The 72,089-nt window shown below is 38.9% G+C and overlaps 1 protein-coding gene and 1 long non-coding RNA gene across 24 annotated transcripts; one reads left to right on the top strand and one right to left on the bottom strand.

The window, feature by feature from the left end:
* Window positions 1-15,023: 15,023 nt before the first annotated feature.
* On the top strand, window positions 15,024-25,215 carry LOC114278485 (uncharacterized). The gene is made up of 3 exons (XM_028220525.2): window positions 15,024-15,856; window positions 22,440-22,614; window positions 24,377-25,215. The coding sequence occupies exons 1-3, from the start codon at window positions 15,053-15,055 to the stop codon at window positions 24,850-24,852; spliced, it is 1,455 nt and encodes a 484-aa protein (XP_028076326.2). The 5' UTR covers window positions 15,024-15,052; the 3' UTR covers window positions 24,853-25,215.
* A 260-nt stretch (window positions 25,216-25,475) lies between these two features.
* Window positions 25,476-60,989, bottom strand: LOC114278486 (uncharacterized). 23 transcript variants are annotated; one of them, XR_014342389.1, is made up of 9 exons: window positions 60,674-60,989; window positions 60,318-60,463; window positions 59,304-59,392; window positions 58,726-58,806; window positions 58,541-58,603; window positions 58,320-58,376; window positions 56,862-56,956; window positions 25,831-25,925; window positions 25,476-25,734 (listed from the first exon to the last, which is right to left on the bottom strand). It is a non-coding gene; the product is annotated as an uncharacterized LOC114278486 (long non-coding RNA). The 23 variants fall into 23 exon arrangements; XR_014342385.1 differs by having other exon boundaries at window positions 25,478-25,734; window positions 58,474-58,603; XR_014342382.1 differs by having other exon boundaries at window positions 25,479-25,734; window positions 58,320-58,381.
* Between the last annotated feature and the right edge of the window lie 11,100 nt (window positions 60,990-72,089).

Raw genomic sequence — 72,089 nt, 5'->3', positions numbered from 1 at the left:
ATTTATATAATTTTGGGTGATTTGTGTGATGGGTTTATGAAATTTTGGGTGTTCTGCTATTGTAATACATAATCCATCTTCAAAGCAAGGAGAGAGTGAAATGAGAGAATAAAACCCTTTTCTCCTTAGTGTTGTATAGTGCTTTCTTGTGTTTTGAAAGAAGTTGATTATCTTTCAATCCTCTTGTTCATCTTTGGAGCTTAAAAAACCCAAGAAATCTTTGTTTTGAACAGAAAACCCAAGAAATCAAACCCAAGATAAAATCTAGGGGTGAGCATGGTCCGGATTGGACCGGATTGGGGTAAAACCAGGACCAATCCGTTATCTACGGTTCCTGAAAAATTAAAACCAATCCAATCCGTTTAAATCATGGAACCAATCCGAACCAATCCATTTAAATACGGATTGGATCGGTTTAGGACCACGGATTCACATAATTAAATAACAAAATATATATATATATAACACTTTAATTTCATAAAAATATAAATATAGCGCTATATCATTTCCATAATAGCAACATGTTTTTCTATAATAGTGACATATTGTTCTTGAATTTAAACAACCATAAGAAAATACAAACAAAAGTAATAAAATAAGATATTATACGGTTTTAGGTTTGAGTTTAGATTTTATATAGAATAAAAGAAGATACTATGGGGGAGGATGTACAATAAAAATATAGACTATTTATATACGGTCCGGATCGGTTCCAATCCGGAACCGCGGGGTTTAATCCGGAACTAATCCGTGGACTACGGATTTTTAATTCTTCAATCCGGAACTGAACCGCGGATTCAAAAAACTAATCCAAACCTATCGGATTGAACTGGACTGGATCGGATTACGGATTTCACGAATTCCTTGCTCAGCCCTAATGAAATCAAACACAAAGGTTTGCTGGCTCGCCAACTGACGTCACCTCTGACTCTCTCTGTTCGTCTCTTCTCTGTTTTGAGGATTAGGGTTCTCTGCAAATGAGAGAGACAGGCAAAGAGGGAAAGAAAAAAAAAAGTCCAAAATGACGTCATTTTGGACCGTCACATGAGGCATTGTAGGAAATCACAACAGACGATAGGGACTTGAATATGAGGCATTGTAGGAAATCACAACAGACGATAGGGACTTGAATATGAAAGTGTGTGGGAAATGAGAAAAGTGAGATGAATCAAATATAGTTAAGAGATAAAGCTGTTACACTACTGACGTCTTTCCTCTGAAAAAGATATTAACACTGCATTTAGATTATAATTTTTTATAAAAAATTTAAAAAGAAAAAATATAAAAATATATATTTTATTTATATAAAATATATATATATATATATAATTTTTAATTAAATTTATAATTCAAAGACCGTCTAAAAATAAAATTTGACATAGCCTTTGTTTGGCATAAAAAGTTTGGAGATTTTTTTAGCTATTTTAGTCATAAAAAAAAGACAAAAATAAAAAATAAAAAATTAATAAAAAAAATTATCACATTTAAATTGTAATCTTTTTATTTTTTTCACAAAATTTTAAAAAGTCAAAAAATCTATCACAATCTAAACTTTTTAATTTCAAATTAAAATAAATAAATAAATTTTTTTAAATCAACTCACATCTGACGATCCCATCAGCATGTTAGTTGACAGTTACCAAAAATGGTTCTAAAACTCAATTAATCTGATTCAAAGCGGCCTCACCTAAATCTCAGTTAGCTCATTTTGGGAAGAGTTCCAATACGCGTAGCTTGCGGATAATTTATTATGGCTATGGCTTTATCTCCAATCCTCCGTCATAGTAGGTGCTGTTGGACTTCTAAACTCATTTTGAGGATTGTTTTCGATAATTTGAATATTTATATCTAAAGATTTATTGAGTATATATTCTTATAAAATATTAACTTCATTGAATAATGTTAATTATGTGTTTAGATCAATTTTATATAATAAAAAAATAAATGAATAATGAAAAAATAAATTTTCATACAAAATTTATCCGAACACATATTTTCATTATCCGATTAATTTGATTTTTTATAAAAATAATTTAGTCGACAAATTTTAAAATATAAATAATTCAATTTATTGAAACGGAATCCAAAAATAAGTCTAATAGGCCATACTAGACCGTTCATTCTAATTACCTACCAGAGAGAGGCCAATTCCATTTCTTATGTGGTTGGGATCGACGTCATTATTTTATGGAAAAATTACCATTCAATGTAAGTTTTTAAAACAAATTATAAATTAGTGATAAAATTTATCAATAGTATTAATTAAAGTGATACATTTTTTCATGATTTTGTGAATTTTTTTGTCTTTTCACTGATTTGCAATTCTCTTTATTTTATTGTATAAAATTAAAATATATTATTAAAATTTAAAATCAACCATTTATAATATGGGATACACAATCCTAATAAGTGGACTTATTATCTAATAGGTTCTATGAGAAAAATTTGTCATAAAAAACGTCACTAATTGTCAATTTTTAGCGACGTATATTAAAATTGTCACAAAAAAATTATTTTTAACGACAATTTTACCAAAACTTATTTTCAATAAGACTTGATGAGAATTAAGTCCAACTATTAGGACCTATTGATATTTTACCCTTATATTTATTATGTCATTTGAAATTTTAAAATCCCCTTTAACTACTTCATGAATTTGAAATAAAGATATATTGATGTCATTTTTTTTTTCTACAATAATTGATCATGAAATGGAGGCTTGGGAGTATAAAAATGGCCCGAGATCTGTGGGTGGCCCGAAGCCCGCCCAAGGCTCGAGCTGAGCCTGATCCGTTTCAACTCAGTTAGGCCTGAGCCTTCCCTTTGAAGCCCAGCCCACTGGGCCCGGCCCATCCCAGCCCACAAGGCCCTCTCGCTGCCAAAAGTCAAATTTTAAAAAAAATAAAAATAAAAAGAAACTTACAATGGTTAAATAAAATAAAAATAAAAATAAAAATAAAAAATTTGGTCTTGCAAAGATAAAAACAAAACCAAAAAAAAAATAAAGAAAAAAAATAAAATTGCAAGTTGCTTTTTATTGTTTTTTTCAAAGGTTGTCTAGCAGTCACAGAAATGTATATGAAGTGGATTATTACTCTGAGTAAAATGAAGACAATGGTATGATATTTTCAAGAGAGATAAAACTTGTGATTTCAAAGGTTTTTGATGGTCACAATATTGCAATTATTGCATATGGAGCCAGAGGCAGTGGGAAGACCTGCACAATTCAAGTGACATATATTTATCTACTTATTTATTGAGATACTTTTCACATTTAGCCATATTTTTTTGGTTACCTTTTTTAACATCTGTGCAACTAAAGGGTACCGAGGAGAAACCAGGATTGGCAGCACTAACAATTGCTGAAATTATCTTGATGGGTGAGGGCACTGAGAATTCGGTTGCCATATCATTCTATGAGTTGTTTCAGGACCATGTTTTTATCATCTCTAATAGAATTTTTATTTTATTTTATATTCCTAATAAATAAAGTAAATAAAAAAAACCTGACTAGGCCCTGCCCGCAGCCTAAGCCCTAGGCCTGACCTTAGGCTTTATTTTGAGTGTGCTTGGGTTTAGGCTTGGGCCCGGGCCCTACTTTTTTGGCCCATGGACTGGCCCAGCTTGATCCGCTAAAAAGAAAGGAGCTCACAAGACCTGTTTGGGCCGTCTCGAGCCCGGGCCCGGATGGGGCCATTATTACATCCCTAACGTTAGAAACCAATGAGACTTTTTTTTTTTTTTATAGGGGCAATTAGCTGACAATATATGAGTGGAAAAAAATATACAAATTAATTATAAAAAAGAGTTTATAATATTAATTATTAATATTTATAATATATTTTTTTTATAACATGTTAGTAATTATTCTTTTTTTATATTTCTAAAGTTGAGACTATATGGATTGTTTGATATAATTTGTTTAGATGGACTGTTTTAAATGAGATATTAACTTAAGAAAAGTCGAACTCTAACTTAAATGTATTAGTTATAACTTGGTTGTCATTTGGCTAGGACTTTTTTAATTGGTTTTTTTTAGTTGAGATTTTTTTAAGTTTGGGACTAAAAAGTTCGTTTGGATTAGAGTTTTTGGTTTTTTGATTTTTTTAACTTTTATGAGAAAAAAAGTGAAATTATTATAATTTGATATGACATTTTGTCTTATTGGCATATTTAACTTATTTTGTTTTTTATTTTTTTGTGTTTTTTTAGTCCCAACCATGATTGCCAAACAAAGCCTTATTTTAATTTCAAAGTATGTGTCAGATTATTTAAAACAACTTCTAATTATAAATTATTATGCATAAATAACTTAAATAAATTAAAAAACTAATTATTATCAAAGCAAATCTAAAATATATATATATATATATATATAAAATGGCAAATTACACAAATAGTCCCTATAGTTTGAGGTTTGTGTCATTTTGGTCTCTGACTTTTCAATTGTGACACATTTGACCCTGAATTTTGAATCTTGTTCCAAATAAGGACAATTGAAGATATAATTAGATTTTTCAAGGGTAAAATTGTCAATTTGATAAAATTTAAACTAATTTGACAAAAATAAATGTCAAACAAATTTTTTTGAATTTTTAAAAATTATTTCTACCCACTAAAAATAAAATTATGTAAAATTGATAAATTTTGACATTTTTTTTATCAAATTAATTTTTATTATATGTTTGGATGATGATCATGTAAACAAAAAAATTAATCATGTAATTTTTATTAATTTTACATGATTTTATCATTGGTGGATAAAAATAATTTTTAAAAAATTAAAAATATTTTTTTGATATTTATTTTTGTCAAATTAGTTTATATTTTATCAAATTGACGATTTTACCCTTGAAAAATCTAATGATATTATCAATTGTCCTTATTTGGAACAAGGTTCAAAATTCAGGGTCAAATGTGTCACAATTGAAAAGTCAGGGACTAAAGTGACACAAATCCCAAACCATAAGGACTATTAGTGTAATTCACCCTATAAAACAAAAAAAAAAAAAAAAAAAAAAACTTAACATAATTTTAAAAAAATAATAATAAATTCCAACCCCATTTATGATTTTTGATTAGCGGATGACACCATAAAATGGGCATCTCCATTCTACGAGGAATTTTTATATACAGTATATATAATGTGGTACTTTCTATTATTATAATTGGCTTTAATAGTAAGTTCTACTACATTTATGTTAGGTGTTTGGGAAATAATATGGGATATGTACATTTGTGACTGATGGAAGATATTGTGCCACTACAGCGCACTGTGCCCTTGCAGTCTACTGTGTCTTTACAGCCTAAGCTGTCTCAATCTTTCCAATCTGAGTGGCCTCAGTCTGTCCCTATTTCTCTGCCACAAGGACCTATTTCTTCACCTACTCCTACTCATATTTCTTCCATTTTTATTGATTTACCTCTTCCTTATCCTTCTACTAATTGTCACTTTATGATTACTCGATCTAAAGCTCATCATCAAGTCTTCATGGCCTTTTCTCTTGCTTCTTCATCCTTATTTTCTAACACTGAGCCATGCACTTATCAGCAAGCTCTAAATTGCCCCGTATGGCACACTGCCATGTTGGAAGAATACAATGCTCTTCTTGCCCAAGGCACTTGGTCTTTGGTTATCTTGCCTTCTTCTAATTCTGCCATAGGCTGCAAATGGGTTTTCCGCATTAAGCGCAATTCTGATGGTTCTATTGCCCGTTATAAGGCTCGTTTGATTGCAAAAGGGTTTCTCCAACAAGAGGGTATTGACTATACTGGAACCCTTAGACCTGTCGCCAAATAACCTACCATTCGAATCTTATTGTGTGTTGCTCTGCATTATCACTGGCCTCTCAAGCAATTGGATATTAGTAATGCTTTTCTTCATGGTACCTTGGAAGAAGAAGTCTACATAACACGACCTCCAAGCTTCACTAGTACATCTCATCACAATCATGTTTGTCTCTTGAAGAAGGCTCTCTATAGTTTAAAGCAGGCTCCTCAAGCTTGGTATTCTACTTTTTCCAGTTTTTTACTGTCTCAAGGTTTTTTTAACAATCAGTGTGATAATTCTTTATTCATTCAAAGGACTTCTTCCACCATTGCTCTTCTTCTTGCCTATGTTGGTGACGTCTTCGTTATTGGTAATAGCCCTTCTCATATTCAGTCTCTTCTTGCTCAAATGCATACTGCCTTTGCCATGAAGAAGCTAGGGGACATTTCCTATTTTTTGGGTATCTTTACTCAAGCTTATAGTGATTCCTATTTTTTATCTCAACACAAATATGCTTCTAATATCCTCATTAAGGCTGGTATGACTACTTGCAAGCCTTGCAATTCCCCTATTTCGGTTAAGCCTTCTCTTGCTTCAAACTTTGCTCTTCCCTTCGATCAACCTAAGCTTTATCGCAGTATTTTTGGTGCCCTTCAGTACCTGTAGACACCCTATTTTTGACCGACCTTAAGACTCAGACGTCACCGATTGAGCGCTTGGTGATGTTGCATATTGTGCTCGTTCGGAAGTCGCGGAGTCTTGGCTGCGAGCCTTGCCTTCGAACTTTCGGACTCTTTCATGCCTTACCTCGGTTTGCGAACCAAGCTCGGTTTTCTCTGTTTCTTTTCCCGAAGGGAGGGAGAGGTCTCGTAGACCATCTCTCAGTGGCCGTAGGCTACGTTTCATGGTCGTAGGCCATTTTGCCCGTTTGGAGTCCGGTTTCCGGTTTTTCGGAATCGTTGGCCGTGTGCCCCGGTTCGGGACCGCTTAACCATCTCCGTTTGCTCCGGTTTTTGGCATACTTCTTATTTACTCCCTTTTGAGGGACACTGGGGTCCGAGAGACCAACTTCGTGATCGGACACCACTTCTGATGCCTAACAGCCTACTTTCGGGGCCCCGAACTGCGCGTTTCAGCCCCCGAACCCTCATTTTGCATCGGTCTTGGTTCGTTTTTGGTAGGGACCTCTGTTTCATTGGTAAGAAGGCCGTAGAAGGGTGGGAGGCCAGCAATTGTTCAGACAACCAGCTTTATCCCTTCATCGCCCTCCGTCGCCCGATTTTCCTCACTTCAAAGCCAATGTTGACCACCCTTGGGCCATTTTCTTGAACCTTAAACCCCATATTTGTGATGTACACATCTGGGAGGCCACCAATATTTGGTGGCCGGCTAGTAATTGTTGTTGAACCTTTTGAACCCCTTTGAAAAGTGGGTTGTTCTCTCTCCTGGTTCACTATTTCCAGTGTTTAACCACAGGGTTGTGTTGTGCACACATCAGAGGCTCTCTTTTTGGGGTGGCCGGCCACTAATTCTCATTGAACCTTTTGACCCTTGGTCGGCCGGCCATGGGAGGTAGCCGGCCGGCCACCTGCAATCTCAATAGCTGGCCGATCATGAACCTTGCACCCTGTTCCTTACAGCTGTATATTCATTTTCCCCCCAGATTCTATATCCGGGGGGCTGCATTTTGGAGGGAAACTTCACTCATTTTCCCTCCATTTTTCCCTCTATTTTTCCCCCTCTTTGGCCTATATATCAGCAGCTCCAGCTGCTGGTTTAGGGTTACAAAAATTCCCCCAAGCCTCTTGCCTTGTATCTCTCTTTCTCTCTACATTTCCAAACTCCAAACCCTCAAGTCCTACACTCATTCCTTCACCAACCCATAGCCCCACCCTTCCATCCTCCATTCCAGCAGCTGGAGGTTGTTTTCTAGAGCCTAGGAGTGCTGCAACTCAAGCCAAGGAGCTGTCAAAGACTAGTCTTCAAGGGTGAGTCCCCATTTTCCTCTTTTGTGCTTTATTTTGTTCAATACATTAGCCACACTTGCTTGCTGTTTTGGACTCCGACCCTAATTGGAACTAGGCTTATTTTGAGCTTCTTTTCACTTTTGTTTAAGGGCCTCTCACTGTTTGAGGCCTCCTTGTTGCACTTGCTTCATTATCCCTCTTGTATGCCATTATCTTGTGTAGTATTTTGGGCCTATGTATAAATTGTTTTGAGGCATGTCATAAACTGTAAAGTGACTTATTTTGAGCCTTTCTTCAACATTTTTGAAGGGCTCATCACTGTTTGAGGCTTCTATCTTCCACTTGCCTTTATATTTCTCTTTTGGCCTCATTTTTGCATGATTTGTTAGCCTATTGTGCTTCTGTTTTTGGGCTGAGGTCCGAACTGTAAGTGACCTTATTTTGACCCACTCTTCATATTTCATTAAGGGTCTTTCACTTTTTGAGGCATCCTTTTTGTACTTTGTGTTATATCTCTCTTTTTTGCCATATTTTGCATAGTATTTTTGGCCTGCATATATACTGTTTTGGGTCTGGCCACCAACTGTAAAATACAATATTTTGGGCCCCTCTTCAACTTTGTTGAAGGGCCCTTTTGTGTTTGAGGTCTGCAGCTGTGACTTGCTTCTTTATCTCACATTTAGGGCCATTTTTGCATGCTAGTTTAGCCTCATTTGTGTTCTTTGTTTGGCCCTGCTGAAAACTGTAAACATGCTTGTTTTGGGACTTTCTTGAATCTGTCTTCACATGTCATGATCAAATAATGCATGCTTGATGTAGCTACAAGTCATTTCATGTGCTTAATCTTGCATTTCGGGACCATTCATGCATCGGGTGCTATATTGTCATGATTCGGGGTTGTTTCGGGTCATATTTTAGCGCTGAAATTTGCATGTTTGCATATCATATTTCATGCCTTGCCATGTCTTGTTAGAGTGGCATTTGGTGCCTTAGGGTCGATCCTCGGTTTGCGTGCATGTGTGCGCGCATTCCGAGTTGTCTCATTTTCATCCCATGGCCTCTTATGTGAGTGTGGCTGAGGTCCACTCATGTTGGTGTAAGTCCATTGTGCATTGTGTATGCCCTTTCATTTCATAGCATTGTGTATGCTAGGCCGTATGTTAGCGCATTGTGTATGCCATGTTATTTCGTGCATCGTGTATGCCATTTCATAGCATTGTGCATGCTAGGTTGTATATTAGTTGCATTTCATGCATGTCATGCATATTGCATTGTGCTTGGGTTAGGAGTTAGCCTGAGCAAAAGAAACGAGGGACGTTTCGTACTTCGAGTGACGGAACGTGTCTCAATTCCCAGTCACCGACACTCCGGATCATCCATGATGGAGTTAGGTTTTAGTTGTGTTTACATGTGCATTCATTTCATATTGAGTCGTGCAATTCGACTCCTCGGCCATCATGCATCGAGATGCGTGATTGGTGGCACGAGGATCGAGGCATGTATACATTTGTGAAAATACATTGACATACCCTTTTCCTGCTCTCTATTGCAGCAAATCAAGAATCAGCAGTCTTCCGGGGCTTGGCGCGCTTTCCAAGAATAAATTACAAACAGAGGCTAATCGGGGCATCGCCGTGGATTTCCGCGCAAGGCAGCCTAGATATGCATCATCCATTATCTAAAGAAGAGTCAAGGCAGTTCTTGGCTTACATGCCAGTTTATTATTTTTCTTAGTTAATTTGTAAATTAATTAGAAATCTGTATTATTTGGACTGTATTATTTGGACTGTACTATTCATTCGGACCCTCTGCGCGAGGGCATAACTGTAATAAGTGTGCGTGTGTGTGATGTATGTTTTCCAACCCCACGTCTTTCTCCCTTTATTTACCCGCTTATGATGGTTAGATTAGGGCATGTTTTAATTAGCATACAATATGATAGCATGTTTGCATTCATTCATCTGTATTGCATGCACCGGGCTCGGCGCATCATACTAACTGCATTGTATTTTCAATTTCAAGTTGAATACATGTTAGCTGTAGCATTTCATATGCCATGTTTAGAATAGCCGAGCCTGCTATAGTTGCATTCTTGCATGTGTTGCATTAGGCATTTCAACATATTTAGGATCATGCATGGATTTTTAATTAGCTTTTGTTTTGGCTTGGAGTACTCGGTGAGTTTTATGCTTTGGCATCCTTGCATGTGTGTGAGTGACTGCCATGAATAGCATGCTTACCATGAGGCTAAATGCGTATGTGATATAACTGCTTGAATACCTGTGGGTGAAGGTTGGGTTATCTGGATTGGAACAATTCATCAAATGTGTGTTCTAAGCCCACTAGATAGTGGCAAAATCATGTTTTCTAAGCCCACCCGATGGTGGCAAAATCTGCATTTTAAGCCTACTTGCGAGTAGCAAACCATCTTTCAAAAACAAACACGAAATGTTTTGTTCCAATTCAGGCGACCCGGTCTATACTTGTATGCTATGCGCATCACATAGTAAATCTAGGCTAATAACCGGAATAAGAACACACAATGTTTTTCAAAACTAGATATCATGGTTAGTAGAGGCCGATCTTTGATCGGGCGAGCGGGGGTGCTCACGAAGTGACCTTCCCCAATCGTACCCAAGTTCCCGAGCCGAGGCAACTTTGGTGATGACGGACACGTGGCCTTAGGCAACGAGTCAGGGTTTCCTAAATTTCCCAAAATAAAATATTTAGGTGGCGACTCTGTATCTGGCAAAGCAGTCCATGTTTGGCACTTCTTTCTAAAAATCTGTTTTCTCAAAACGATTTGCCAGATTTGGACTCTTTGGTTCAGATTAAGAACCGTGACAATTTGAGAGTCTGAGCTGTAGTAACCCCAAATGAACAGAACGGGACCAACCCTCCCGGGGCGTTCGGGGACGTCTACAGTACCTTACTATCACCAGGCTTGACTCATATTTCTCTGTTAACCAAGCTTGTCAACACATACATACTTCTACTATTGCACATTTTGTTGCCGTCAAAAGACCGTTACGTTTTGTTAAAGGGACTTTATCTCACGGTCTCACTTTCAGTCCTAGTTCTTTTTAACTACAGTCCTTCTCTGACTCCAACTGGGCTAGTGATGTTCTAGATCGTTGGAGTTCTTCAGGCTACTATGTATATCTTGGTTCTAATTGTTGGAAAATGGCTTTGAAAGCTATTGAAAAAATCTTATTTTTTTGCTAACTTTGAGCATTACTTAAGGTGGGAACCAAGCATTATTTCTGATGTTTCTAATTGAGTTCATGTTTAATGTCGCGTAGTGAATAAAACCGTGTATTTGGTTGCTTAAAACCATTTCCGGATGAATAAGAATTTAACGTGCATTTCGGGTTCGTGGAAATAGATTTAGGTAGGTTTCCTACATATTTATGAAATGTGCTTGTCCCATATTAGAAAGGCTTAAGGTTTTTAAGGGGTTTATATACCTTAACTTGGGATACTTGGGATGGGCGCCAAAGGCTACCCAAGTTTGTGGAAGGGTGAGGTTATGGGTGAAGTAGGTTAGACCTATTGGATCCAAAACTAAAACCACACGCGCTCGTCGCCGTCCGTCCGGTTAGTCTGGTGGGCTAGACTAGGCTGGGCTTGGGCGCGGGTGCGTGGTGTGAGGTTGGATTGGGCTTGTCCGACCCAATACTTATCTTTTTGGGCTACAAATATTTGTAATTTATTTATTTATTTATAATTTTGGTTTCAAAATTCAAAATAAATTGGTCCAAAATTTTTTCCTTTACCCAAATAGTTCCTAAACCACCCGAGCATGTTTGAACCTGTTGAATCCTTCCCAGACAGATCTGGAACTGTCCAAACAATCCAAACAGATTTTCTATCTGTTGAAATATGTCCGAACAATTGCTTATCTGTTGGGATCTGTTCGAACAGCCACCAATCTGCCTATATAGAGGCTACTTCTAGCAATTCATTTAATTCAATTTTTCCTTAGAATTTCGTCCTCCTTTTGTTCTTCCTGTGCTCTTGCATCTGCTTCTGCATTTATGTTTTAGGAACAAAAAGAGAGAGTTACAATAGAGTTTTGGTTTGCCAAGCTTGAATTTGTAGTGCTGCAAATTTAAGTGTTAGTCGTTACATCCTGGGAAGTAGACGCCGATTAAAACTCGAAGCACCGGAACGAGGGCGAAATCTATTTTAAAGAGATTGTATCCAACACAAGCCTTAACATTAATTTTTATAAGCATTTAATTCGGAAAAATAATTTATATAATTATTTTCTGAATTATTTTATTTTATTATATATTTAATTTATACATTTAATTTACACACACACACCACTGTGGAGATAACACTAATCTCATTTCTCGGTTTGCTAAAAAGAAACCAACTGTCTTACTCTCTTCAACCGAAGTTGAATATCGCTCTCTCGCCCATACAACTGCTGAACTTACTTGGTTAACCATGTTGCTCCGTGAACTTCAACTTCACTCTTCCATTCCTCCTATTCTTTGGTGTGATAATCTTTTTGCTATTGCCTTGGCATCCAACCCTGTGTTTCACACCGTTTTAAACATATTGAAGTGGACTGTCACTTCATTCGCGAAAAGATTGCTACTAAACAATTCCTTCCACTACAACAAAAACATATTTTAGTGACACTACACTAGTGGCATATTTTTAGAAAATGCCACAAAAAATGATATTTAGTGGCACGTTTTTTAAAAATGCCACAAAACGACAAACATAAAAGGCTCTAGTGACATTTCAATGAACAAGTGTCACAAAACTACAACAAAAACATACTTTAGTGGCACTACACTAGTGGCATATTTTTAGAAAATGCCACAAAAATGATATTTAGTGGCAAGTTTTTGAAAAATGCCACAAAACGACAAACATAAAAGGCTCTAGTGACATTTCAATGAACAAGTGTCACAACACTACAACAAAAACATATTTTAGTGACACCATACTAGTGGCATGTTCTTAAAAAATTGTCACAAAAAGAATATTTGGTGGCATTTTTTAAAGAAATGTCATAGAGCCACAAACATACAAGGCTCTAGTGACATTTCAATTAAAAAAAGTGTTACTTCACTACAACAAAAATGTCACTACAAAAACTTTTTATGAATATTTGCAATGGCATTTTTTAAAAATGTCAGGACACTAGGTAGGTGCAAATTACTTTTTATGACACTTAGGTGAAAAGTGTCATAAACAAATATTTTATAGCATTTTGAGAAATGTCACTAAGCCAAAAACTTTCCAAGCTTATAATGACATTTTTGAAAAAACAAAAAGTGCCAATATGTTTTCTAAAATTTTAAAATATAGTAAATGATTAAAAATAAATGAATTAAACTCAATATACACTACAGGAAAAAGCATATTCGGCGACTAAATTTCCTGACCAAAAAAATTTGGTCGCTGAAAGTATAGCTTTCAGCGACCAAAACAGCATTAGTTGCCAAAAGTAAAGCTTTTTGGCGACTAAACAATTTTAGTAGCCAAAAGTCTACAATCGGCAACTAAAACTAAGTTTGGTCGCTGATTATATGGGTTTTAGTGATTAAAAAATTTTTAGTAGCCCAAAGTAAAGTTTATTGGCGACTAAAAAAATTTAGTAGCCAAAAGTCTACAATTGGCGACTAAAAATAAGTTTGGTCGCTGATTATATGGGTTTTACCGACCAAAAAAATTTTAATACCCAAAAGTAAAGCTTTTTGGTGCAAAAAAAAATTTTAGTAGCCAAAAGTCTACAATTGGCGACTAAAAAATAACTTTAGTCGCCAAAAGTGTTCATTTTTAGCGCGGGAGAACTAAAATCCTAATGCAGGAATAAAATTTTTTGGTGACCAAAATTTTCGTAGCTGAAAGTGCATCTTCGGCGATCAAATCCGATTTTGGTCAACAAAAGTTAAGTTTTTTAGCAACTAAAAACAATTAGTAGCCAAAAGTATAGAATTGGCGACTAAAAAATATTTTTAGTCACCAAAAGTGGTCTTTTTTTTATTTTGGTAGTAAATAGTTTATTTTACATAAATTATGTTCAATAAAATAATTATGTTTATACATATACTTTTATATTAATATGGATGTATGTACTATATAAATAATATATGTTGCATATATAATCATGTGGTGCTATAGAGGTGTATAAGGTTTATGGTGCGGAAGGTTGGCGGTTCGAGTCTCCGCAAGAGTGGATCAAATTGTTCTACAACGAATTATCATCATGAATGACACTTGATAGCGTCACGAATAGTGCCTACCATGACATTAAAGTGTCACTGAAAGGTTTTAGTCTTAATGGTGTAATGACACTTACAAGTGTCACTAACTCTTTTTTTAATGGCGCTTGATAGTGCCACAAATAATATCTACCATGACATTAAAATGTCATTGAAAGTTTTCAGCCATGATGGTGCAGTGGCACTTGCAAGTATCTACAGTGGCACTCGTATCTACCGTGGCACCGATAGAAGTGGCACTTGTTTAAAATGCCACAAGACCAAAAAATGTCATTATAAGAATAGTTTTGTGGCACTTTCAAATGTCACTAAACTAAGAAAATGTTGTAGTGTTCCCAAATATGTTTTTTCTTTTGATCAAATTATTGATATCTTTACAAAGCCTTTCTCGGTTTAATTATCTTAAAGCCAAGCTTCTGGCCTCTCCCTCTCCCATCAGCTTGCACGATGCTGATAAGGATATTAGTTCAGATGCAGTAGCCACAACTTCAGCAGCTTCAGCTTCAGCTGCATATGCATCATGTAGTTAGTTAGGAATCGGTTAGCTATCTGTATAGGAGCTGTTAGGAGCTAGTTACATTGTTAGGCGTTAGTTACCTGCTTAGCTCAACATTAGCTATCTGTCTATAAATATAGGTTGTATGTAATATCAATATTAATGAGAAAATGATGTTTCCACAATTATGCATAAATAACTTAAATAAACTAAAAAACTAATTATTATCAAAACAAACCTAAAAAAATATTAAAAAATTAACATAATTTAAAAAAAAAAAAAATTCCAACCCCCATTTATGATTTTTGATTAGCAGATGACACCACGAAATGGGCATCTCCATTCCACTAATGGAAAGCATCCCAATACAAGTGCATGTGTACATGTATTTTTCTTTTTAAAGTTCGACACCTCATTAAAAAAAACTGTTTATGGGTTGTAACCAACGCCATCCAAAGCAGTATAAGTATTACCAACATGAATGAAACCCAACACATACATTCTCACTGCATGCCCTAGTCCTTGTTCCTCTCTCTCTCTCTCTCTCTCTCTCTCTCTCTCTCTCTCTCTCATGGCTGATCAGAACCAGAACCCACAATGGTTTCAGCCCAAGGGTCGGCCAGTGGGCGGCACCGAGCATAGTTGGTGCAGAGCTGTGTCAGGTGGCACTGGCATTACAGTTTTGGCACTCCAATTCACAAAACCCCCAAACACCTCACTTCTCCAACATGCCCTCCACAAACTCCAGAATTCCCACCCAATCCTCCTGTCCAAGCTCTTCCACAGCACCACCACCAACACATTCTCATTCACCACCCCCACCCCCACCACCACCCCTCCCATCCAAATCAAATCATTCAATCTCTCATCCACCACCCATCTCCTCCGCAACCTCTCCACCACTACCTCTTTCTCGCCCCTCCACATAATCCTCGAACACGAACTCAACAACAACGTTTGGTCCAATAACCCTAGCAACTTATCATGCACCGGCATTGACTTGTTCTTTGCTAGCTTATACGAGCTTCCAGATGCAAAATGGGTTGTCGTGCTTAGGCTTCACACGGTGGTATGTGACTTAACCACCGCGGTGGGGTTGCTGAGAGAGCTGAAGGGGTTGATGATGGAGGGAGAGGGTGGAGGAGGGACACAGATGGAAATGGTGAGTGGAGGGGAGGTTAGTTTGGGAATTGAAGATCTTATTCCTACTGGGAAGGCTAAGAAGCCTATTTGGGCACATGGGTTGGACATGTTGAGTTACTCACTCAATTCACTCAGGTCTACAAATTTGAAGTTTGAAGATGTTAAGGGAGCTAGGTGTTCTAAGGTGGTGAGACTACAGTTGAGCGCACGTGAAACTGATCAGATACTCAACGTAAGTATATTTTTTAGCATTGAAAGTTCATTTTCTGTACATGATTTTTTTTTTTAAATATTATAAATTCAAACTTAAGTATTCCGAAATTATTTAAAACTATTATCTTATGGGTAAATAGAATTGCGCCATCATGACATAAACATCCAACTTCGATATCCAATTTATTTTAATATTATTGTTTTTAAAAATAACTTCATATTATATTCTTTTAATACACGTTTTGAAAAGGTATATTTAAGAAATAAATTGAAAAATATTTGAAAATGAAAATTTTGTTTCAAAATCACATGGACTGGTAAAAAAACTCAATAGTATGGTTACTGTCTTTCATTTTCATGTTAGAACACTGTGGGGGTATTTCCTTACACCAAGGATCCTCTAGAGTATTTTTTTCCTAAAGTTTCCTAAAGTGGTGTATTGTGTGGTTAATGTTGAAAAATTGATGTGACTTGTCATTAAATCTCAACCATACAATGCACCACTCTAGGAAATTTTAGGAAAAAAAAGACTCTAGAGGATCCTTGCTCATTTCCTTAGGCGATGAATTAAGTAGCTTAATAGTTGAATTACCTCTGACTTTGATTTTCAATATTCTGCAATTGTATTGCTCGAACAGTGAAACATATTTTTGTCTAAAAAAAAAAGAGAAAGAGTGAGACATATTAATATACACAAAACAATTATACAGATTTTAATGAGTATTGTTAAAATTAATAGAGCAATGCTAATTGCACTAAAAATCTCACTAAAAACATGTGTCCAAACATTACTGAATATCCAAGTATCACTTATTTTCTTACAACCAATACTACAATTTAGAATTCACAATTAACTCACAATAACATAACAAGTAAAATTAGGCCTTACATGATTAAATTTATAATAAATTAAAAATTAATATATAATTTGTCATATAATTATAAATAGATTAAAAGAGACGTTTTGGAATTCACAATATTTTTACTTAAATAATATATGATCAATAATACATAAGGGATTACATCAATTCATATGGAAATATGAAAGCTCTTATCATGTTAGTCTACATACAGAAAACACCATGTGACCCAATGAGATAGGATAGGTTCCTTGGGGTCACTGCAGTGCCCACAGCACAGCAATGACTGTGCGCCTCGTGGACTGTTTTGGATTCTATTTTAATAATTTAAATCGTTAAATTTTTTTTTAAATATCTAATAAAATATATTTATAAAAAATTAAATTGATCGGATATTAATAATACCTTCATCAAATCACATTATAAAAAATGAATTGTAAATATATATGATTGTAACTGTAAAACTAAAAGCAAATGTGATTTGATGAAGGTATAATTAATGTCTGATCAATTTAATTTTTGACAGATATATTTTACTTGATATTTTTAAAAGCTAAACAGTTTAAATCATCAAAATAAGACTTAAAATAGATGCCATGAAGAACACAAATCACTGCTATGTTGTTGACAGGGCAGTGACCCCATATTGTTTCGTAAGTTAGCATTTAAAGTTGGGTAATGCTAGGGACACCAAATTTTCTACCAAAAAAATGACCAAATATCTCACATGGGTGTAGGGTCCGCAATTTTGTGGGCCCCACACCCATGTGAGACATTTGGTCATTTATTTGGTAGAAAATTTGGGACCTCTAGCATTTTCCTTTAAAGTTTATTTTCAGTACAGTACAAATTTTTTTATTATTATTTTTATGTCTCATTTGTTTTTGGGACTTTATAAATGTTTTTTTTTTTTTTTTTTTTTTTTTTTTTTGGGGATCATTGTTGGGAGTTGGACTTTCTTTTTCTTGGTAGAACAGGGTTTTGAGGTGCTTGCTATCATTTATAATGGTGGCAATACCGTTTGTTTTATTTAGTTATTTATATTTTTGAAAAGGTTGACTTGCATTAACATAATAAACACAAACAGCATAGTTAGCAACATTAGAAAGCAACAAAACAAACACAACATACACCACAAACTCCAGAAACCAAGCAACTAGCAAGACATGGGCAACCAAAAACAAATGCACAACTTAAAAGCCAAGATTGCTACTAGCAACCGCACCTCAATCAGAAACCTGCACGCAACAACATCACAACCCTGCAAGGATAACAAGAACACACACAAACATGTTAGCACAACCCGAGCTATTGATTCGAAAAGCACGGTGCCAGGGTGGTCAGAAAAGACTTGGGTTGTTGAAGCTATCTTCAATCCTTGACTGTCTCTTGCGTTTGCCAAGATCTGGGGCGTGGAACTTAAGGAAGTCATTTGTAGTGGTCAAAACAACTGAACCTGAAAAGCAATGTCTTGGAGTTCGAATTCATTTAGAGCCACCCGCACGAAGATGAACAGTTTGATTAAAATTTGGTGCTAGTAACTGCTGCTCAATAGAGGAATTCGGTGCTTGCAATTGCTCGTCAGGTGCCCGAGAAATTAGGGATGGTAATGGCGATGATAACCAGCAGCCTAACTCACAAAAGCTAACACAAACAAAGAAAGAAGCCTAACTCACAAAAGCTAGAGACACACGGAACTAGAGTTAAAAAACAACCAACACAAAAAACCTAAGATAAGGGGTCTTCTGGAAAATGGATTATAATCCACTTCTAGATTATAACCCACTTCCCTCTCTCACAAAAAGCTGATTATAACCATCTTCTCAAAATAGCCTAAAACAAGCCGAAAATACCATTAAAGGTCAAGGGGCGAGTCGGAAATACGAAGACTGGAAAGGGTCTGCTGTAAAAAGCAGAGAGATGGTCCAGACCTGCAACACCTAAGAACACTACCGAAAGCAAAAACAGGGGAGAAGAAAAGGGAGAAAAACGGGGAGAGGACAAGGGCAATACCATTTGTCATCATCGTCTTGATTTCCTGTTCTGTGAAAATAGACTTTAAATGGTAACTTATGAAACAATGCTAACTGATATGTACCGAAACAGTAATGCGTAGCATTATTTCTCTGAGTACATATCAAGTCTTATTACTGTCATATATATTGAATGTTTTTGTTTTTGTTTTCTCTCTCTCTCTACATACACGCACACATATATATATATATATATATATATTACGCTTGAGCAATTGATTAAAATTAAATTTTGAAATTGTTATTTTTGTCTTTCCTTTCCATCTTCTTCTTTGAAATTCTCTTTTTCCTTTTCAAATCTGATAATGATTTTTTCCTCTTAACATGTTGTGTCTGTTTCCATGATCTGATAATGATTTTTTCCTCTTAACATGTTGTGTCCTTTTCCATGGAAACAGGGTGGCTGCTGTGCCTCGACAGAACAGGCATTGTTGTGCGCCTATATGAGCTTATTTCAGGACTCATTTTGATAATTCTAACCATTCACTTTTTAGAGTACGAATAAAATACACTTGTAAAAAATCAAATTGATCAGATATTGTTAATCTTTTCATTAACTCACAATTGTATTTACAAAAATAAATGACAAATGAGAGTCGATGAAAAAGTTAAGAATATTCGATTAATTTAATTTTTTGTAAGTATATTTTACTCAATATACTTAAAAAAATAAAAGGTTTAAATTATCAAAATGGATTACAAAATAGACTCACATGGACGCACAACAGTGACTACTGTGCCAGAGGCACAGCAGCCATCCCATTTGCCTTTTTTTTTCCTTTTCTTTTTTTCCCCATTAATCTAGCTATACCTTTTAATTGTTGTGACCCACTAATTTAAGGAATAACAGCTACTTCAATGCCTTCTTAAGAATTATATTTAAAATTCATAAGTTCTGGCAGAACATCTTCGACTTCGGCCTTTTTTGGAAAGTAGAAAAAAAGTGAACTTTTTTGTTTTTTTTAATTTTAAAAATGTATAAAAAAAAATAAAAAGATGATATGACCCAAATAAATCAATAAACTAATTTTTTTTCTGATTGCCAAAATAGGCCTTCCTGTCCAAACAATGCAGCACTCTTAATTGCATTTGCAATTTTCAGGAGAAAGTTTTGTAGTACGCATGCATCCATTTGTGACCGTACATAATCACCATTAAATGCACCTATCATCCTTGAACACATGTTATCACAAGACTCATCAACATGTTATCCCATGTTATTACCAGTACCACACCAACCATTTTATCCCCATGGAAGAAACCTTCACCGTGTGCCAATTTCCTAGCTTCATCATCTTCAAAACCTTTGGCAATCTCTTCCTTACAGAAACTCATCTCCGCCTTTTCCAAATGTGATGAATCCGCCCACTGCCCACTAGCTTTTCACACCATCGACATCCTCTGCCAACCCAAAGTTGTCTTTGTTTAATCCTCCTATGTATAAGAGAAATGTTAGAGATCATGAAAATTTTTTCATGAAAGTGATCATGAAAAATCTGTGACCCTTAGATTACCTTGATTAGTGTGTGGTGCTTTATTTTAAGTGTAATCCAAATGTCACAAATACCTAGCATTACTGTATGTATAATGATATGTCGCATTCATATCCACTTATTGAAAGTTAAAATTCTTATTATTATAGTTTATAATTGTAAGAATGACATTGTTACATAATTTGTGTTCAATTCTACGTGATACTTATGTATGAATATCATTTTATTTTATTCTTTTTCTTTTTAAGTGCTAACCAAATACCCAAAAACAAAAATAAAAATTTGCTTTTGGGAAAAATCATTTTACATAAAATATATATATATATATATTTTACAGTGTAAAAAAATTTAGGGCAAACAAATGGTAAAAGTTTTAGGGTGAAACAAACGGAGCCTATATGTCTTTGTTGTTTTAGCAAATAATAAGAGATGTCACATATTTTTATGAAAAATGATTTGAACCTCTAAAAAAACACCTCTAATGCACCTCTAATTTGTCTTTTTCTTCTCCTATTTTTGTCTTTTACTTCACTGTTTTTTTTTTAATTCCCGGACAGCTCATTAGAGTTGTACGGAATGACCACTAATTAGAGGTATGTAGCAAGATTGTATTTTTATTACGCATTTGGACCGTCTAGAGTACAGGATACTGCAATACACCATGAAATAAATCAATATGATGTCCTTTTGCTCCAAAACAAAAAAATAAAAAATAAAAAAAATCAACGTTTCAATATTCCACTCCACCGCCAGAGCCATCTTTGGCCGGCTCCTGCCTCTTATCCCCTCTCTTCCGACCCCTCCTCTCTATAGGAGTTTGCCGTCCCCTTCTTCTTCTTCTTCTTCTTCTTCTTCTTCTTCTTCTTCACCCTTCTAGGATTTCCAAAGGGCGCCACCACCCATAATCCCCTCCCGCTCTATCCACCAATAAAATTTCTGCTTTATTTGTTGTTTAGGTATTAAGATTTTAATCAAATGTGTGCAATAAAATTGTGAGTCCATCACCTCTCACCGACTAAAACCAGCTCATACGGTTTGAGAAGATGAACAAGTTGAGTTGAATGGGTTTGATAATAAAAAACACAGGTCAAATAGCTTACGATTTGAAATTTGTTTAAAACCTACCATTATGCTTATACAAAAATTAGGGCAAATTACATATACACCCCTCCAGGTTTGACAAAATTACAGATACCCCCCTGAGGTTTCGGAAATTACATCCCGCCCCCTGAGGTTTGTATTTTCATAACAATTTACCCCCTGAGGTTTATATTTTATAACAAATTACCCCCTAATTTCTTATGCAAATATAGCATTCAGGGGGGAATTCGTAATTTCTCAAACCTCAGGGGGTATCTGTAATTTTGTCAAACCTGGAGGGGTGTATATGTAATTTGCCCCAAAAATTAACATGCATTTCTTCAAATACAAATCTCTCATTAACCATAATGCCATTAATTAGATGCCACTGACTCTTCATTTTCAATTCTTTTTTTTTTTTTCTTAATTGATTTGTAGAAAATGATTTGAATACCGTCATACATTGGATTCATTTTTAAGTTTTGTGTTAAAATTTGAAATTTTTTGTCTAAAATTGTGAAAAAATTGGTTGTACATTGGGTGATGTTCTTTTCCCTTCCATTTTTTTTTTATTTTTTTTTTCTTAATTGATTGTTTGTTTTTATATTGATTTGTAGAAAATGATTTAAATACCGTCATACATTGGATTCATTTTTAAGTTTTGTGTTAAAATTTGAAATTTTGTCTAATAAAATTGTGAAAAAATTACTCATTCCGACCCAAAATATTAGTCCCTTTCGAAAAATCTAAATTTTTTTAGTAATACGATTATTACACTTCAAAAGTATTAAATTTTCAAAACTACCCTTGACTTTTTCTTGGGAACATCAATTGTCATAATTAATAAATTTAAAAGAGAACAAAATAAGCAATTCATATTATTTTAGCCCTTAATTTTTTAAAATGAATTAATATTTTGAGACAATAAAAAATGAAATAGGAGGTTAATATTTTGAGACGGAGAGAGTAGTGGTACATTGGGTGATATTCTTTTCCCTTCCATATTTTTAACTTGTTCAACTTGATTGTTTAAAATTGTCATAATATTTAAACAATTCAACTATTTGATTAGCGGGTGTTCGGATTGATATTTTGATGCAAAACCAACCCTAAAATATTGAAACAAATATTGGCAGGGTTGTAAATCAAGAGGGATGAAGCTATGCGGTGTGTTAGTAGCTGCGGGATTAATGGCAGCTCATTCTTCTAATAACACCCAAAATAACAAGAAGAAGAAGAAGAAATATGCTGTGGTGACCCTCACCGATTGCCGTTCACTTCTTGAGCCTCCCCTTTCAACTCTCCATTTCGGTAACTACTCTCTCTCTCTCTCTCTCTCTCATCCAGTTGATCAAGACTACCTGTCATAAATAAGGCAATACCAAAGCTGGGTAAAGAGTAATAAAATAAAATAATTAAATAATTAAAAATAAGTAAAAAGGAGAGAGAATGAGTTACTAACAGTGTTTTTAGGGAAAGAGTACGTGGTGCATATGTTATGGACTTCATACCAAAAAAAAAAAAAAAATTATAGAGGAAATTATACATGTAGTCCTTGTGACTAAACGAGAATGAGTTACTAACAGTGTTTTTAGACTCTGTTTAATTTATATGATTAATAATGAAAGGATTAATAATTTTATGAATTAGAATATGATAACCATTTATTATGAACTTTTTTTTTTTTTTCATACTTAAAATTATGATCCTCAACCTCTTTCAAAATTAAAAAATTTAAACTTTTATCAGATTAAATGTCCGCCGTATATGTAATTCGGTTAACGAAATTTGCATTCAAACATAGGATTGGCCTAGTTTGGCAAGACTAAATAAGTGCACTTTTTGACTTTTTATGAAATATGGGTTGGGTTTGAAGTGATGTGTTAGAGAGGTGATGTGACTTAAATAAGATGATGTGACTTAAATAAGATAGTGACTTTTTGACTTTTTGCCTTTTTTCAATCTTGCCAAACTTGCTATAATCATATACTAATCAAACATGCCCTTAGGAAAAGACAACAAGGAGTGTATGTTATGGACTTTATATCCTCCCAAAAAAAAAAAAAAAAAAAAACATTATAGAGCAAATTATACACGTAGTCTTTATATTTTGGTCATTTTATTTTTTTAGTCCATGCAATCTTAATTGACTTGATTTTGACCATAAATTTATGATTTTATCTTAATTTAGCCTAATTAATAGAAAATACACGATATGTGTAATGTTTTGAAAAGGAAAATTATAAACTTCTTCAATTAAGTGAGTTAATCTCAACCAATTCAATGACTATTTTTATAGTGCCCATCAAGAGAAAGTATCAGGTTAATTGTACATCGATAATCAAATAATTAGATTTTACATTGTCTTTAAACAAAAATAAATAAATAAATAAGTTGTTGATCTATTTTCATATTCATAATTGCCATATAATTTTACAATAGAAATGTAATCTGCTCATATGGTTATTAATGTTTAAGTCACTTAAATGAGCCCCAAAGTTGGTTCCATGAACTCAACAAAAAAAACTTATATAATGGACCCCTACCCTGCCCCTATGGATATTGTGTAAAAATTTTAATAATTTTTTGAGATCTTTAGTATTTTTTAAAAACAATATTTATCACATTTCGTTGAAATGAGCCCCAAAATGAGTCCAATGAACTCAACAAAAAAAATTATGAAAAAGTCTATATAATGGCCTTCAGTAATTTTTTGAGATCTCTAACAATTTTTAAAATAATATTTGTCACATCATTCTTGATGATTTTCTGTGCCAGAACTATTGTTTGTGATCATTATTTTTAGAAGCCTTACAATTCCCCCCCCTCCCCTCACATTTTTTAAAATAATATTTGTCACATCATTCTTGATGATTTTTGTGTAAGAACTATTGTTTGTGATCATTGTTTTTAGCAGCAGCGTTACAATCCTCCCAAAAAAAAAAAAAGAAAAAAACATATTCAATAGATTTTAACCACACACTATTTTTTGATTCATGGTCGATAATTCTGAGTTCATAGACTTTTGCTTTTTCATTTTCTTACGCTAGTATATGTCATTTCAATGATTCAGGATTTTACCATTCCGCCATCCTAAACATGCACGTTGTAAACGGAGGAGAAAGCCTATGGGACTTGGCAAGCAAGAGTTACACGGATTTTGCAAATTCTAAGAAACACAACAAGCATTTCTCAGACATGGCTGACACGAACTTCCTCATGTGCAAGGTCATCGAAAACCCTAGCCTGACCTCTGCATCATCACTTAGAACATCCCTAATCTCGGTGTTCGAGGACCCTGTGATCAATCAATTTGATGAAGCAAAAGACCAAGAGATTGAGCTAGAGGACTACATGGGGTGCTCTTCAATTCATAGTGTAGGTCCATCCATCGCCATATTTGACACGATACGGGGTGGAAGATTGGACTGCGTGTGTGTGTATCCATCACCGCTGCATTCGAGGGAACAGATGCAAGACCTAGTTGACCGTATGAAGAGGATTCTTGTTGATAGTAGCGATTCATCTGTGGAGGCTATTGAGATCTAGGTATTCTTTATGAGGTGGTTGTGGTTGTGGTTGTGGATGCCCTTGTTATGGCTGGGCTAGCTATTAAACTCAACCTAATTGTCATCTTTATATCTTGCATAATAATGCTCTTCTTGCACACACACACATATTCCCTACACAAACTATAGGATATGTATGTCTGTGAGTTATTGACACTACAAGAAGAATGACATTTAGCGATGTTTTAAAAACACCGCCAAAGCAATAAAAAATGCCGCTACGTTTGTATGGAACGCCGATGACGCGGCTGTCGTCTTAAGTTTAGTGACGTTTATAAACACCACCTATACTTTTTTCGATGTTTTAAATAAATGCTATCTTACAAGCTATGTTTTAAATAAATGCTATCTTACAAGCTTGGATAACATCAGATACACTTATAGCGACACTTTTTAGAAAACGCCGCTATTTCTTTTGCATTCAACTTTTAAAATTATTTTAATTGTCTATTAAATGTATTAAATTTGGGATATTTTTATTTCCAGCCTCATAAATCTTCACATTAAACAATTTGACAACCAACTTACAGTAGAATGCAAAAAATTCAAAGTCTATATAATTGATCTAAGAGCCACATAAATATTACAAATCATTTGAAAATAGAAAATTACCAATTACAATTGCTCAATTTATATTTACATCTATTGAAGAAAAAATAAAATAGAAACAAAATAAATAAGTTCAAATAGACAACAATTTAAGTAAAATCACAATTGCTCAATTACCAATTACAATTGCTCAATTTATATTTACATCTATTGAAGAAAAAATAAAATAGAAACAAAATAAATAAGTTCAAATAGACAACAATTTGAGTCAAAAAAAAAAAAATTGAGTAAAATTAGAAGAATCACAATCAACCTGCAAGCCACAATAGGAAGAAAATGTATTAAAAATCAGCATGACAAATATAAGCATCAATATTAAGTAATTTTCTTATAAGAAGATGGCTCATACATGACATACTGTTATACATACACCATGCATTTTCTCCACACCCGTTAAGAATGTCGATGCCATGCTACCCACTGTCCATTAAGGAAAAATATTTACTATAACAAAAAAAAACAGTGAGATCAGCTGAAAGAAAGAAAGATAAATAAAACAATATAAAATAAAATAAAGATTAGAATAAAAACAAATTCAAAGAAAATTCCATAAAATTAGGGATGAAGATGCGCTAATTTAAGTACATACACAGTTAAGGAAATTCAATTGTAGATTCAAACACACCATCATTGCAGATTCCCACACCAGGCAGTGCGTATAATCAGTCATTTCATTGTGTGATCGTCAATATATATGCACCAAATGATGGTCGGAAAAGAGGTCAGTTATGGGATGTGTTACTTAGGTTGAAGTCATCTTTTCGGCTCCCTTGGTGTATAAGGGGGATTTTAATGAAGTTAGATTTTTGAGTGAGAGAAAGGATTGTTTGCGGTGTGGCAAAGGCATGATTGATTTTAATGTCTTCATAGAGAAAATGGAGTTGGTCGATTTGCCCCTGGTAGGAAGGAATTTCACTTGGTGTAACTCTGCTGAAGGTGAGTGCTGGAGTAGGATTGATTGGTTTGTGTTGGATCCTGAATGGTTGGAAGTGTTTAGGCTTAAGCAATGGGGATTGCCAAGAAGTTTGTCTGATCATTGTCCTTTATTGCTCATGGACGACAGAAGGGATTGGGGTCCTAGACCATTTAGGTTTTTAAATGCCTAGTTTCTGTACCCTGATTTTAAGCCATTGGTTAAGAAGTCTTGGGAAGAGGCAACTATTATTGGGTGGGCAGGATATAGACTGAAAGGTAAGTTGGCAAAGCTCAAGTTGGATTTAAAAAAATGGAATGTCGAAGTCTTTAGAAATGTGGAGCACCAGTTAAAAGCAACAAAAGAGAAGTTACATGAGATTGATTTGCTAGCTGAAGAAGGGTCGCTGTTGGACACTGTCAATGCTAGAAGACGTGAGTTGAGGACTTGAGTTTGGAATTTGAGTAGAAGACAAGAATGGATGTGGTGTTAGAAATCTAGGCTTAAGTGGGCTCAAGAGGGGGACAAAAACACGCGATTCTTTCATGTGATGGCTAGCAGGAGGCAAAGTAAGAATGTGTTAAATTCTGTTGTTGTAGATGGGGTAAGTATTGGGGAACTGAGAATGGTAAGACTAGTGTTTAAGCATTTTAAGGAGTTGTATTCTGAGGTGTGGAGAGGTAGACCAAAATTGGAGGGGCCTTTTATCACTATTGGTAGGGGTGGGGCTTCAGCGGAGTTAGTAGTTGAGTTCATAGCGGAAGAGGTATGGGTTGCTGTGTCGGAATGTGACGGTAACAAAGCTCCTCGGCCAGACGGGTTCAATCTTACGTGTATTCAGAAAAATTGGAAAGTCATGAAAGATGAGGTTATGCAATTTATGCAGGAGTTCTATGTAAATGGGAAATTGGCCAAAGGTCTAAACAATTCACTCATTGCTCTTGTGCCTAAGAAGGAAAATGCTGTGGAGTTGGTGGATTTTAGGCCAATCAGCCTATTGAATTCAATCTACAAAATTCTGGCCAAGGCTTTATCTAGGAGGTTGAAAAAGGCGATCCCTGCAGTGATTAATGAGGCTCAGACAACGTTTATAGGGAGTCGATGCATATTAGATGGGGTCATGATTGCTAATGAAGTTATTGAATGGTGGAAATGATCGAAGCACAAGGGTGTGATTCTGAAGCTTGACTTCGAAAAGACATATGAATTTGTAAATTGGGAGTTTTTGTTTTCAATGCTATGTAATCTTAGATTTGATGAGAAGTGGACAAGCCGGATTAAGGAGTGTTTAACCTCTTCCAGGATCTCTGTTTTGGTTAATGGGTCACCCACTGATGAGTTTGCACCACAAAAGGGTTTGAGGCTGGGTGATCCACTCTCACCATTCTTATTTAACATTGTGGTTGAGGTCTTAATTTGCCGTTGAGTCATGCTAAGCAGTTGGGATTGTTTAAGGGTGCTTCAGTGGGATCTACTAACATGAACATCTTATATCTGCAGTTTGCAGATGATACAATTATTTTCTGCGAAGCTGAGGCTTTGGAGTTGTTTTCCATTAAAAGGGTCTTAAGGTGTTTTGAAATAATGTCGGGTCTCAAGATCAATTTCCACAAAAGCATTGTTTGTGGGGTGGGTGTTTCGGACAGTGAAATAGATAACTTTAGTGCTATGTTGAATTCCAAAAATCAGAAGTTGCTTACGGTGTATTTGGGTCTTCCTTTAAGAGCTAATTCCCAAAGGAAGTCAACTTGGCAGCCAGTGGTTGACAAAGTGCGGAAGAAGTTGTCTCTTTGGAAGAGAAAGTTGTTGTCTTTTGCAGGGAGATTAATGTTGATGAAGTTAGTTGTGTCTTGCTTACCTTTATATTATATTTTGGTGTTCCAAATGCCTAAGGGTGTGGTTAGGTTGATTGAGAAGTTACAAGCTGCTTACCTTTAGTAGATATGAATGTTTGTTTTCTGTTAAAGTGATGGTAGAGATTTAGCTCAGAGGATAAGGCATTAGGGAAGGCAGTGATTTGTAATATTTATGGGAGGGTTGGTGGTGGGTGGTGGCCAGAGTTGGGGGATGTTAGGAGAGTGTCTCCAATGTGGCAGGGGATCCTTAATCTTACCCAGGTTAATCCTCAATTACTTGAGTTTTATTTTGATAATGTAAGAATAAAGGTTGGCAATGGGGGAGAACGAAATTTTGGACTGATAAATAGCAAGCTTAGTGAGGAATTTCCAAGGTTGTTCTGTATCTCAGAAGATAGGGACGGTTCTGTTTTGCAGTATAGGCAAAGAAGGAATAGTTTAGGGGATTGGAATTTACGGTTTAGAAGACAGCTCAGAGTTTGGGAGGTAAAGGAGGTACGTAGGCTTCATGACTGGTTGATTGATATCCCTAGTGTAGACTGCCTCGAGAACTCCGCTCTCCGTGCCGTGAGGGCGCGAATCGTTTTGTTCTAGGCTACTACAGTTCAGACTCATGTCACGATTCTGAATCTAATTTCTCAAAGTGTAATGTGAGATTGATAAATCACCAAAGAGTCCAAATCCGGCAAATCGTTTTGGAAAACTGATTTTTATAAAGAAATGCCAAATATAGACTACTTTGCCAGATACAGAGTCGCCACCTAAATGTTTTATTTTGAAAAATTTAGGAAACCCTGACTTGTGCCTAAGGTCATGTGTCCGTCATCATCAAAGTTGCCTCGGCTCGGGAACTTGTACGAGAGGGAAAAGTCATGCAATGAGCACCCCCATTCGCCCGATCAAAGATCGGCCTTTACTAACATGATATTTTGTTTTTGAAAACATATGTGTTCTTATTCCGGTTATTAACCTAGAATTACTATATGATACGCACAGCATACAAGTATAGACTAGATCGCCTAAGATGAAACAAAACATTTCATGTTTGTTTGTTTGAAAACTGTTTGACATTTGCTGCTCGCAAGTAGGCTAAGACATGGATTTTGATGAATTCTTCCAATTCAAGCAATCCAACCTTCACCCACAGGCATTCAGGCAGTTAAACACTTAAGCAGTTAGCCTCATGGTAAGCATGCTAAACATGGCAACATACACATCTTATGGAGTATGCTAAAGCGTAAACACTTACAGTGTACTCCAAGCCAAAACAGAGAACTAGTTAGAAATCATGCATGATCCTAGTTCACGTTAAGATGGCTAATGCAACACATATAAAAATGCAACTAAAATAGACTCGGCTATTCTAAGATGGCATATGAAATGCAACTTGGTACATGTATTCAAATTGGAATTGAAATACAATGCAGTTTGTATGATGCGCCAAGCCCGGTGCATGCAAGACAGATGAATGGATGCACGCATGCGAAGCATAAGGATGCTAATCGAAATATGCCCTAAAACTAACCATCGTAAGCGGTTAAGTAAAAGGGAGAAAGAAATGGGGGTTGGAAGACATGCATCACACACACGCACGCTTATTACAACAGTTGGCCCTCTCGACGGAGGGTCCGAATAAGAAGCTAACTAGCTAATCTAAGCTAATTAAACTGATTATTACATCACAAAACTAATTAACTAACAAGTTAACTAACTAGTTATTACAACACAAATAAGCAGCTAAATGCATTAACTACTTAGGTACAGAACCAAAGGATAAACTAGCTAAGGAAAGCAGTAAAAAGAGGTCCTCGGGATGAAGAGTGCATGCATGCTCGGTCGCCTCGTTCGAAAATCCATCGCGATGCCCCGATTTGCCTCTATTTGCAATTGTTCTCAGAACCTTGCACAATGCTCCAGATAGCTTCTAACTCACTTTGGGGACCCTCAGGAGGGCTGCCGACCAGTTATTGGTGTTGTAGACCACCTGCCGACCACTTTTCTTTGCTGCAGACCAAAAAAAGTAGTCAGCTAGCTAGTTTTTCTGGTCGGCCAACCAGTTGTGCTACCACATTTCCAGTTTGCTACAACAGAGAACAAGAAGGGGCATGGCAATGTATTTGCAATGTATGTGTGCACAACCACTCTCCCTATCATTTCATGATCTCAAGGGAGTGTAGTTCTCGACCCTCAGGCGATCAATCGCGCATCTCGATGCATGATAGCCGAGAAGCCAAGATTGCACGAATCAATGTGCCATAAATGCACACATAACACATAAAGCCTTGACCTCTATCATGTATGATCAAGAGGGTCGGCGACTGAGAATTGAGGCACGTTTCATCACTTCAAGTATGAAACGTCCCTCGTTCCTCGTGTTTGGACTAACACCTAATCCAAACAAATGCAATGGAACTCAAGCATGCAAACATGCAATGCAACTCAATCATTCTAAACACAATGTGAGGTATGCACACACAATGCAAATGGCATTCACTCAATGCAATGCAACATGGCATGCACAATGCAAAGAACAACATGCCATACTCAATCCAATGTAACATGGCATGCACAATGTAATCAACAACATAGCATACACAATGCAATGTAACTTAAGCATGCAAACAAACATGCTAAATGGACTTAAACCGAATGTGGACAGAACTCAGCCCTACCCAAATCAGTGGCCGTAATGCTAAAAAATGAAGGCACAAAAAACATATACAAGCATGCACATGCATTGGCCTATCAACTAGGCTTAAGAGCACAACCCTTAAGAGTGCTCAAGAAGTGATAAATATGGAAGTGTAACAACATTATATATACTGAAATAAAGTATGAAATAATGCCAAATTATTCAAACAACACAAGCAAAGCATGCAAGGGTCCTTAAGTATTAAAGTTAGCAAAGAGGACTACTCTAGGGACATGCAATACATGGCACAAAAGCATGAACCAGCCACAAACAGAGCTCAAATAGGTCAAAACAAAGACCAAAGCATGCTGAGATGGGAGCTCAAGGACCTAGGCAAGATGGCATACATCCTAGGCCACAAACAAGGCAACAATGCATAACACTCAAAGGCACTTAAAGAGTGAAAGAAGTAAGAACATGGCAATTCTATATGCTCTAAAATGTCATGTTAAATGATGCCAAATCATCCAAACAACACAAATGAAGCATCCTATGGTGCTCAAAACTCAAAGCTAGCAAGGCCAATTGCACTACAGCTATGCAATACATGAAGCATATGGCCAATACAACCCAAAATAGTCCTAGAGCATGTCAAAATGAGTCTAAAACATGCATGTAAGGAAGCCAAAACAAGCTAGCATGAAGGGCATAAGGCATGGTGCATACAAGGCCAAAAGGAAGGATTACACTACACCTATCAAGACCAAGCATGATATGACTTAATCAACAAAAATCAGAGTTATATCATGGCAAAATAACCCCAAAAACACACTGAAATGATAGCTTGCAAGCTTAGGCATGAAGGCATACGTAATGACTCATTCCTAGGCATAAAGGACCAACCCTCCAAAGCATCAAAAGAGTGAAAGATGTGAATACATGAACATGAAACATGCACTAAAATCACATAACAAATGATGTCAAATCATTCAAATAGCCCAAGTAATGCATGTTAGTGGACTCAACACACAAGCTATACAAAGTAATGCATGCATGACCAAAACAACATAAATCAAAGCTAACAGAGGTATATCATGGCAAAACAACACCAAGAACATGCTGAGATGGACTCAAAAAACAAGTTAGAAAGACATGCTACTTCATGAAGCACACAAAGCTAGTTTGCAAGATTTACACTACAAGTGTATAAGGCATGCAAGGGATGACAAAACCAAATCAAAAAAGTGGTATGCCATGTCAAAATAACCCCAAATACATGCTAAGATGGAGCCAACATAAGCTTAACAAACAAGCTCAAACATGAGGCATACAAAGCAAGAATACAAAACACAAGGAGAGTGGATGACCCTCTCCTATTTAAGACCTCAAAACACCATTTCCACCACTGAAATTCCTCTGAGTTTCAGTGGTGAGAAGACCAAAACAAGGTGGTCCCAATAGCTTAAAAGGATGGCACAAAAACAAGGCCAAACAAGGCCTAAAGGGGGGTAGACTACCCCCAACACAAAAGAGACCTTAAACAAACATTACAAGCATGCAAAACCAGACCTTTTTGCAGTAGAAAGTCAAGCCAAAAGAAGCATGCAAATAGGTCCAAAAGCTTAAACCAAAGCCAAGTTTTAAAGGGTTAGAAGCTTACCCTTGAAGAACACCTTCAAAGCTGCAACTTCAGCACTTTTTTTGAACCACAACCAATCCAAAGGCTCCAAAACCAACCTCAAAGAGCCTCAGCAACAAGAGTATGGTGTTTAAGTGTGTGTTTGTGTGCAATAGTATGGAAAAACTACACTTTCAAGCACAAATATAGAGCAAGTAAGAAGATATAAAGACAAGGATGTATGTATAGCTCAAGCATAATTTTTCTGTACCTAAGGCATGAGGGAGGAGGCTCCCTTATATAGAAAAATATGCAATAAGCTTGTTGGACAAGCTTTAGGCCTAAAGCCATCCCTCCATACACGTGTATGAATGATGGCTTCTGTGCCCTCTAGCTGTAACAGCTGACTAGAAAATATCTCCAAAAAGGTGATGGAAAGCTGCCGCTACTTACACTAGTCGGCCGACCAGTGGAAGTGGTCGGCCAGGGAAGAAAGTGGTCGGCTATGGGGGAGATGGTCTGCAGTATGAAAGTAAGGCAGTGATGTGGTGGCCGACCAGAAAAGGTGGTCCAAAGACCAAAAAAACCAGTTGGCTAACCAGAAAACTGGCTGGCAGGAAGGAAAGTGGTCTCCAAGGGAAAGACCTGGTCTCCCACCCTTATACCACCTTCCAAACAAGGAAAACAAGGTTTGTATCAAAACAAATCAAAAAGGATGCAAGACAAGAGTCCGGGAGGCAAGGCGCGCAGTCGGGAGCCTCAAAAACTAGTTTACGGGCACCAAAAGTGGTCTCCCAGACCACAGTGACCCTCTAGGCCAAGGAAACAAGGCATGGTTCGAAAACCAAGCCAAACGGAGAACGTTAAGTGGTCTCGAGACAAGGCGCACGACCGAAGAGTCCAAAAATCAGAAATTAGTCTCCAAGCAGGAAAAGTGGTCTACAACCACAAAATGATGGTCTACAAGACCTCTCCCTTCCTCTAGGGAAGAGAAAACAAGGTTCGGTCCACAAACCGAGCCAAAACACAAAGAGTTCAGAGGCCCGGAGGCAAGGCACTCAACCGAAAACTCCGGAAACTCGAAACGAGCACAACATGCGCTATCACCGAGCGCTCAATCGATGATGTCTGAGTCTTAAAGTCGGTCAAAATAGGGTGTCTACAGTTGCCCCTCTTTGACAGAACTCAGAAGTCAAGAAGTGACGTGAGTGAATGTCAAAGCCCAAAGATGACCCATTTTTGACAAGGCCAAAGACTTAGACAAACAGGCAAGATAACAAAGAGATGCGCCCGCAGGCAGGGGCAAGATGCAAATGACATGCACAATGCCGAACATAACTTATGATCATGCAAAGAAAGCTGTAATGAAGCAATTATACACAATAAATGCAACAGTTTAAGCAAGCGAATACGAACCAAACTACATTTCATGCAGAAAGGATATAAGAAAATTATGCAATTCACTGCGTCAGAACTTCTTTTGAATAAACCGTATATACGATATCGTCTAGTCGTGCCAGCTTCAAGTGAACCGTACAATTTCGTGCATGCATAAGAAAGAAACACAACAGGAGCAATACAGTTAGAAACACATGTTCCACGTTACATCATGGTATAATTTCAATACAAGATAAACGCATGCATATACAATGCCGATGGAAACATGCATAGCAATGCAAGTGAAAAGTGCCTAGCAATGCAAGTGAAAAGTGCGTGACAACGCAAACAAAGTGTGGGTGCATAACAATGCAACCGAAGTGCGCATAACAATGCGAGTAAAACATTCGCGACAACGCAAATAGAGTGCATAACAATGTAACGAGTAGTGTGCATAACAATGCGACGAGTAGTGTGCATAACAATGCGAGAAAAGTGTGCATAACAATGCCCTTAAAGTGTGCGCGACAACGCAAGTGGAGAGTGCATGACAATGCAATGAGAAATGTGCATAACAATGCAAGCAAGTGAAACTTCAATAGTATGTTCGAAACAAAATGCCGAATAAGGAAACATAAGCCTTAACGAGATTAATTTAACCGAAACCTCCAATTTACCTCTCGGAGGGGTCACAACGTACTCAAAAAGGATAGACCTTGCTCTTGACGAGTAACGATGAGCCACACATCGAAGACTTGAATTAAAGTTCTCGCGGGGACGATTTCGCGCCAAAAAGTGTACTTTTCTTGTACTTTCTCGAGAGCTGAGGACTTCAATCATCACCAAAATACACAGGGAGAACAATGGGACCTTGGAGACCATCCAGGAGGGCTACCGACCACCTAAATCAGTGGCCGACCAGTTGTTGACCACTTAAGTAGTCGGCCGACCAGAAAAATTGGCTGGCCGACTAGTTTAGCAAAACAGGGACAGATTGGTCTTTTCGAGGCCGGATCTTTAAGTATACACATCCAAATCACTTTTGCTCACAAACACAAGGCCAAAACACATTCTCCTTTGCTCCTAGACCCTTTTCTCTCTCAGATATGCACTTTATACGCGTTTTCCAACGCCCTACGCGAAGTTGTTTCGAGAAAACTTTTGATTCTCTTCGTTTTGAACCGATTAGAATTTGTTTTCGGAGCTTTTTTCTCCATTTTCACCACTTGAGGTAAGTTTCTCTCGAAGTTTAGCACCTTTTCCCCAGCATTGACTTTTTCTCTTCCCGAGAGTTGACTTTTGTTGACTTTTTGCTATTTCGGCTCGTTTCGCTCATTTTTGCATCTTTTTGCATCTTTTTCAGATGGCTGATGATATTCCATGTGGCGGAGGTTCTCCACGAGTAGAGGATGAGGCCGACATTATACCATTGCCTCCGAGGATGCGACTGTTCGACCCGGAGGGGTACCACTCATAGGAGCACATCCTACCTCCTAGCACCTTCCATCATTTCACGGACTTCACGCGCCGAGCACCTGCAGATCTATTGCTACTGGAGCCGGAGTCTCACCTATCTCATCATACACGAGAGGTGCGTACTTTATTTTTACATTCTCTGTGATGTATTTTGCATTCCTTGCACATTTCATGCTTTCGCTATGTAATTTATCTGCTCGTTCTGAAGACATTCACATACACAGTATTTCTGCTCATTCTGGTATACAGCTCACACATAGCACAATACTGACTTGGCACACAGCTTATTCATAACACAATGTTGACTTGGCACACAGCTCACAACACAACACTCTGTTAATTTGGCACACAGCTCATTTGGGGACACAGCTTATTTTGGGCACGCAGCATATCTGGGCACACAGCACATTTGGGCACACAGCTCATCTGGGGCACACAGCTCATTTCAGGCACATAACACATTTGGGCACACAGCTCATTTTGGGGCACACAGCTCATTTTGGGCACACAGCACATTTGGGCACACAACTCATTTTGGGCACACGGCTTATTTGGGCACACGGCTCATTTGGGCACACAGCTCATAGCACTGCTCAATCTGAACACACAGTTCATAACACAACATTCTGTTTATTTGGCACACAGCTCATAACACTGCTCAATGTGAACACACAATTCATAACACGGTATTTTGCTCAATCTGAACGCACAGTTCATAACATAGTATTTTGCTCAATCTGAACACACAGTTCATAACGCAGTATTTTGCTCAATCTGAACACACAGTTCATAACGCAGTATTTTGCTCAATCTGAACATGCAATAACGTAGTATTTTGTTCAATCTGAACACGCAGTTCATAACGCAGTATTTTGCTCAATCTGAACACGCAATTCATAATACAGTATTTTGCTCAATCTGAACACGCAGTTCATAATGCATTATTTTGCTCAATCTGAACACGCAGTTCATAATGCAGTATTTTGCTCAATCTGAACACACAGTTCATAACGCAGTATTTGGTTTATTTGGCATGCAACTCATACATAGCACACAGTTCAATCTGAACACACAGTTCATAACAAAGCATTCTGTTTATTTGCACACAGCTCATAACACTGCTAAATCTGAACACACAGTCCATAACACAGCATTCTGTTTATTTTGCACACGGTTTCATAACACTGCTCAATCTGAACACACAGTCCATAACACAGCATTCTGTTTATTTTGCACACTGCTCATAACACTACTCAATCTGAACACACAGTCCATAACACAGCATTCTGTTTTCTTGGCACACGGCTCATAACACTGCTCAATCTGAACACACAGTCCATAACACAGCATTCTATTTGCTTGGCACACGGCTCATAACACTGCTCAATCTGAACACATAGTTCATAACACAGCATTCTATTTATTTTTGAACTAAAAACATTTGTTCATTCTGAACGTAGGTATCTTTCCGTTTCACCCGGGGGTACGGATCGATTATTGCGAGGGAGTGGTACATGGAGCTTCCAGATGCCGTTCGACATATTGTGGATGAGGCAGGGTTTGGCCCATTTTGTATGGGGTTGTCGCGTCATCCGGTGAGCAGGACCTTTCTGGGCGCACTTGTGGAGAGATGGTGGGGCACCACTAACTCTTTCCATTTTTCTGCTACCGGGGACATGACGATGACCCCGTATGACTTCTCCATGCTGACTGGCCTCGACGTGGCAAGTTGGTCGATCCCATATGACTCCGATATGGGTGAGTGGGAGACAGCTTGGACTTACCTACTTGGAGCTCATCCGTCGGCCTGCAGATCACCGGGCATGGTCAAGTATACTTGGTTTGCAGAGCAGTACAGGAGGACTACACCCGAGACTTTTGAGGCCATACAGTAGTATGCCCAGGGATTTTTGATGTTCCTTCTCGGGATCACCCTGTTCTCCGATAGGCGGAACACAGTCGGGCTTTATCTTCTCAGTACTCTGGTAGACCTATCACAGGTCCAACACTTCGACTAGGGCGGCGCTGGCCTCGCTACCCTTTACTGCTACATGAGCGCGACCTCCCAAGAGCGGGGGACCATAGTAGGTGGCTACTAGCGAGCCTGGGAGGTACATTCTTCCCTCTTGATTTACATTTCTGCTTTTCATTATCTGTACACTACACACTGCACACATTGCACACTTTACATTATGTGCTCTGCATCCTGCACTCAGCATTCTGCATTTTCTATACATTCTGTATTCGCATTCTGCACTCTGCATTCTGTATATTTCTATATTCTCATTCTGCACTGTCTTGCCTTTCACAGCTATGGGTTTATTCCTACTTCATGATGCTTGCCCCCGAGCTAGAGGTTGAGGCACCGCTTGAGATACCGTACTCACACAGATTCAAGGGTCGGTGCCGGCCCAAACCTTGGGAGACATTGCCATATATCCGGCAGTATTTCGACACGGTGCGAGCAGCCGAGGTAATCCAGAACTTTCAGTTCTTCATGCTCTCAGCTTTGATTCATCTTCCATATTTATGACATCTAATCAGTTTATCCACTTGCTATCCGTAGATCACTTGGCAGCCTTGGCTGGTGATGCCCGGGTATTCTCGGTTCCAGTTCGTCGGGGCATGGGGCACCTCCCGATATAGGGTTTTGTTTGAGGGACCAGTCGGCAGAGCCTGGTTTCTCGGGGATTGCTTCATGCGCTAGGCAATGGGCAATCCCGCTCAAGAGATCCCCTCAGCACCTCCACTGGACATGCGGTCCACAGAGAGCCTCACTCCCCGGGAGGTTGACGACCTTATGCTGGGTGTCGACGCAGTTCTTTTCCTGGAGGAGGGGGAGTACACGACATACCGCCATACATACTTGATGCCTCCACTGACAAGTGTCCGTACTCCTACGAGGAGGGCTGCTGATATGCTATTGTCGAGTCGCGCTCGAGCTGCAGACATCCCTTCCACTAGCAAGGCTAGCACATCGAGGGTTAAGGCTAGAGGGATGCCCTCGACTTGCCAGTATACTAGGTGGCCAGATCTTCCGACCGAGTTGACGGGCTGGCAGTATGGGACATCTTACCCGATTCCACTAGAGCCTTCATTGCCCGATCATCGATACGTCAGTGACCCTGACTCACCACCGGTATGCTCCACAGTTTTCATTTATCACTCAGATATTTAGACATTCATTCATTCACTGATGACTTAAACTTGCATCTGCAGCCTCCCAGAGAGTATACTGAGGGGTTGCTCGGAGTGGTGGCCTCAGTCGAGAGCATGGTCCTGCGGAGAGAGACGCTGCTGTACGCCTCCGACATTCCGGTACTTTTCAATTTCCTTGCATTTATCATACTTCTGATGACATATGGAAACTGAACATTTCACTGCATTAATTCATTGCATGTGCAGAGCACATCTGACACATCACATTCACATATTATATCTGCATGCACCCACTCTATGTATCATTCTTGCATCTGCATCCGAAATACATACTGGCTGATGCATTCAAACTGTCCTTTTCAGGTCACACCTCTACAGACTAGGCCATCTAGGCCTTCTCGAGCAGTTGGCAGAGGGGTCTCGACTCGCGGCCGGGGGAGGCGTAGAGCACCTACCAGACAGGATGACGAGTCCAGCGAGGAGGAGGAGTCTGCGCATCCTCAGTCAAAGACATCTGTAGGCAGAGATGATGACTCCGGTTCTGGTTCTGAGGGCAGAGGTGACGCTGAGGAGGATTCCAAGGAGGGCGACTCCGATTCAGATGGTGGTGCCGGCGGTGGTGGTGCAGAGGCTGCTCAACCGAAGAGGGTGAAGAGGGCCTCTCGGTCTTAAGCTTGATAGCACTAATGCAGATGTTCCTGCTTTATTTTTCTTTTTACATGTAGTTGTAGCACATTGTACAGCGTTAGGCAATTTTATTTTCTAAAAACTTGTACCCTTTTTGTAAAATGTTGTAAAAAGAAGCTATGATGGAATGAAAACAACTTTTTGTTCAAAAAGTGTTGCATTTGTGTTCTTAGCATCGCATCGCATCATTTTGAACAAAAATGAGATTGAATGGAAACTGAACATTCATGTTTTGCCAAGTCAAGTAGTGAACCAACATAACAAACTAAACAACTTAACTCACTAAGAAACAACAAAACCTTAGCAAGTTTACAACTCGATAAGCAAAGAGCAACAACTCGATAATCAAAGAGCAACAACTCAATAAGCAAAACTTAACAACTCGAAAAGCAAATGCATTTTGAGACAAACAAAGCGACAAAACGCATCCGAAATAGAGGTAAACTCGGACCTTCAGCGCTCTCAACACACAAGAAAACTAGGGACTTTCTTTTGGAGACAAAAAGGTGGCTGCAGACCACTTTCTGCTCATGGGCTACTAGTAAAGAAGGCTACCGACCAGTTTTTTGGTCTGCGGACCAGAAAATGTGGCTGGCCAACTAGAAAAAACTGGCTGGCCGACCAGAAAAAGTGGCTGGCTGACCAGTTTTTCTGGGGACCTCCAGATTCTTGCCACATGTCCTCCAAACAGTGTCTTATCCTCCATAAAGGTTCCAGCTTCGTGGTTCCCTCATTCTGACTCAATTTGCACCAAAATGGAGGCATTTCTTGTCGAAAATCTCACAAATTGGATTGCTACCTTGGATGGCTCGAAAAAGTTGAATATCCGGGGCTTCGGCATAAATGCACTATTCATGTTGAGTCGCACCCCGCTGCGTTTTCCGTTCCTTCATGCAGCGGCAAGGTTTTGGAATCCGATTACCCACGTTTTTAGCTTTGGCGGACAAGAAATATGTCCCACTTTCGAAGACTTCCAAGCTTTGATGGAGTCCGAACCCGAGGAAGAGATTTTACCGCAATTTCGCTTTGGCCACATCCAAGCCTTAGGGCGGATGTGCAGGCTCACTATGAATGACGCTCGGTCTTTGATCCGCGATGGGGAATTGGACATCCTGAGCTTGGTTTATCGATTTTCTGATGCTGGTGACCGCGGCGACCATCAATGGCAGGGTTTTTTGCGACATGCGCTTTGCTTGTGCATGCTGTCCCATTTTTTGCTTGCCTCAGGCTCTGGAGGATCTAGCGTCCATTTGATTGAGGTTGCCCAAGGCTTAAAAGAGGGCAAGAGCTGCATTGCCATGACACTGGCTGAGACATTGATGGGTTTGGACGCTTTCCATCGCCAAGAGACGACTAGATTCGCGGGGAGTCCACTACTGCTACAAGTAATGTTTCCCACCCTATCTCACACATATTTCTCACATCACTCAGCCCTCAGGCTCGGTTTTTCTCTCAAAACCCTTTTCTCACTTTTCTCTCCATGTACACCTCTCTATTCTTTAATCTCTCATTTTTCATTCCTCCCCATATATGGTTGATAGATAAATTGAAGATTGTGGACTCATGCCCAGTATATTCAGCTCGCGGCTATTTCTTTGGCGACGTCTAGTCGATGCCCCTGATGAGGGATGGTGGTGCGAATGGATGTGCAGTCTATCCACTACTAGTATTGCTTGGCGTTGCCCCTGGCTCAATCTGCCGGCGATAAGTTACAGCATGTCTTGCCAGCTCGGGATTCAGTTGATCGGCCTGGCACACTGTGTCTTTTACTTCCCATTCTGATTCTAGCGTTAGTTTAGACCTGATCAGACTTACCTAGCTAGGGGGATAGAGTATCTTGCTGCATTTCCAGTTCGAGGCACACAGCTAGCTTGGTATGCCACAGCATGGAGGACGAGAGAGCTTCTGACCCCCGCTCCCACTTTCAGTTGCACCCTCTCTGATGAGTGCATAGCTTGGATTGATGAAGAGGCACTGATTGGGCCTTCTTTGGCATCAGAGGCTTCTACAAGCTCTGCGAGGGGGCGCAGGAACACCTGACTATGCCCTGAATTTATTTGCTTTAATCAGTACTTTCAAGTTTCCTTTATAAATGTAATAAAAAGCAACTTCAATTTGTATTCAAGAATAGGAGAACTCTGTACTGAAATCAATGTAATTAAAGGTTGTGGGTACTGAAAATTTTTTGTTTGGTCCAAAAATGGTCTAAGTTGTAAAAAGATTAATTTGAGCAAATCAACTTTTATTAAAAATTTTCAAAACCATTTTCGATATGGATCAAAACTGGACACACTCGGGATCTATCCCTGAGATGTACAACCCCGGATCTCATCAACTGGAAAGTTGACCCTAGTCTGAATAGCACTACACTGGAGATCACAACCAAGCTCTTGAATGCAGAATAGACAAAGATGACCAACATGATCAGATGGACAAAGTTGGTTTGGAAGTGTTTATGGCTGAACTTCAGAATGAAGTTGCCTACGTATCCCAAAGATGGGAATCAAGCCTTATGTAGTTCGGTTCAGGTTCACTCGTGTATTAACACTCTCCTTTTACGCTCTAACTTTTGCCAAGGCCGCCCTTTTTGGGTTTTAAACCTTGCGAGCTCAGTTTTTATTATTTCAAATTTTATGTGCTCTAACTTTTGCCTAGGTCGCCCTTTCGAGTTTTCAGCCTAGCGAGCCACTCGGGGATAGTATTTCTTCAACTTGTCTATGTTGATTGGTTGGGAGAACTCTAGGCCATCTAAGTCCATCAGAACTACAGCTCCGCCCGACCAGATAGACTTGATGATGTAAGGGCCAGTCCAATTGGGTCTGAACTTGCCCCTAGGGTCGTGGATGGGAGCTCGGTTGTCTTTGAGCACTAGATCCCCTTCCTTCAAATTTCTAGACTTAACTTTCTTGTTGAAAGCCCTGGCGATTCTCCGTTGATAACCCTGAACGTGATGCAGAGCTTTCAGCCTTCTTTCATCGAAGAGCATGAGTTCTTCGAACCTACTTTGCTGTCAATCTGCCTCAGCTATCTGACACTCGTCCAATACCCGTAATGACGGAACCTCAACTTCGATAGGCAAAATAGCTTCCATCCCATAGACCAAAGAATACGGAGTTACTCCAGTAGAAGTTCGAATTGAAGTCCGGTAACCCCAAAGAGCAAATGGCAGCTTATCTGGCCAGTCCCGGTAGGTTTCCACCATCTTCTGCAGAATGTGCTTGATGTTCTTGTTAGCAGCCTCAACTGCTCCGTTGGTCTGTGGCCGATATGTAGATGACTTATGAAAAGCCACGTTGTACAGGTCAATTACCTCCTTTTTGAAGTGGGAACCATTATCCGAAATAATCTCGCTCGGGACCCCGTAGCGACAGATGATGTTGTTCCTGATGAACTTAGCAACGTGCAATGCCTTCAACACCGCGTAAGATTGGGCCTCGATCCATTTCGTGAAGTAGTCTATCGCTACCAGAATGTACTCATGCTCGTTGGACCCCTTCGGAGTGACAGCCCCAATTACATTAATCCCCCAGACTGAAAACGGCCATAGCGAAGTCATGTTGTACAGCTTCGACGGCGGGATGTTCATGCGGTTTGCATGGATCTGACATTTGTGGCATCGTCGAACAAAGCTAATACAATCCTCCTCCATGGTGGACCAGTAATAACCTTGTCTAAGGATCTTCCGAGCTAGCATCACCCCGTTCATGTGCGCTCCGCACTCTCCTCCATGGATGGCCTCCATCAGGCGCTTGGATTCTTCAGCATCAACACACAGTTTATGCATCCCGAGATGACCTCTCTTGTATAGTTTACCCCCGCAAACGATGAACTGAGCAGCTATTCTTCGAATTGCCCTCTTATCTTTGGCATTTGCCCCTGGTGGATACGCCTCTTTTTCCAAGAAGTTCTAGACATCGTAATACCAAGGATTCTCATCTTGTACCTCATCTATTGCAGCAATCAGCTCGTAGGCCGGCACGAATTTCTATTCGATAATGATCGGACGCATCCGGACTCCGAAAGGGATGTCTGTCATAAAAGATAGAGTTGCTAATGAATCAGCGAACCTGTTGTTCTCTCTTAACAGATGGGCAAAATTCAGCTTCTCAAACCGAGGAATCAGAACGTCCAAGGTTTGGTGAGAGATTCTCATCTTTTCTTCTTTAACTTTCCAATCTCCTTTAGCTTGAGACACAACAAGGTTCGAGTCCCCGATGACATCTAACCGTTTTGCCCCTAGTTCTAGGGCGGCTTCTAATCCAGCAATACATGCCTCATATTCCGCTTCATTGTTCGATACTCTGAACCGGAGTTTGAATGCTAGAGGTATGCGGGAATTGTCGGGTGCTATCAGCAACACCCCTATCCCATACCCGTATTGGTTTGACGCTCTGTCAAAGTATATCGTCCAAGTCTCTTCTTCGACATGCAGAATGGCCTCGTCTGGGAACAAATACTCAACTGCTTTATCCCCTTCAACTGGGTGATTGGCTAGGAACTCTGCTACCGCTCTCCCTTTCACTGACTTGCGCGTCATGTACTTTAGATCAAATTCGGAAAGTAAAAGCAACCAACGGGCTAGCCTACCCGTAAGTGTTGGTTTCTCGAAAAGATATTTGATGGGATCTAATCTCAAAACCAGTATTACGACATGAGCTAACAAGTAGTGTCGCAGCTTCCTGGTAGCCCATACCAAGGCCAGACAAGCCTTCTCCAGCGGAGTGTAGCGGGTCTCGTAATCCAGCATTTTCTTGCTCAGGTAGTAGATAGCCTTCTTCACTTTGTCCTCAGACTCCTGTGCGAACATGCAGCCCATTGTAGTTTCAGTCACTAAAAGGTACAGAATCAACGGTTTCCCCGGCTCAGGCGGTGACAACACAGGTGGGTTCTATAAATATTGTTTGAATTGTTCAAAAGCAGCTTGGCATCGGCCGTCCCATTAGAACTTCTTTCCTTTCTTCAGGAAAACAAAGAGTGGTTCACAAGTCAAGGTTAATTTTGCAATAAACCGTCTTATGAATTGCACTTTACCCAGAAAGCCTCGCACCCCCTTTTCAGTCTTTGGTGGTGGCATTTCTAAGATGGTCTTGATTTTGGAAAGGTCGACTTCGATATCTCTCTGTGTGATCAAGAACCCTAGCATTTTCCCTGCTGTAACACCAAATGTACATTTCTGAGGATTCAGCTGCAACCGATACTATCTGATCCGTTGAAAGAATTTCTGCAAGGCGGTGTAGTGGCCCTCTCTTTCCTTGGACTTGACGATCATGTCGTCTACGTACACCTCAACCTCTTTATGGATCATATCATGCAAAATTGTGGTCACAGCCCGTTGATACGTAGCTCCAGCATTCTTAAGCCCAAACGGCATCACCCTATAACAATAGGTTCCCCACGAGGTGGTGAAAGCAGTCTTCTCTCGGTCTTCGGATGCCATCAAAATCTGATTGTAGCCAGAAAACCCATCCATGAATGAGAGCAACGCATGCCCAGTAGTGAAGTCCACTAATTCGTCGATATGCGGCAAAGGAAAGTCATCCTTCGGACTGGCTTTGTTCAAATCCCTGAAGTCCACACATACCTGAATTCTGTCGTCCTTCTTCGGCACCGGAACTATATTGGCTAACCAAGTTGGGTATTCAGATACTAGCAGGAACCCTGCGTCAATTTGCTTGGTGACCGCTTCTTTGATCTTGAGAGCCCAGTCCAGGTGGATCCTTCTGAGCTTCTGCTTAACAGGTCGGGCCTCTGGGTCAAGAGGGATCCGGTGTTGTACAATCTCAGGATCGATTCCAGGCATGTCTTCGTAGGACCACGTGAAAACGTCTTTGAAATCTTTTAACAAAGCGACTAAGCGCTCGCGCTCCTCCGAAGACAACGTGGACCCGATCTGGACCAACAGCGGGTCCTTCTCAATACCAACATTAATTTGGGTGACTTCATCAACCAAGGGTTTAACAAACCTCTCCTGCTCTTGATCAAGCAAATATTTCAAAATCGGAGGAATTTCTTCATCGTCGTTTTCATCGAAATTTTGAAAGTTTTGATTAATGCAATAAATTAAGGGCACAGAAAAGTACTCGGAAGCCACAGCCGCACAATTCTCATTAATCACTTCCAAATCGCCTGATTCCTCTGTTACAACAGACTCAAAGAAAAAAGAAAAAGACGACCTAGACAGGACTGTGGCATCTGGGTTGTCACCTCCAAGAATACCAGACTTAGACTCAGATGAGCTGGAACCTGATTCCGACTCTACAGACTCAGCGAAATCAGATTCTGGCTCACTACCTGACCCGGTACTGCTCGATAAGAAGCCCTCCTCGAATTGCCAGACGAGGGAGGGTACGATAGATGCATCCAGAATGTTTGAAGATGGGCTCACAGCCGCTTCATTCCCTATCATAGAAACTGAGAAGTTATCCCCCAAGCACTCATATACGATCGGAGGATCTGAGAATAGACAAGCCAGTTTACCCCCATTTCAAACTTTGCGCTCTCGGAATCCTCTTCCTTGCACTGCTCAACCTAAGCTGGTGGGTCTGTCTGTTCTTTAGTAACATTATCCCCAGACAATTGCAAGTCAAAGAATATCTCGAATCCCAGCAACCACCGCCTCTCTGCATTTAGCCATGGCTCTGGGAAGCCGCAGAACAGGAAATCTTCCCCCTCCAAGACGAAGCGTCCGTTCAGGGTGCCTTGGATAGGTCGGTGCATCAACTCATAATGCGTCCCGGCCTGCTTGGCTCTGGCTCTTTCGGCCATTTCTTTGCCTTTCCTCACCCAATCCTCTTTGGTAGGCAGATAACTTAAGCCAAAGGTATGTGGGTTGTGCGGCATTTCGGCCGATGCTACAATGCCCTTCCGGCCACTTTTCTCTAATCCCATCGCGGGGATGTGCTGGAGCTTGTTCATGAGGTACACAGACTGTGCACTGACATATAACCCCTTATCAATAGCCAGTATGTTCTGTACAACCCGGGCCTCAGGTAGGGTTAATCCCGACAGGAACACATCCTCCGCGCCATGTTCGATCTCCAGAATTGGCATAGAAACCTCTAGCGGGGAATGGATTGAAGAATTCCCAAAAACTATAGCCACCCCCTTCCTGTGGGGGTACTTCAACATTTGGTGCATGGTGGAAGAAACTGCCTTCACCTGGTGCAGCCACGGCCGCCCTAGGAGTAGATTGAAGGTTGTGGGAATGTCCAAGACATGAAAGTCAATATCTTGTTGCCCCGGACCAACTTGAGTCTGAATCTACACAGTCCCTATCACTTCTCTGTTGGTATTATCATATGCCCGTATCACCTGGGCAGTAGGCACAAAATCCACGGGCTTCAGCCCGATAGCATATGCAGTCCTCGATGGGCACACGTTGATGGCAGATCCTGTGTCGACAAGGACCACTGGTATCCATTTATCTCTACATTCCACAGAGATGTAGAGTGGTTTGTTATGATTTGCGCCCTCAGGCTGTAGCTCCTTATCAGTGAAGGTCAACGTTGGGGAAGCTCCTCCCGGAAAGACCAACCCTACCAGCTGTTCAGGCGTGATGTCGATTAATAGCTTGGCCCTGTCCATCGCAGAAAGGATAGCCTGTCTATGAACTCTTAAGGCCATGAGCAATCCCCAGATGGAGATGTCTGCTTGGATTTTCTTAAGCTGTTTCAGTACAACATCCTCCTCGAGCAGGTTTTCTTTCTGCTTCTCCGCTTTTTTGTCCTTTTCGGACACCTCTGGTTGATCCAAGTGTAGGGGCTTGAAATACCGCCCACTCCTGGTCATGTGGTCCACCTCTCCCATATACCAGGTATCATCCGGTTGGCTTTGCCCCCAATCTTCATCGGTGTGGGCAAGACACAAGTCGTCGTCTTCCCACCACATGCCATCGGCAACTGACAGACACCTGTCCGTTCTGTTACAACTACTTCTGTGTGCACAACACATTCTGTTCCCTCAGGGGCTTTGGCCTTTCTAGCCCTTTCCAAATCTTCAATCTTTTCCCGCTCAAACTGCTTCAGTATAGCTTGCTGTTCAGCATCTTCCGTACTCAAACTGCCCGTATTCTAAGTAAAATTCTTTACACCGGTGCTCTCCGGCGATCTATTCTGATTCTCGGCCATTCTGGCCACTACTGATGTCCCCGTCTCTGACGGACCCCGTTCTGGCTGAGGCTGCTCAATAACATCCGGCTCGTCGCTAAGCCACCCAGTAGCTTCCACTGACCCTTCTAGATCAAACCAGTTGACAAACACGTCCTCTGAGTCCTGTTCAATGAAGAATTGAAGGTTGGCTATATCCACTTTTAATTCCACTAGGTCATCTAGCTCCTGATTAGGTCCATCCTCTCGAACTACACAGATCTCTGCCCCAATCGACAGCTCTACCCTCGGCCTAACCTGGCCTGTTAAAGTAATGTAACCGCTCGGGTTGTACACAAAGCTTGCAAACCCCTCAGGCTCTGAATCCTCAGTACTATCTGCCTCAGCAGTCAACCCAATTATGTCTTCGATAGTCACCACCATCGATTCAGGTTGGGTTTGGGAGGTGCTCAGCATACACAATTCCGTGCTGTCTGGAATGAACACCTCCGGCTTGGGTAGGTGGGAAGGTATGATATATACTAGGGTCGTATGACACAACCCCAGTTTGGATCAGGTTGATGCGTTTGGGAGGTGGAGCTTGGTTATGTGGTGGGAGAGGGTTGGTTGTGACATTCGGCTTCTCCGGAGGCACAAATCACCCTGTTGTCAATGAGATCCTGAATCTCATGACGCAATCGAAAGCACTGGTCGGTTTCGTGACCATGCTGTTGGTGATAGGCACAGTACTTTGCCGGGTTATGGGAGGGAGGAAGCTTTTCTAGTAAGGGTCGCGGCTCTAGGGGCTTCAGGTGCCCTTTCTTGATCAAAACTCCCAAAGCCTTGGACAAAGACATGTATAATGGGGTGAAGGTTCTTTGGCCTCGAGGTGCAAACCAATCTGTTTGCAAGCTACTTCCGGACGCACCGGTAAAGGGTGTAGCTGTAAGGGTTTTTGGAGTGATGGTGGTGACCATTCCTACATCTGAAGTTCTGGTAGCTGCAGCACTGCTTATGCCTACATTCGTACTATGGATGAATGCCCTCTTGGGCTGCTCTCTCTCATGGTCAATCAGACCTTGTTTCATGGCGTCCTCGATCTGCACCCCGATCTCATGTAAATCCGCAAAGGTGGGAAGGGGGAGGACGATCATCTTTTGCATGAGCTTGGGCTGGAGGTTGCGCACAACCATCCGTATTTGATCTTTGTCAACCGGCCTGATGGTCATCATCGAGGCCTTGACCCTCCAACGGGTCACAAAATCGGAGAAGCTCTCCTTCGGTTCCTGTCTGGTTGTCTCGAGATCACGAGTTGTGACCTTGATCTGCGTATTGTACGAGTATTGAGCTATAAAGGCCTCTGCCATCTCCTCCCAGCTTCTCTTGACAGAGTCCTCTAGCTTTGCGTACCAAATAGCTGCTACACCCGATAGGGTCCGGCCAAACAGGGAAAGCTTCTGCAATCTAGAGAGGCCCATCGGCTTTAAGATATCCGAAAACAGCCGCAGGTGCACCATAGGATCTCCAGAACCGTCAAAACGGTCTATGTGCGACATCTTGAACCGGTCCGGCAGCGTCACGGCCAAATCGGTATACCCATCCTCTATATCCGGAATGGATTTCACGCCTTGAGACTTCTTGAACAGCTTTTCTAGCTTGCTCACCTTCTGTGCTGTTGGATCCACCTCGAACTCAAAGGGTAAATCCACTAGATTGGTAGGTGCCTTGGACAACTGAGGTAGGATTGGGGGCGAAGCTGGCTCCGTTGGGACATCTGTATTTTCCTGGACGTTTGTCGTCTCCCCTAGTGTTGGAACTCTAGGTGGAAGAGGAGGTGGGTGCGAAGTAGATGCTCCGGCTTGCTGTGGTTGTTGCTGTTGCTGAAGTCTGGCAATCAACTCTGCCTGTTGGGCCATAACCTCGGCCTAGCGGGCGACAAACTCTGCTTGACGGGCAGCATCCTACTGCATGGCTTGCATACTCTCCTGGAGCTGATGCATCATGTCCTCCATAGATGCCATATTGTGCTGATCTAACTGAATAACCGGTATATCTGTCTCTGTAGTAAAAATTGAAACCTCAGCCCAACTACTCAAAGACCACTGATCTGGCAACCGCTGTACTGATACACTGCGCCTTACTGACCTCTGTCTAGCAACCCGGGGTAAAGAAAGGAACACTGCTTGTCCATCTATCAAATCCGCGGATCGATGAAGTCTTCGACCTCTAACTTAGAGTGCTTGGGGAATATCTGCCTAGTCGGAAGCAATAGTGCTAAACTACCTTGCAAAAAGATAAATAAAGCATAATAAGAAAACAAACAACTAGAAAGTGCAATGTGCTATGTTATGAGCTGAATAAATTAAAAGACAACACACAGTTGGCAAACACAAGCTAAAATAACTGTTCTCAACCACTGATCACTGTTCCCCAAATCACTACCTCAAATCTGATACCCTCAAGTAAAACTGATTCCCAAATACTGATGCCCTCAGGCCTGATACCCAGACTTGCAAATTGATACACACAACCTGTAGAGACATACTCTGACAGCAAATATCATGCAAGTAAGAGCCAAAACACACCTATGTTGGGGTAGGGTTTCCCTGTCCTATTTTGTCAGGAGCTAGGGTTTCACTATGCACGCAGCGGTTTCAAACAACCTACAACCGGATAAGCAACCTATCCTAGTTTGGAATAGTCACTATGGATTCCAACATGCACTAGGTCGCATGATCAAAAAGGGTGCCTCGGTGAAAAAAATCGAGGTTTGTGTTCCCATCGTGGTAGAGCCCGCAACCGGTTAGCCTTATGGCATACAACCTCCGGCTAACCGTTTAGGAATAGTAGACGGCGAACACGGTGTCCTAGGAGCACCAATGCACATGCAATGAAAAGAAACACATAAGTGTAATCGAAACAAGATATCATGAGTTCGAGTCAGGTTCTCTAAATCCCCAGCAGAGTCGCCAGAAATTGTAGACCGCCCCGAGAACCCCGCTCTCCGCGCCGCGAGGGCGCGAATCGTTTTTTTCTAGGCTACTACAGTTTAGACTCGTGTCACGGTTCTGAATCTAATCTCACAAAGTGCAATGTGCCACCGATAAATCACCAAAGAGTCCAAATCCGACAAATCGTTTTGGAAAACTGATTTTTATAAAGAAGTGTCAAACATGGACTACTTTGCTAGATACAGAGTCGCCACCTAAATGTTTTATTTTTGGAAATTTAGGAAACCCTGACTTATGCCTAAGGCCACGTGTCCGTCATCACCAAAGTTGCCTCCGCTCGGGAACTTGAGTACGAGAAGGGAAGGTCATGCAATGAGCACCCCCGCTCGCCGATCAAAGATCGGCCTTTACCAACATGATATTTTGTTTTTGAAAACACATGTTTTCTTATTCCGGTTATTAACCTAGAATTACTATGTGACGCGCACTGCATACAAGTATAGACTAGATCGCCTAAGATGGAACAAAACATTTCATGTTTGTTTGTTTGAAAACGGTTTGACATTTGCTACTCGCAAGTAGGCTAAGACGTGAATTTTGATGAATTGTTCCAATTCAAGCAATCCAACCTTCACCCACAGGCATTCAGGCAGTTAAACACTTAAGCAGTTAGCCTCATGGTAAGCATGCTAAACATGGCAACATACACATCTCATGCAGTATGCTAAAGCGTAAACACTCACAGTGTACTCCGAGCCAAAACAGAGAACTAGTTAGAAATCATGCATGATCCTAGTTCATGTTAAGATGGCTAATGCAACACATGCAAAAATGCAACTAAAATAGACTCGGCTATTCTAAGATGGCATATGAAAATGCAACTTGGTACATGTATTCAAATTAGAATTGAAATACTATGCAGTTTGTATGATGCGCCGAGCCCGGTGCATGCAAGACAGATGAATGGATGCACGCATGCGAAGCATAAGGATGCTAATCAAAATATGACCTAAAACTAACCATCGTAGGCGGTTAAGTAAAAGGGATAAAGAAATAGGGGTTGGAAGACATGCATCACACACACGCACGCTTATTACAACAGTTCGCCCTCTCGACGGAGGTTCCGAATAAGAAACTAACTAGCTAATCTAAGCTAATTAAACTAATTATTACATCACAAAACTAATTAACTAACAAGTTAACTAATTAAGTACAAAACAAAGCTAATTAACTAACAAGTTAACTAACTAGTTATTACAACACAAACAAGCAGCTAAATGCATTAACTACTTAGGTACAAAACCAAAGCAAAAACTAGCTAAGGAAAGCAGTAAAAAGAGGTCCTCGGGATGAAGAGTGCATGCATGCTCAGTCGCCTCATTCGAAAATCCATCGCGATGCCCCGATTTGCCTCTGTTTGCAACTGTTCTCAGAACCTTGCACAATGCTCCAGATAGCTTCTAACTCACTTTAGGAACCCTCAGGAGGGCTGTCAACCAGTTATTGGTGTTGTAGACCACCTGTCGACCACTTTTCTTTGCTGCAGACCAAAAAAGTGGTCGGCCAGCTAGTTTTTCTGGTCGGCCGACCAGTTTTGCTGCCACATTTTTAGTTTGCTGCAACAGAGAACAAGAAGGGGCATGGCAATGTATTTGCAACGTATGTGTGCACAACCACTCTCCCTATCATTTCATGATCTCAAGGAAGTGTAGTTCTCGACCCGCGGGCCACCAATCGCGTATCTCGATGCATGATAGCCGAGAAGCCAAGATTGCACGAATCAATGTGAAATGAATGCACACATAACACATATAGCCTTGACCTCTATCATGTATGATCAAGAGGGTCGGCGACCGAGAATTCAGGCACGTTTCATCACTTCAAGTATGAAACGTCCCTCGTTCCTCGTGTTTGGACTAACACCTAATCCAAACAAATGCAATGCAACTCAAGCATGCAAACATGCAATGCAACTCAATCATTCTAAACGCAATGTGAGGCATGCACACACAATGCAAATGGCATGCACTCAATGCAATGCAACATGGCATACACAATGCAAAGAACAACATGCCATACTCAATGCAATGTAACATGGCATGCACAATGCAATCAACAACATGGCATACATAATGCAATGTAACTTAAGCATGCAAACAATCATGCAAACAAACATGCAAACAAACATGCTAAATGGACTTAAACCGAATGTGGACAAACCTCAGCCCTACCCAAATCAGTGGCCATAATGCTAAGAAATGAAGGCACAAAAAACATATACAAGCATGCACATGCATTGGCCTATCAACTAGGCCTAAGGGCACAACCCTCAAGATTGCTCAAGGAGTGATAAATATGGAAGTGTAACAGCACTATATATACTGAAATAAAGTATGAAATGATGCCAAATCATTCAAACAACACAAGCAAAGCATGCAAGGGGCCTTAAGCATTAAAGCTAGCAAAGAGGACTACTCTAGGGACATGCAATACATGGCACAAAAGCATGAACCAGCCACAAACAGAGCTCAAATAAGTCAAAACAAAGACCAAAGCATGCTGAGATGGGAGCTCAAGGACCTAGGCAAGATGGCATACATGCTAGGCCACAAACAAGGCAACAATGCATAACACTCAAAGGCACTTAAAGAGTGAAAGAAGTAAGAACATGGCAATTCTATATGCTCTAAAATGTCATATTAAATGATGCCAAATCATCCAAACAACACAAATGAAGCATGCTATGGTGCTCAAAACTCAACGCTAGCAAGGCCAATTGCACTACAACTATGCAATACATGAAGCATATGGCCAATACAACCCAAAACAATCTTAGAGCATGTCAAAATGAGTCTAAAACATGTATGTAAGGAAGCGAAAACAAGCTAGCATGAAGGGCATAAGGCATGGTGCATACAAGGCCAAAAGGAAGGATTACACTACACCTATCAAGACCAAGCATGGGATGACTTAACCAACAAAAATCAGAGTTATATCATGGCAAAATAACCCCAAAAACACACTGAAATGATAGCTCACAAGCTTAGGCATGAAGGCATACGCAATGACTCATTCCTAGGCATAAAGGACCAACCCTCCAAACCATCAAAAGAGTGAAAGATGTGAATGCATGAAGATGAAGCATGCACTGAAATCGCATAACAAATGATGCCAAATCATTCAAATAGCCCAAGTAATGCATGCTAGTGGACTCAACACACAAAGCTAACAAGCTAGAATGTACTATAGCTATACAAAGCAATGCATGCATGACCAAAACAACATAAATCAAAGCTAGAGCATGCAAAAACATGGACAAGAGCTTCTTAGAGTTAAGCCAAAATCATGTTAGAATGATGGCCTAAAGCATGATACAGATTAGGCTAGTTCATGGAATTGCACTACAAGTGCATGAAGCATGCATGGGGTTATCACACCAAACCTTAACAGAGGTATATCATGACAAAACAACACCAGGAACATGCAGAGATGGACTCAAAAAACAAGTTAGAAAGACATGCTACTTCATGAAGCACACAAAGCTAGTTTGCAAGATTTACACTACAAGTGTATAAGGCATGCAAGGGATGACAAAACCAAATCAAAACAATGGTATGCCATGTCAAAATAACCCCAAATACATGCTAAGATGGAGCCAACATAAGCTTAACAAACATGCTCAAACATGAGGCATACAAAGCAAGCATACAAAACACAAGGAGAATGGATGACCCTCTCCTATTTGAGACCTCAAAACACCATTTTCGCCACTGAAATTTCTCTGAGTTTCAGTGGTGAGAAGGCCAAAACAAGGTGGCCCCAATAGCTTAAAAGGATGGCACAAAAACAAGGTCAAACAAGGCCTAAAGGGGGGTAGACTACCCCCAACACAAAAGAGACCTTAAACAAACATTACAAGCATGCAAAACCAGACCTTTTTGCAATAGAAAGTCAAGCCAAAATAAGCATGAAAATAGGTCCAAAAGCTTAAACCAAAGCCAAGGTTTAAAGGGTTAGAAACTTACCCTTGAAGAATACCTTCAAAGCTGCAACTCCAACACTCTTTTTGAACCAAAACCAATCCAAAGACTCGAAAACCAACCTCAAAGAGCCTCAGCAACAAGAGTATGGTGTTTGAGTGTGTGTTTGTGTGCAATAGTATGGAAAAACTACACTTTCAAGCACAAATATAGAGCAAGCAAGAAGATATAGAGACAAGGATGTATGTATAGCTCAAGCACAATTTTCTGAACCTAAGGCATGAGGGAGAAGGCTCCCTTATATAGAAAAATATGCAACAAGCTTGTTGGACAAGCTTTAGGCCTAAAGCCATCCCTCCATACACGTGTATGGAGGATGGCTTCTGTGCCCTCTAACTATAACAGCTGGCTAGAAAATATCTCCAAAAAGGTGATGGAAAGCTGCCGACGACTTGAAGTGGTCGGCCAGCTACTTACACTGGTCGGCCGACCAGTGGAAGTGGCCGGCCAAGGAAGAAAGTGGCCGGCCATGGGGGGAGATGGTCTGTAACATGAAAGCAAGGCAGTGGTATGGTGGCCGACCAGAAAAGGTGGTCCAAAGACCAAGAAAACCAGTTGGCCGACCAAAAAACTGGCTGGCAGGAAGGAAAGTGGTCTCCAAGGGGAAGAACTGGTCTTCCACCCTTATACCACCTTCCAAACAAGGAAAACAAGGTTTGTACCAAAAACAAACCAAAAAGGATGCAAGCCAAGAGTCTGGGAGGCAAGACGCACAGCCGAGAGCCTCAAAAGCTAGTCTACAGGCACCAAAAGTGGTCTCCCAGACCACAGTGGCCCTCTAGGCCAAGGCAACAAGGCATGGTTCGAAAACCAGGCCAAACGGAGAACGTTAAGCGGTCTTGAGACAAAGCGTGCAGCCGAAGACTTCGGAAACCAGAAACTAGTCTCCAAGCGGGAAAAGTGGTCTACGACAGCAAAAAGTGGTCTACAACCACAAAAGGATGGTCTACAAGACCTCTCCCTCCCTCCAGGGAAGAGAAAACAAGGTTCGGTCCACAAACCGTGCCAAAACACAAAGAGTTCAAAAGCTTGGAGGCAAGGCACTCCGTCGAAAACTCTGGAAACTCGAAACGAGCACAACATGCACTATCATCGAGCACTCAATCGATGATGTCTGAGTCTTAAAGTCGGTCAAAAATGGGGTGTCTACACCTAGCAATTATGGACATTTGGATGACTATCTGTCGTGGGAATTGAACACATCGAATCAATTCACAGTGTCATCAGTTTGGGTGTGGCTACAAGCAGCTAGGGGTCCTGATTTGTGCATTACCAAATGGTTATGACAAGTTGATGTACCTCCAAAATTACAGTTTTTTAGTTGGTTAGCTTGGCGGGGTAGAGTTAAAATAGCAGTTTTTCTTTATCAGATTGGGGTGTTGTCTGCCAATGCTAGCATTTTGTGTGTTTTCTGCAGAAATGAAGAGGAAACGGTCAATCATGTTCTTCTCCACTACCCACTAGTTTGGAAAGTGTGGGCTGGTATATTGAATTGGTGGGATGTTTGTTGGGTAATTCCGGGTTCGGTTGAAGCTCTGCTGCGTTGGTGGGCTGGTGCTAGGTTCATGAAGAAAGTAATGTGTATATGGATGATTGTGCCTTTGGTTTTATTGTGGTCAGTTTGGAAGTTAAGGAATGAGATTGTTTTCAATGGTGGTTAGGTAAATTTAGCTGATTTGGAGGAAGTTGTAAAATTAAGGGTAGCTTTCTGGGCCAAGTGTTGTGTGACTGGTTTGCAGTACTTTGTGCATGACTTTATGTGCAATTTAAATTAGATTAGGAGGTGCTTGTAAGGGGTGGTTCAGCTGTTGCCTTTGGTTGGGGAGCTATTGTTGCTGCTGAATCTGTGTTGGAAAGCTATTTGTGTATAAGGGGTAATTTAGTGGTTGAGTGCAGTTAGGAGAGGGTTGTGGAGCATTGGGCTGCTGATTTTGGTCTTTTTTGCATCTACTATTCTGTTTGCTGTAGATGGTGTATGACGCTCTTTTCCTTTAATTCTACTGGCTAAGGGTGTGAGTTTCACAGTGCATGCCAGTGTGGCTATTCTGTTGCAGGTAAGATGGTGTTTATCAAGTAGAGGAGATTTGATGGTGTGTGCTACGGTTTGATGTTGTAGTGTTGCTGCTGATGGTTTTGGTTTGAGGATGTTCTACAAGGGTCGAGTGAAGTTGTCTGTCGGTGTTTTGATCTGGTTTGGGAGTTTTGCAGCTGCCTGTCTATTTGAGTATACAGGACAATTGTTGGATTGTTTTGTTTTGATTTGTATCCTATTTGGTTGTTGGGGTTTTATTTTTTGTGGTTTTTTCCTTGGTTTGGTCTCTCTCCAAACCTTGCGGTTGAGCTTGCAGATGATTAGGCTCTCTTCTCGGTGCCAACCTAATTGGAATTGGGTTAGTTTACTATGATGCTTGTGCTCTTCCCTCCCTTTGTTGATGTAATTTCATATGAATTTATGTTCTTATTATTAATAAAGGTTTTTTGTTTATAAAAAAAAAAAGGAAATTCAATGTTAAACCAATCTATGGGGAAAAAAAATTAAAAGATGCAAGTTTTACAAGACCCAAAAGACAATTCTATAGTATCTCACCTTGGCATCCAATATGAATTAGAATGCTGATTCTTAGGAAATGAAGCTGGAACACCAAAGCTTCACCAATATCCCCATTTCTCCTCTTCCAAAGCCTGGTGTAGTTCATAAGCGAATTGATTAAACAAATGTCAAACATGAATTCTTGAGGTGATGCAAAATAGAAAGAAATATAGAACATATAAAAGGTAAAGATTCTTAATAAATTATAAGCTGGACAAAACATAGGTATACACACACAAAACTCATCGATGCTTGTACAAACAAGACTCCAACTTAGACTATTCATTGAAAAATGCTCCTATTGCAATCCAATCTTTTGTTCTAACTATCATCTCAGAGAACAACATTTAATATAACAAGTAAACAAACAAAACTTTATAAAGCATGAGTATTCTCTCCAACACTAGAACATGTACAGTAGCTTTTACAGATATTTGAAATAAGTGGGTTACAAAATCTCAGGGGAATGCATTGGGGAAAAAAAAACTATTTTTACATTCTATTAAAATAAAATAAAAATTGAAAAAAAAAAAGACTCTAAAAATTAAACAAAGGAGAAGAAAATCTAGATGCAAAGTATAACAATAAAATGTTAAATGGTAACCTTTTTGGCATCAGTATTCTAAAAATTAAACAGATGAGAAGAAAATCTAAATGCATAGTATAACAATAAAATTTTAAATGGTAACCTTTTTGGCATGAGGATATAGAATAGCATGGTATTTTCAACAATGTATTACAAAACTAATATATTCAAACATGCAAATCAAACAATATTACCAACTACCATCTCCATACCTGATAGAATAAAAACCCTAGATACAAAATCTCAGGGGAATGCATTGGGGAAAAAAAAACTATTTTTACATTCTATTAAAATAAAATAAAAATTGAAAAAAAAGGCTCTAAAAATTAAACAAAGGAGAAGAAAATCTAGATGCAAAGTATAACAATAAAATGTTAAATGGTAACCTTTTTGGCATCAATATTCTAAAAATTAAACAGATGAGAAGAAAATCTAAATGCATAGTATAACAATAAAATTTTAAATGGTAACCTTTTTGGCATGAGGATATAGAATAGCATGGTATTTTCAACAATGTATTACAAAACTAATATATTCAAACATGCAAATCAAACAATATTACCAACTACCATCTCCATACTTGATAGAATAAAAACCCTAGATCAAGATCTAGATCCAGATCAGTCAAATATAAATCAAACCCTAGATGAAGTTCAGAGATGAACAAAATACATCACTATATTACACATTATAAAAGAAAGGCAGCAGCATTTCAAATTCACCCTCTAAAAAATAAGGTCTAAAATAGGAAGAAGAAGAAGAAGAGAGAGAGAGAGAGAGATGAAGGATGAACAAAATACAAGAACCATTGAAACTGAAAAGTGAAAAGGAAAATAAAATCAAAGGTACATAGAGATAGAAGCACTTACACATCCATGTCAATTGCCTTAATAGCAGCATAGAGATAATGCTCATCAACCTCACCACTGATCTATACAAAAAATATAAATTCAGTAAGAAGATCATGCTAGAGATATAAATTATAATCATAGTAACTATAAGGACTTTATGTGATAGTTTTACCATGGAGAAGAACTTGGCAATTGATGAAAATAGATGTGCAAACAAGCAAGGATATCCATGAACACACCTCTGCTTTAAGCAATTGATATAACAGAGATAGAGAAGCCAAAGCAAAAAGTGCATCCTTCATCTGCCAAAAATTACATTTCGAAATTAAGATAGGAAGTTAAAAAATTACAGCCTTCATTACCTGTTCTAAGATCCCAAGAAATGAAAATGGAAATAGAAGAAAGAAAATAAATCTAATCTCACAATAAATTTATTAGAGGGCCGAGAAAACCATCTACAAATTTATTCTAGCGCCCATAGCTTGAGTCATATTGTTATTATGATCTAGAATTTAAGAAAAATACCAATTTAATTGCAGCATATACAAATTAACTTACTAAGAAGCATACATTTTGGCAGCTAAGTGAACCCATTACAATCATTGATTTTTACCCTTACTCATAGGCGTTGTATAAAAAATCAAAAAATCAAATCATTAAAAGTGACAAAACCACCAACTATAGTAAAGAACTAAAAGTAGGAAACCACAATAGAGATGTAAATTAATAGTCATAAAAATCTTAATTATTGCAATGCAAGCAACCATAATGATGCAGAACACAGGCTCATTGGAACAAACAAGTATAAAGAGAAGTTGTGACTCAATTATTGCAATGCCAGCACACTGGTAATTATCAGTTATGAAGATTAAGTTCAAGCAACAAAAGTCTTAAATAAGTTCCAATTGAGATACTTAAAAGCAACATTGAAATACAAAAATCTAGATAAAAACACTGTAAAGAGAACACAAATAAAAGCAAAGTGGAAGCCAAAATCTTTACTTGCTTTGTCCCAAACTACAAGACCAATAAAGGAGTTGATCTACGATAGTTCAACCCATTCCTTCTCATCACTAGTCCAATATCTAGATCTGAGAATGTGATCAATAAGAGTTTTTAAACTTGGAAATAAAAAAAATAAAAAATAAAAACTAATTTCTTTAGATCTAGATCAAGCTTAACAAAGAGGTACAACAGATTTGATTAACTAAGCTTTCGCTAAATTAAGTGCAAGAAGAAGTGTGAGCCCACATTTTATTTATCTTAGCAATGAAATCTAGAGCACAAGACAACCATTCAGGGAAGAACACAATTTATTAATTGATGACATGTGTTCTTCAGAGTCAAGAATTAATGCTTTGGAATAAAACACAGTTGATATAATAAATGCCAAAAAATAGCATTCAAGGATAGATTGTCAATAATTTATTACACTTTTTCAATGAATATAGCATGAATTGATAACCAGAAGAAGATGGGAAGGAAAAAAAAAAGAAGAGAGAAGAAGAAGAAAAAGAAGAAGAAGAAAACAACCAAAACATAGTTGCAGACCTCGTCAAGGATGTCATTCATATACGCAAAAGCAATATGATTCCCTCAAAAATCAACAATCAAAAGCCTAAGCAGGAAGAAGGCTATACCCAAAAAAATCCCCAGCGTGTCTTCAGATCTCAAACAAATAAAAAATCTCAAATTTGAAACATGTATTTTCGAATGAAAATCTCATATCTAAAGGATATTGCTTCGAATGAAAATTTTTAATGAGGAAAGACTTTATATTTTTGAATGAGAAATTTCAAATCTCAAACAAATATTTTTGAATGAGAATCTCATATCTGAAGCATATAGTTTTGAATAAGAAATTTTAAATCTCAAACATATTTTTGAATTTTTGAATAAGAAATTCCAAATCTCAAACATATTTTTGAATGAAAAATCTTAGATCTGAAACATATGTTTTTGAATAAGAAATTTTGATAACATTAAGACATTGGTGCTTCAAACTTCAAGTCTTACCTTCTTGAGGGGAAAAATTTGATATAGTCTCAATAACCGTAGCTAAGTTTAAATGTAGCGCTATGGATGATCTTGCCTTCAAGGAACAATAAGAACTACAAAAACAAAACAATCTGGGGCGTCTCCTTCACTGTTCAAACTTAGATCTAGAAAATTAAGGCAATTCAAGATTAGAGAGAGAATTTACTGCTTGAAATCGCAAGAGGCAAGTTAGGCAAGAAGAGAATTGATCTAAACACTAGGAGGAGATTCAAGATTGTAAACCCTAGGAGAAGAATCAATGGAAGGAAGAGCTTGAGAGAGAGAGAGAGAGAGAGAGAGAATACGAAACTGAGATTGTAGATGGTAGTGCTCACCTTAGTAGACGGTATAGATAGTGGTGGCGGTGGAATTTCAAAATCGAGAGAGAAAGAGAGAAATTTGAAATCGAAATCACTCTGAGATTGGATCTTAGATGAATCACCACGCTGAAGAAGGTTGAATCAAGATGAATGTTGAATCGTAATTTCTGAGACTGAAGGGTTTAGAGAGAGAGAGCGAGCGAACGGGAGAGTGAGAGATTTGAGGGATCGGTTTCTTTGAGATTAAAGGGTTTCTCAGATTCAACATGAGGGTTTGAAGAGAGAAAAAGAGAGAGAGAGAGAGAGAGGGACAACATTGCAACACATTTCAAGGTGTTTTTAAACGACTTCTATTAATTAAACAATACTGTTTTAATTAAAACAAAATGCCACGTTTATAGAACGTCGTTACGTATTAGAAAAAGTGATATTTAAAAAAATGCCGTTAAATAAACGCCATTAAACCCCACATTTCATGTAGTCTGAGTAGTGCTACCAACACGTAAATTAAATATAGAATGAAATATATTATACATACGAATAAATAAAATTTTATAGAATTTGTTTGTGGAACTCAAATTCGAAAATTGACATCCATCCATACATATTATGAATTCAATTCCATGATTGATTTTTGTGTTTTATTCCTATTGATATGATCAAATCAAGTGCTTAGTAATTTGTTGGCAACACTATAGAAAATTTGACTTTTATCGGTGTTTCACAAATGCCACCAAAACAACAAAAAACATGGCTAAAAGACTCTTGTGATGTTTATGCATTGTGTCAATTACATGGCACCATTACACTTTTAAAAACACCACCATAGACTTTTGACAACATTTTTAAAAACATTATCTTGAAGCCCACCATAGAGAAACTCTATTCGGCAGGTGATGTCATCATGAGTTATAGTGGCGTTCCCCTGAATGTGTAATTCATTCAAACATACAACACCCATATTTGCTATTACCTCACGCCTACTAAATGGAGTTTTTAATAATTCATTAAAAAATATTAATAAAATTCTTTATCACCAACAAAAATCTCCACAAAATATTTCACCACCTACATCAAAATTTAAATTACAAAAAGTCACAATTAAACTCATAAACTCTTGTACTAGGTCAATTATCCACCATTAGAATATAAATTATCAATTTTAGATCCTTCTTTTAAAATGTAATAAGGCATTCCTGTTCTAGAAAGCTACACTTGGTGGAGGTGGCAAGATTATTATTGATATTTTTCCATAATAATTACTAGAAAAATATATAAAATTAAATTAAATAGAAATGACAAAACAATTATTTTTTTATTTATTAAATAATGAAATACAAAATAAACTACAGAACTAAAAATACAGGAATGAATTATGTTACATCATGGAACATATTACAAGACGGATTCACATAGACATACAAAATAATATACGATAAATAGTTTAAATCTAAAAGTTTGAAGAACAAAGGATAAAATACGCATACCGAAGCCTATGTGATATCACAATTTTCTTAAAACAGATTCACTGTCTCTCGATGGATGTTGAAGGTACGTCGGTGTCTGTCTCCCAAGATATCACTCATCTTTCCATAGAGAGTGCTATCCTAGAGTAAGATGAGCGATCCTAGTGGCAACGTTAGCCCCAAGGGTTCACTCCCTTCACTAGTCAACGAAGTGAGGATGTAGGCACTTTCTTGCTTGACCATTTGCTCTCACTAAACCGCCCTAGAGTACAATATTAGTTCACCATAGGTCCAAAGGGTTGTCTCTTGTGTGCGATGGTTAGGCATGAGATAGTCAAAACCAGCTCATACAGAAGCACCTTCTGAATAACTTCGGCGAACTTGACAATGGTAGCACTCTGTCTCTAACAAGAACCAAAGAAGGGGCAAGCACAAAGAAGATAGAAAAAATTTCTTTGGTATAAAAATCATCTCCAACTTTATTATCTCAAAACACCATCTCATTTTCCATAAAAAAAAATCTCTCCAAAATTATTCTACTAAGTTGGAGGGGAAAGCCTCTATTTACACTTGTAAGGGAGAACCTTAGTGATGAAGGCTAACATCAATAGGGTCATCAAATTGCCATTAACTAAGGCCATCAACTCTAGCCATTAGGGCTAGAGTTACAAAGGTTAAAAACTAATGGCTACTAATATGGTCATCAACTCCATCATCAAAAGATGAGAGTTACAAAAGTATAAAAAATTCATGTTCTTAATATATACAAATAAATATGTATATAATGATGTTTGAATAATTCAAACAAATGGGTCGCAAAATAGATACGGGTGTTGGGTCACAACCCGATCTGAGCCCGATCTCAAACACATACACAAGCTAAGCCCAACACAACACAGCCCAGCTCAAGCTTAAGATTAAGTCCAAGTTGAAGTCCAAGACCAAACCCAGCACATGCACAAATACAAGGCTAGGCCTAGTCTAAACTAAGACTAAGTCTAAATCTAAGCCCAACTTTTACCGATGTCCACTTTATGAGACAATTCTCATTCACAACCTAATGGTTTCGGCTTATTATTTTTATATTGCAATCTTCTTACTTAAGAGAGTATAATTCCACTCAAACCCACCTCAATCGGCGGTTGGGTCTCATTTAATTTCGAATTAAAGTTGTCAAAAAACTATTATTTTCCAACAATCCCCATATGAATAAAATTGGCCGAATAAAGTAAACGGACAATGCTTAACAACAAATACTCAGAGAGAGAGCACACAAAATAACCCTGTATCAGAAAAGGTAATTGTTGGCCTTGAATCTTTCGTAGTGAAAACCTATCTGATTTACTAGCTGACTAGTGAACGTGATATCTTGAACTATTCTGTTGTTTGTGAAAACCGAGACAATAAACCTCACATAGAAATCACTCCAACCATCATTCTGTTCTCACTGTTGTGTCTTGTTTAGCCCTGGAACACCTGTCTGGTTCAGTGAGTGTTTGAAGAATTTAGCCTTGTTAATTCTTAAAGAAACGACCACATTTTGCACTCACATAGGTGACCTACATAAGGTATACCACGGTTGACTATTCACAGCACTTGGGTTATTAAAAGCATCTGCTTAACCTTCTACCCCACAGGGTTTCACTGTATAAAGAAATGGATAAGACGATTTACCTCTTCAGTGACTCACCCATTACACGTAATTAGGTTGTCCCTTTGAACTTAGATCTTGGGATCTCTAGTCAACTAGGTTAGGCTTTCCATTTTGACAACATTCGCTAAAGGTCTTAACTCCGTTCCTCTTAATGACTTCTTACTAACTCTCGATTTAACCCTTAGGTTAATGGATCCGTAATATTGTCCTTAGACTGTATATAGTCTATAGTGACAACACAAGAGAGTAGTTGTCGTACGGAATTATGTCTTCGATGAAAATGTTTAGACGTTCCATTATACATATTACTCTGTGTTCTACCAATACTTGATTGGTTGTCGCAAAATATACAAAATTGTTAGAACAAGTTTTGATCAACATAGAATATCCTCAAGAAAATGACAAAGCCATCCAGCTACTTTAATAGTTTTATCTAAAGCACTGAATTCCGATACACATCTGCTTGGTAGATCTCCAAGACACAGTTACAACTCCAATTAGAGCAAACATATTTACTAATGGATTTGTAGTGTTTATATTAGATATCCAGTAGGCACCTTTGTACACTTCTAGTACAACTAGATATCAAGTGCTATGCAACTCATAATCCCAACTACATTAGTATTTGCACAAATGCCTTCTAAATATAGGCAGTAGGATTACTCGTATATCTACTTAGCCTGCTAACTAAGTAGGCTATACCCGGCCTTATACAACTTATCAAATACTTTAAACTGCTAATGACCCAAGAATATTCTAGTTGAAATACACTTTTATCATTATTTTCAGCCAAACGTAGACTCAAGTCTACCAGTGTCTTCGACACACTAGTATCTGATTTACTAAATTTCTCAAGTATCTTATCAACATAATAAGACTGAGAAAGTACAATACTACCAGATGTTCTGGTAATCTTAATACCCAGAATCACATCTACAAGGCACATATCTTTCATGTCAAACTTAAAGTTTTACAATTTCTTGGTAGTTCTAAACATCTTCTCATAATTACCAAATGTATAGACACAAACTGACATATCTATTTTGTAGTGTCTTTCACATCCACACAATTGTCAATATATACCTGTTTACTTAAACTCGCTTGACAACATTGTGTTGTCAAATTTCACATACCAGTGTTACGGTGATTGTTTCAAATCATATAATGATTTTCCAAGCTTACAGACTTTCCTAGTCCTGGAACCGACAAACCCTTCCAATTGTTCCATAAAGATTTATTCAACTAAATCTTCATATAAGAAAGCTATCTGAACATCCATTTTGATGTATCTCCAAACTTCACACAATTTTGATCACACTCATCATAACTGGTGATCTCGTATCAAAGTAATCCAAGCCTTCTCTTTGCCAGTATCCTTTGATAACAAACTTGTCTCACCGGCTTTCATTCACTTGCGTCCCAAGGCTTACTACCTATGCAAGATCGAGTTAATTTAATAATTTCTTTCTAGAGAAATCACAGCTTCAAAGAAGCTTTTAGACTCACTAGCTACCATATAGATTAACAAGATTAGACAAAAGAACTTTAAAATCATAGCCTTTAACATATTCTAGGCTCATCTCTTTTCTAATGAAAACCGCTTTCTCAATTCTATGATGGTATTCTTGTATAAATTTGAATATCAGATTTGTCCATAAGAACCCGATAAGCACTACTGTATTGTGCATAGTCGTTGAACACAAAGTCAATGGATTTTCAAGCCTATTGTACCCACTTGGGTTTATGTATTGTTACCTTTTACATGACACCCCCACATTTGTAGAATTTATACGAAGGCTCTTAGCCTCCCCAAAAATTCATACAGGGTTTTTAAACAATTCCTTGCGTCACATTGTAGACACCCCATTTTTGACCGTCCTTAAGACTTGGACGTCATCGTTTGAACACTCGATGATTATCTATGTTCGTGTTCGTCTTGAGTTCTCGGAGGTTTCGGCCGCGCGCCTTGCCTCAACCTCTCGACTTGTCTGTTTTGTGCTTGGTTGTGGACCAGGCACTTGGGTTTTTTGCCTCTGAGGGTAGGAAATGGCTTGTTGGCCATCCCCACACCTCACCGGCCATGGCTTGAGGCCACCGACCCTGTTTTATTGCCATCGGCCATTAGTGATGGCCGACCGGCACTGTTTTTGGTCGACCGGCCATTTGTTTTGGTCGATCGGCCACCTTTTCTAGTCGAGCCCTTTTCTTTAGGAGGTTTGAACCTTTTGAACCACTCATTTTAGCTTCTTGAGGAGGTTTGAACCTTTTGAACCCCTCATTTTAGCTTCTTGAGGAAGCTTGAACCTTTTAAACCCTTGGTTTTAGTTTCTTGAGGAAGCTTGAACCTTTTGAACCCTTGCTCTAGCTTCTCCAAGAAGCTTGACCCTTTTGCTCCAAGCTTCTAAGAGAAGCTTGAACTTTTCTTACCTTCTTGAGGAAGCTTGACCCCTTTGCTCTAGCTTCCTCAAGAAGCTTGAACCCTTCTAAGCTTCCAAGAGAAGCTTACACCTTTTGCTCTAGCTTCTCCAAGAAGCTTGAACCTTTTGCTCTAGCTTCTTGGAGAAGCTTGAACCCCCTTTGTTCTTCTATAAGAGGGAGCCTCTCCCTCATTAGCAAGGGTTGAAGAAAATTGCTAAGGCAAGAGACATACATATCTTCCTATATCTCTCTACTTTGAGCTCCAAATTGCTTGGTTCTTGGCCCCTTTGCACACCAACTCTTAGCCTAACACCTCCATCACCAACCTAAGGATCTTGGAGGCCATTTTCAGAGGTTGAAGGTCTGGTTTTTGGGTCTCAAAGCTGCTGGTTTTGCTGAAGCTACAAGGGTAACACACTTTACCCTCTTTTGGTCTTTATCTTGCTTCATCTTTTAGCCATACTTGAAAACATTTTCAAGCTTTGTCATAAACTGAAAAAAAGTCTTATTTTGAGCTCCTTTTGAAGTTTGTTTAAGAACACTTTTGTGTTTGGGGTTGTTTACCCCCTCTTAGGCCTTGTTTGGCCTCTTTTTTGTGCCTTTTTTGTGAGCTTCGGGACCACCTTGTATTGGCCTTCCCACCACTGAAATCCCTGTGGTAGGGATGGTGTTTTGAGGTCCTAAGAAGGAGAGGGGTGATCCTCTCCTTTGTTGTCTTATTTACTAGCATTTTTGGCCCTTCAAAGGAGCCCTTATTTGCACACTTCTTGAGCTCGGTTCAGGAATTTTTTAGTGAGTTTTAGGGCTGCTTGAACCTTTTCCAAAGCTATTTTTGTCATTTAAGGCTTGCCTCTTGCATGTGTAAAGCAACCCTTTGCATGGCCTTCCAAAGGAGCACCTCATTCTAACATGTGTTGACCATGTTTCAGTGGGTTTTTGGGCTTTATTTGGCATGTTATAGCTTTGAATTTTACTGGTTTAGTTGGCTCTTACATGCTTCATGTACTTGCTTTGCAAATCCTCTCATTTGCCTTAACATTCACCTTGTGTTTAGACCACCATGCTTACATGTTTTGGCTTAACCTCATGAAGATTTTAGCTTTGTTTTGCCATGCTTGAGGTCTGGTTTTGGTTGTTTTGATCATGTTTTCCATGATTTGTATAGCCATCACGCATTTTAGCTTGCTAGCTTTGGGTGTATGGGTCCCTAGCATGCTTTACTTGGCTTATTCTCGTGATTTGGCATCATTGGAGATCATATTTCAGTCCATGTTTCATTCTTGTATACTTGCATTTTCCATCCTTTCAGTGCTTTGAAAAGTTGATGTCTTATGCTCCATGTTTAGGCCCTTGTGTATGCATGCTTGTGTGTGTGTTTTCATGCCTTTGTCGCATCATTTTGGCTGCTGATTTGGGCCTATTTGAAAGCAACCCATATTGGTTTAAGACCATCCCTTGCATGTTGTTGCATGCTTGCCTTGCATGTTGTTACATACTTGGCTCATTAACATGTTGTTGCATGTTTAATTGCATTTGGCATGCTTGAATGATTGTATATCTTGTCCCTTTACATGTTGTCAGATGTTTGCCTTGCATGCTTGAATGTCCATGTTGCATGCTTGAGCTATAGTGCATGGCTTGGCATGCTTGTTGCATTGCATTTTGCATGCATGCCTTGCCTCTTGATCAAACATGATAAAGGTTGGGTCCTTTATGTGTTTTGTGTACATTCCATTTGACATTGAAATTGCATACTTCGGCTCCTTTGGCCATCATGCATCGAAATGCGTGATTGGTGGCCCGAGGACCGAGGGCCACACTCCCTTGAGTCCATAACATGATGGGGAGGGTGGTTGTGCAACATTTTGCTTTGAAAATCCTATGCTATGCACTGTCTGTCCTCTGTTGCAACAAAACCAGTGTTTTGCAGGAAGAAATGGCCGGTCGGCTACTTGCAGTGCCGACCGACCACCAAAATCCAGCCAGTGGCTTCATTAATGGTCGATGACTAGTTATGGTCAGTGGCCTTTCCATTTGGTCGATGATCTCTCAGCATGTCTCTAAGGCAGTTCAGAAGTGTCATAGAGGTTCAAACTATTTTCAGAGATGCAAAACAGTGCAGACAGAGGTAATAATGGCATGGCAATGGATTTCCGGGCGAAACCAATCTGAGCTTGCATGCATCCCTCTTCCTGAGGCCATTTTACTGCTCTAAATAGTTTAATTAATTTGTTAATTAGTTAAGGGTTTGTAATATTTAATTAGCTAGAGTAGTTAATTATTTATTCGGTTTGTATTATTTATTAGGACCCTCCGAGAGAGGGCAAATTATGTAATAAGCGTGCGTGTGTGTGATGCATGTCTTCCAACCCCACGTCTTTCTCCCTTTTATTTACCAACTTACGATGGTTAGATTAGGGCATGTTTCAATTAGCATACTTATGCTTGCATGTTTGCATCATTCACCTATATTGCATGCACCGGGCTTGGCGCATCATACTAACTGCATTTGTATTTCAATTCTAAGTTGAATACATGTTATCTGTAGCATCATCATATGCCATCTTAGAATAGCCGAGCCTATTGTAGTTGCATCTTGCATGTGTTGCATTAGCCATCTTAACATGAACTAGGATCATGCATTTGATTACTAGCTAGTTTCTGTTTTGGCTTGGAGTACTCGGTAAGCATTTACGCTTTAGCATTCTTGCATGTGTGTGAGTGTTGCCATGATAGTATGCTTACCATGAGGCTATGTGCTTATGTGATATATCTGCCTGAATGCCTGTGGGTGAATGTTGGATTATCTAAATTGGAACAATGCATTAACTATGATTTTTAAGCCCATTAGATAGTGGCAAAACCATCTTTTCTAAGCCCACTCGAGGGTGGCAAAACCTACATTTTAGCCTACTTGCGAGTGCCAAACCATTTTTAAAACAAACATGAAATGTTTTGTTCCAATTCAGGCGATCCAGTCTATACTTGTATGTTGTGCGCATCACATAGTAATTCTAGGCTTATAAACCGGAATAAGAACACATAACGTTTTCAAAACTCGATATCATGGTTAGTAGAGGCCGATCTTTGATCGGGCGAGCGGAGGTGCTCATAGCTGACCTTCCCCAATCGTACCCAAGTTCCCGAGCCGAGGCAACTTTGGTGATGACGGACACGTGGCCTTAGGCAATGAGTCAAGGTTTCCTAAATTTTTCCAAAATAAATATTTAGGTGGCGACTCTGTATCTGGCAAAGCAGTCCATGTTTGGCACTTCTTTACAAAAATCTGTTTTCCAAAACGATTTGCCGAATTTGGACTCTTTGGTGATTTATCAATCTCACATTGCACATTGTGAGATCAGATTAAGAACCGTGACAACATTGAGTCCGAACTGTAGTGAGCCCAATGAACAAAATGGGGGATTCCCCCCGGGACGTTCGGGGACGTCTACACACATTGATTATGAAACTCTCAAAATCAAAGCACCAAAACATATTTGGTCCAACATATCACTCTAAAGCTAATAGTCTTATTGTTAGGAAACACAAATTCAGTGTTCAATAGTCTACTATTCAGAAGTTCATAACATGACCAGTAGTCTTATCACTAGGAATCACTAATTTCTTAATTTGTGGTCAGTAGACCTTTCACTACTAGGAATCACAATATTTTGACTTGTGATCAATAGTCACTTTACTACTAGAAATCACAATGTCTTAACATAGGATCAATAGACTTTTTCATTACTAGGAATCGTCATGTCTTAACATGTGATCAGTAATCTGTTCATTATTAGGAACTACAATCTCATAACTGTGTAGCTAGTGGTCTAACACCTCCTAGGAACCACCAGTTTTCTATCTCTGTATTCAGTGATCTTGCACTTAATAGGAGCCACAAATTTAAGAATATATTTAGAATTTAAAAATTCAAAAAATATATTCACCTACCCTGGGTTGTCTTATCTTTGGTTTAAGAAAAGTCAAATAGCAATCACACGTGTTATAATTGACACATGGATAACATACTAATTGCCTCTGATTAATTCAAAGATATTATCAAGAAATCTTATGGTTTCCTCTAATCACACTTGATTTCTTTTGATCTTCCTTTAAGAACATCGCAAAGCTTAAGGTTGTCAGGTGGAACAACATTTTCTATTGTCACCTCTTGAAGCCATTTCTAAGAACCATAACAGAATTTCAACTATTTTGTTTCTCTAGAAACCAAATTAATACTAGGAAATCCCAAAAACTAAAATTTAATTCCAAACTAATCTCACCACTAACTTCAGAATTGAACAAGGTCAGGAAAGTTTCCAAGAAGACTGAATGGGTCACAACTGTAACTACTAGAAAAGGGACTTTTTGCGTCTAATTTTTTTGCGACTGACTATTTAACGGTTGCAAAAAATAAATATTTGCAACCAAAAAAAAAAATGAATAGAAATATATTTAGTTCAAAACTACATGATTTTACTTCCCTCAATTTACTATTCCCATTTCCCTCAATTTACTTCCCTTATACCAATGCGCTAGCCCCTTTCACTCTTACAACATTCACAAACTCTCTCTCGCTCTCTTGTTCACCATAGTTGCAGCTTCAATGGTATGAATCTCTGTCTCTCGGTCTCTCACTTTCTTCATCATGCTCTGTTTCTTTGATCTTCAATTTCATTTTTCGACTCGAAATTTGATTTTCTAAGTTGAATTTTCTCGAGAAAGTTGCAGTCTTTACGAGATTTGATCGACGATGAAGCAGAAAATTGTTGAGTGAAATTAAGTTAATTTTTTGATCAAGCAAAGAGAAAAAACAGAGATGAGAAGCGTGAACAACAACGTTCTAGATACGATAAGCGCTACTGCGACTATGATCGCGTCAGTTGGGACTCAAGCTTCGGTTCAGGTAAACAATTTTGTTCGAATTTTAACTATTATTTACGTTGCTTGTTGTGGTTGATGATTTGATTATCTCAATTAGATACATGAATCTCTCAAGTTTCGATTTCTAATTCTAAGCTCTGTATAATCTGAACATTTAGGATCAAGATCTATTGATTATCTATGTTGCGTTGATCATTTCACTTTGTTTGATGTAGTTTTTGGAAATTATATTTGTTTAATGCTTTTTAATTGCTTTTTGTTTTTTTTGTTTTTTTTTTTTTTTCTTTTGTTGCAAGTCATCTTGATCATCTTGAAATTGAGAAGGCAAAGAAGATGCTCAGGGTAAAAACCCGAGATGTGTCCTACAAATATATATATATATATATCACTTTGTTAATGTTATTGTTTGGCACTAAGTGCTTGAATGAACAAGCACTGATTATCTATTTTGAGAATATGTGAGGTCTTTCGTTCATCCCATTTGTTGTCTATTTTGCACTTCTTATTGCATTTCCTTTAATAACCATCAAATAATATATGCCTCTACTAGTAAGCTTTAACAGAAGTAGTCACAAAAGAAATGTTCATGTATTTCTTGTCGTGTTATATCCTGTTTGTGTTCAGTAATTCACGAACCGCTTCTTCCCAATGAATGGCTGTTCAACACAGCAAATGTGTAACATCTTACTTGAATAGTTTATCTTGCTCTTTATAGTGTTGGTACAATGGCACTTTATTAACTACCACTTTAGAGCATTTCCTACAGGCTCAAAATAATTGAGTCACAATGTTGTGCATATTGCTTATAAGTAGATTGTGTTTGTCCTATTTCTTGCTTTCCTCGTGGATTTTTTTTATTTTTTATTTTTAGGAAATTGTTGTCTGCTTGGTTTAGGATAATGCCATCTATTTTTATAGTGTCCTTTTTAACAAGAATAACTTTGTTTTGTGTAGATTCGTATGTTGGATTTAGTGCTTAAGGCATCACCTGAAGCTTCTAAGGAGCCTC

The sequence above is a fragment of the Camellia sinensis genome, chromosome 10 (genome assembly GCF_055761805.1).
Source record: "Camellia sinensis isolate YWXY chromosome 10, ASM5576180v1, whole genome shotgun sequence".
NCBI classification, from domain to species: Eukaryota; Viridiplantae; Streptophyta; class Magnoliopsida; order Ericales; family Theaceae; genus Camellia; species Camellia sinensis.
This window is presented reverse-complemented; position numbering and strand designations above follow the sequence as displayed.

Bases quoted from the DNA above. Each gene is read 5' to 3' on its own strand.
- LOC114278485 (XM_028220525.2), top strand. From the start codon at position 15,053: ATGGCTGATCAGAACCAGAACCCACAATGGTTTCAGCCCAAGGGTCGG. The intron at 15,857-22,439 runs GTAAGTATATTT...AAATATTGGCAG, and splicing joins AAACTGATCAGATACTCAAC to GGTTGTAAATCAAGAGGGAT. The intron at 22,615-24,376 runs GTAACTACTCTC...TCAATGATTCAG, and splicing joins CCTTTCAACTCTCCATTTCG to GATTTTACCATTCCGCCATC.